The sequence below is a fragment of the Bos taurus genome, chromosome X (genome assembly GCF_002263795.3).
Source record: "Bos taurus isolate L1 Dominette 01449 registration number 42190680 breed Hereford chromosome X, ARS-UCD2.0, whole genome shotgun sequence".
In the NCBI taxonomy this organism is placed as follows: domain Eukaryota; kingdom Metazoa; phylum Chordata; class Mammalia; order Artiodactyla; family Bovidae; genus Bos; species Bos taurus.
The window spans coordinates 11,101,258-11,173,346 of NC_037357.1; the positions used below are offsets into that span (position 1 = coordinate 11,101,258).

A 72,089-nucleotide genomic window follows, 5' to 3' on the forward strand; every position below is an offset into this window, starting at 1 on the left:
CAAACCAATAATGTCCTGTTCATCCATAACCTAGCCTGAGGTTGGAAAACTAACAAAGAATGTAAATAATGCAGACTATTCATTTTTTTTCCCCTAGCATGAGTGCTATTGCATGCTCACTCATAGATAGCTCCTTGACCAGAGAAATGAAGACTTTCTTGAATACGCAAACCTAGAGTGACTGGAAAAAAAAAAAATATTTGAATGCTTTAATCCAAAATTTTGAACGTCTTAAAATTTTATTTTTTAAAATGTTTTATTTTTTATTGAGTTATAGTAAGTTAACAAACAATGTTGTGATAATTTCAGCTGAACAATGAAGGGACTCAGCCATATGTATACATGTATCCATTCTTCCCCAAACTCCCCTGCCATCCAGGCTACCATGTAACACTGAGCAGAGTTTCTTATACTATACAGTAGGTCCTTGTTAGTTATCCATTTTAAACAGAGCAGTGTGTACATATTCAACCCCAACTCCCTAACTATCCCTTCCCCCAACCTTCCCCCCTGCAACCATAAGTTTGTTTTCTAAGTCTGTGATTCTCTGTTACGTAAGTTCATTTGTATCTTTTCTTTTTAGATTCCACACATATAGGATATCATGTGATATTTCTCCTTCTCTGTCTGACTTCACTCAGTACGACAATCTCTAGGTCCATCCATGTTGCTACAAATCTCATTATTTCATTCTTTTTAGTGGTTGAGTAATATTCCATTGTATATATGCACCACATCTTCTTTATCCACTCTTTTGTTGACAGACATTTAGGTTGCTTCCATGACTTGACTATTATAAACAGTGCTGCAATGAACATTGAGATGCATGCATCAAATTTGGATCATGTCTTTCTCTGGAATATATTCTCAGGAGTGTGATTGCAAGGTCATATGCTAGCTCTATTTTTAATTTTTTTATGGAACCTTCATACTGTTCTCTATATGAATTTACGTTCTCACTAATGTGGCTATATGAATTTACATTCATGTGGCTATATGAATTTACATAATGTGGCTATATGAATTTACAATGTGGCTATATGAATTTACATTCTCACTAATGGTGTAGGAGGGTTCCCTTCTCTTCATGTCTTCTCCAGTATTTATTGTTTGTGGATTTTTTTTAATAGATTCTTTTTTTTAAATTTATTTATTTTAATTAGAGACTAATTACTTTACAATATTGTATTGGTTTTGCCATACATCAACATGAATCTGCCATGGGTGTACTGCCGCTGCTACTGCTGCTAAGTCACTTCAGTCATGTCCGACTCTGTGCAACCCCAGAGACGGAAGCCCACCAGGCTCCCCTGTCCTTGGGATTCTCCAGGCAAGAACACTGGAGTGAGTTGCCATTTCCGTGTTCCCAATTCTGAACCCCCCTCCCACCTCCCTCCCTATATCATCCCTCTGGGTCATCCCAGTGATTTTTTGATGATGGCCATTCTGGCTAGAATGAGGTGATATCTCACTGTAGTTTTGATTTGACTTTCTCTAGTAATTATTGATGTTGAACATCTTTTCATGTGCCTCTTGGCCATCTGTATGTCTCCTTTGGTGAAATATCTATTTAGGTCTTCTGTCCATTTGTTGTTTATTCCAACATTTTAAATCTGTGTTGTTCAGGATTATGTTTTATAAACTCTAAAATCTCCAAGTGAAGGCTTATATATTAGGATGTTTGAAAATTCATAGGCAGATAAATAATTTTTCAGAGATACTTTATATCAAGATGGTAATAGTTCAATATCTTGTTTCTTTCAAGAAAATCAAAACATTTTGTTGGCAGCTCTTTAAGATCTGTCATATATATAGTCAACATATAATCCCTTAACAAAGATCAGAGTTACTAATATATTGCATTATGATATTTTTTTTCACAGCTTATAAAACCCTTTTGTTGGTTTGAGACTTCAAGAGCTCCTTGGGTGAAATCTGAAACTTGTTCCCATACATGAGAGAGACAAGAGAAAGAGGCCGCCCACCTCAGATTGGCAGGTGGAAATTTTAATAAACAAGGGAAATTACATACCAACTTATCTTAGGTGACCACAAGATGAGTAGATCTCTGCATCAGCCCTCCAGAATCTTAAGAGTTTAAATAGAGGACTTAATAGGTTTTGTTGTTGTTCAGTCCCTCAGTCATGTCTGTGTCCAACTGTTTGCAACTCCATGGACTGTAGCCCACCAGGCATCCCTGTCCTTCACTCTCTCCCAGAGTTTGTTCAAACTCATGTCCATTGCGTCAGTGATGCCATCCAACCATCTCATCCTTTGTTGCCCCCTTCTCCTCCTGCCCTCAGTCTTTCCCCAAATTAGGGTCTTTTCCAGTGAGTCAGCTCTTTGCATCAGGTGGCCAAAGTATTGGAACTTAAGCTTCAGCATCAGTCTTTCCAATGAATATTCAGAGTTGATTTTCTTTAGGACTGACTGGTTTTAGTCACATACATAGTCCAAATGGTCTGAATAACAAATAACACCTGACTCTCTCAAGGCTGTGTTCTTGAAGTAACTCCAACAGAAGGAACTGTGGGCAGAATATACATTCCAAGGACAGGGTAGAGGGTGAGGAACATCTGATTGCCCAGGTCCAGCTCTCAGATCAAACGACAGTTTTGTCCACTGTTAATCTCCAACAACTTCCTTATTTGCAACTATCTTATGAAGTAGGTAAAGATGGCTTCATCATTTCCATCCACTGTATAACTATACAGTGGAAAATTAGAATTTAGTCAGTAGGTACAAAGAAGAAAATTTGAATTCAAGCCTTCAGTCTCCAAATCTAGTGCTTATTTTCCTACACAGTGTTAAGAAATAATAATTCAAAGAGCCAAAGAAGAAAGTTGAAAGGGGTTAAAACCATGAAATAGGTGCCCATTTCCTTTTTCAGGCCATTCATTTATTAGTCTTTTTTATTTCACAAGTTTCAAAGGGCTAATGATGCATGTCATAATGCTCTGCTGAGTGACTTGGCTGTACAGATTATACAAAAAGTCTATTTTAATTTAAATATTTATGATTCACATCTCTGCCAAGACACATTCTCCTGTTGGTCAATAAACCAAGACATATTCTCCTGTTGGTCAATAAACCCTTAACAATTACCTTAAGAAGGTTTTACTGTGGCCATACAATGGTTATCAGAGAAAAAAGCATGTCCCAAGAATCAGTGCTCAGACAGGAATGGGGACACTCAGAAATTTGATAATACATAAACATTGAAGCTTTCATTTCTGTTTCAAAGTTTAAGTGTTATCTAAATCGTACTATTTTTGGGGTAACTAAGTAAAGTGCTTTTAAAAAAAGAACATTTAATGCATCCAAGCAGAATTTCAAGATGCTTATTTAACACTAGGATTGGAAGGAAACTTAGACAGCACCTACGCCAACCCCTTTCTTTTAAAAAACAAAGAAGACAAGGTTCAGAGGTGCTATGACTTGCCCAAGTTCTCACAGTTTGTGGTATAGTTGGATATACAATCCTACTTTCTTGTGTCCCACTTAAGTCCCTTTCATCGCATCTCCTAAATCTCTCCTCACTCTACTGCAAAATGTAGGTTTGAATAAAATATATATTAATTAATGTTTAACATTACTGTAACTGTAGTCACATAAAAATGAGTATCCAAATTAAAAACTCTTTCATCTTATGTTTAATAATGTGAATTTGCAATACTTTTCAGTAGTAAAAATAACACTTTATTACAAATTACATTATTATATTTTTAATTCAGTATCACTCTTAGGTTAATGTATTTGATGTAAAAGCCTTAGGGCTTTCAGAACATGTCAATATGGAGCTATTTCCCAATAATTACATGAATAAAAATCTTGTATACATATGACTTATAAGTTTAATACTTAAGACTATTTTGTTAAGGTGAGATGTTCTGCACTAAGTGAAGAGCCCATCTTCTGACTAGGTAGAACATTTTTTAGGTTTTCTTAGAGAAGTCACACTGTATGATGTGAATCAAAGATAATGAACTTACCTGTCATCACATAAAAGCATTATACGTGGGAGAACACAATACAGTGAAAAGAACAAAAAAAATTGACACTTGTACTTTGCATTTGTTGATAGGCTAGAAAACAGAGACATCAGGACTTCAGACGTTATCGTGAGATGTGATATCTAGACAATATCACCAATATTCCCCAAGTGCATGGTCCTATTCCTCTTTTATAATTTTTTTTTTCCTCATGGTAATCCCAAGAGTTTTGTAACTAATCTCACTTTCTCTCATTTCTCCTCTTTTATTTCTAAATTCAATTATCAGATTAGTTGTATAAAGCTCAGTTTTCAGGGTACTACTTTTAATTTTTCCTCTATACCTAAATTCAAATGCCTCTATAATTTTGTCCCTACTTGGCCATCTTTAGTTTTCTCCTGCTTGAACATCATAAAGCCCAGTGTATTTCCAACACTGTCCAGGGGAGGGTGTCCTTTTCCACAAATAAGGAGTACTGGGCTTCCTGGCTATCCCTGAAGTGGTGATAGGGACCTCAGGTTGTTTTAGATAGATAACAGGAACCATTAAGGGCATTCGGAGAATATGTCTAGTTCTTAATATTTTTAAGGCAAACACAGGTCATTGGGTGACAACATTATGAATATCTCAAAGTAAACACCCATGATCCTCATCTTAAACCCCAGTGACCTCCCCTCTGTCTTCATCTTTACCATCTGAGCCACCAGGGAAGCCCCTTTCATATACTACCCTCTCTCTAAAGTATTTCTTCTCTTCCTCAGCAACTCTAAGTATATTACTTAAGTAATATACAGAGGGCTTAAGCCCTCTGCACTTCAGCTTTCTCATCTATAAAACAGGGGTGACAATAATGACATCTAATCCATAGAGTTGATATGAAAATTGAACATAAATCACATGGAACAATGCCTGATATGTAGGAAGTTTTCAATAAACATTAACTATTATTCATTTTGCCATCATCACTCACATTTATTATAATAATTATTACTATTATTTCCTATCATGGTAAACAACAGAGAGATAGATTCTATTTTTTCTTATCCATTGGGAACCCCACCTTTAAGTATAGGTTTCTATTTTTATTCTAAAATGTCATGTGTTGAATTCTTAATTTCTAATTAAGAAAATAATAAAAACTATGCTATACTAATTGTATGTCTGTTTTTCTCTTGCAATCAATAGCCTTAAATGGGGGGATAGGAGTAGAGAAGGTCTACATTCCTCCTTAAGTGGGTAAGATGAAGTTTTTTTAAAAGAAGGAAGGAAAGGGGGAGTAAAAAGAGGAGGAGAACACTTTATAACATTAACAGCAAACATTAGGATGCAAACAGGCATCCCATTCAAAGAGTTTCAACTATCTGGTGTTTATGAGGGCAGAAACTTTTTCAACTTTTTTAAAAACTAATGATTTATTTATTTTAATTGGAGGCTAATTACTTTACAATATTGTAGTGGTTTTTGCCATACATTGAGATGAATCAGCCATGGGTTCCCCATCCTGAACCCTCCTCCCACTTCCCTCCCCATCCCATCCCTCAGGGTAGTCCCAGTGCTCCAGCCCTGAGCACCCTGTCTCATGCATCAAACCTGGCCTGACAATCTATTTCACATATGGTAATATACATGTTTCAATGCTATTCTCTCAAATCATCCCACCCTCGCCTTCTCCCAGAGTCCAAAAGTTTGTTGTTTCCATCTGTGTCTCTTTTGCTGTCTCACATATAGGGTCATCGTTACCATCTTTCTAAATTCCATATACATGTGTTAATATACTGTATTGGTGTTTTTCTTTCTGGCTTACTTCACTCTGTATAATAGGCTCCAGTTTCATCCACCTCATTAGAACTGATTCAAATGCATTCTTTTTAATGGCCGAGTAATATTCCATTGTGTATATGTACCACAGCTTTCTTATCCATTCATCTGCTGATGGACATCTAGGTTGCTTCCATGTTCTGGTTATTGTAAACAGTGCTGTGATGAACATTGGCATACATGTGTCTCTTTCAATTCTGGTTTCCTCAGTGTGTATGCCCAGCAGTGGGATTGCTGGGTCATAAGGCAGTTCTATTTACAGTTTTTTAAGGAATCTCCACACTGTTCTCCATAGTGGCTGTACTAGTTTGCATTCCTACCAACAGTGTAAGAGGGTTCCCTTTTCTCCACACCCTCTCCAGAATTTATTGTTTGTAGACTTTTTGGCAGCAGCAATCCTGACCAGTGTGAGATGGTACCTCATTGTGGCTTTGATTTGCATTTCTCTGATAATGAGTGATGTTGAGCATCTTTTCATGTGTTTGTTAGCCATCTGTATGTCTTCTTTGGAGAAATGTCTGTTTAGTTCTTTGGCCCATGTTTTGATTGGGTCATTTATTTTTCTGGAGTTGAACTGCAGGAGCTGCTTGTGTATTTTTGAGATTAATTCTTTGTCAGTTGCCTCATTTGCTATTATTTTCTCCCATTCTGAAGGCTGTCTTTTCACCTTGCTTATAGTTTCCTTCGTTGTGCACAACTTTTAAGTTTAATTAGGTCCCATTTGTTTATTTTTGCTTTTATTTCCATTACTCTGGGAGGTGGTTCATAGAGGATCCTGCTGTGATTTATGTCAAAGGGTTTTTTGCCTATATTTTCCTCTAAGAGTTGTATAGTTTCTGGTCTTACATTGAGATCTTTAATACATTTTGAGTTTATTTTTGTGTATGGTGTTACAAAGTGTTCTAGTTTCATTCTTTTACAAGTGGTTGACCAGTTTTCCCAGGACCACTTGTTAAAGAGATTGTCTTTTCTCCATTGTGTATTCTTGCCTCCTTTGTCAAATATAAGGTGTCCATAGGTGCATGGATTTATCCCTGGGCTTTCTATTTTGTTCCACTGATCTATATATCTGTCTTTGTGCCAGTACCATACTGTCTTGATGACTGTAGCTTTGTAGTATAGTCTGAAGTCAGGCAGGTTGATTCCTCCAGTTCCATTCTTCTTTCTCAAGATTGCTTTGGCTATTCGAGGTTTTTTGCATTGCCATACAAATTGTAAAATTATTTGTTCTAATTCTGTGAAAAATACCGTTGGTAGCTTGATAGGGATTGCATTGAATCTATAGATTGCTTTGGGTAGTATACTCATTTTCACTATATTGATTTTTCCAATCCATGAACACAGTATATTTCTCAATCTATTTGTGTCATCTTTGATTTCTTTCATCAGTGTTTTATAGTTTTTTATATATAGGGAGTTAGTGATGGACAGGGAGGCCTGGAGTGCTGCGATTCATGAGGTCACAAAGAGTCGGACAGCACTGAGTGACTGAACTGAACTGAACTGATATACAGGTCTTTTGCTTCTTTAGGTAGATTTATTCCTAAGCATTTTATTCTTTTCGTTGCAATGTCAGTTTTTAAATTTTTTATAGAGAATTAAATCATGTTAATTGTTGAAATGGTGCTTGCTCTTTTGCATAGCTACCAAATTCTGAAATAATGTGATGAATTTAAGAAATAAATGCTGAATGTTTACTCTCTGACAGATGCTACATAAAACAGGATCTCAAAAACATCTCATGCAATAAATATATATGTTTGGATGGGGTCTTAATAAGAAGTCGATTCTTAAGAACAAAAAAAAGATGAGAGCTGTTCATATCATTAAATACCCTGCTTTGGTTAAATTGTATTCTCATATAAGAAATTCATTGTTCAAATCCTTGACATTTATTACTATACTCATATGTACTTCTTATACAATTATTTTGTCTCTCCAGATAGATTACAAGGTTTTTGAGGGCAAAGACTATGTCTGTTGTAAATGTTATGGAACTTTTCAATCACTCTGTTTCCTATGGATCTGAAGTGTCCAGAAACTCATAGAAAATGAGTTTATTATTTGGTTGCATACCTACCCAAAAGCATCTGAGCATAAAGGTAGGACAGAGTGCTTTTTTCTTAGATTTTTATGTTCAATTTCTTCAACTAACTAAGATGAACCTTCTAGGAGCTACTTTTTAAAGTCATTGGGATTTTCAACAAGTGCCTCTCAAACGGTAGTTTTTAGCCCTCAGTGAATCCATGTTTTGCATTTCAGTCTCCTCCTTGTTTCGTAACTCATGAAGATGGAAAGCACTGTAAACAGCTTACTCTCTCTTCATTTGTTTCTCATTACATGTGTTACACAGAGATCGGTGCTTTGTTTTGTATTTAATGAGGTGTCTGCAAAATCATCATGGTTTTATATCCTCTATTACAAATTATAAACATGTGATTAGAATATTTCAATTTCTACAAAAGGAAGTCTTATGATGCCATGATTCCTGTTACACACCTCACTTAGCTGGCAGTAACAGAAGTGGGGTCGCAAGTTGGGAGCAATAATTTTACCCCTCTGAGTCATAAAATTTCAGAGCTGGATAAAAACTAGAACTCAGAAAAACTGTACTGTAAAGCCACTGGTAATAATTGCAATGTGCCTTACTTAGAAAATATATTCTGCCCTTTTAAGGGAGGAAAGTGTTTTTCACCTAGTTTATATTTAATGACTTCCTGTTATAGCTATTGAATTTTAAATGACAAATTTTGTCCTTCAGTTTTCACACTGGATAAAAGGATTTGGCACTTAGCATACATATCTATAACTCAACCAAATTTTAGTGATAAATATTTGATATTTCAGATAACATACTTAATGAGCTCACGGATGATTCAACTAAACTGTGCCATTTTTTCATTTGTGTATGGATTTTATTACCAAGTGCATACTCTGAACACCTCTCCCCTTCTTCCTTTTCTCTCCTGTCCTATCTCCTTCTTCTCTGGCAGCCTTTTAGTGAAGGTGCACATCTGCTGCCATAAACATACAAATTAGCACATCAATGTTTCTGATGGAAAAAAAGTGCAATAAGAGAATGTTTTGAAAGCAAGCCAGTTTGTCAGTAAATTATAAGCTTCATTACCATAAAACTCTAACAAATAGAACCCACATCTCATTAACTGAAAGCACAATATGACTGCAGCAATATTCATCTCCCCAAAGAGTGCTTATCCATAGGAAAAAAAAGATAAAAGTTTTGCTTAGAGTTGCCACTAATGACAGCATTAACTTTATTTATTAAAGAATGTCTAAGCATTTTGCAAAATGTACATTTTACACCCTCCCCTATCCTTTTTTTCTGATTTAGCACAGTGGCGGGTGATACAGTACTGGAGTTATATGATGGCTAACTTGATTCCACTTTAACATTATTCTAACTATGCTCTACTAAGGATGGAGACCAGTTTTTTTTTTTCCCCTACAGACACTGCTTCTAACTGTGTATGGCTGGTAACATGTTTCCACAGTACATTTAAGGCCAAAATTCTGTTCATTTCTGTAAAGGTAGAAGGAAAGAAATTAATTTCACTACTATATCCAAAATAGAAACTTACTTTCAAACCTAGAGTGTTCAATAAGTTTTGGAATTGCTTGGGTACCACTAAACCAACTTCTCTGTATATTATCTTGTCATGATTTGGAAACATTTCTTTAAAGATGTGCTATTGTGTATGTGATTCTGTATATTTAATAATGTTTTTTAAATTCTCAGAAAGCAAAGTTAGATTTGGTAAAGTTTTCACAAGAGACTAGCAGTGTTAGAGAGGAGAGCTAATCTTAAATAGCTCCAATTGCTAAAGAGTGCCACTTTTGGAAGGGAAATCTAATCCCAAATTAAGTAAGTAATTAGACTGACAGAAGGGAACAGAGAGTAATTAGGAATAAAGACATCGCTAGTATATGTTGAGTAAGAATGGTTTAGTCAACTATTTAACTATGGACCAAGTTTGTGAAAATAATAGATAAGAGCTTAAGTGCCATGATGTCTTATACTTGCTGGAAAAAACAGGGACAATAAACAGATGAAAGGAGACTGGTGATAATTGTTCAGGCAGGGTGATGTGTGCATGGGAGTTTTCTGTAATATTCTCTTTACCTGTGTGAATGCTTGAAAATTCTCATATTTTAAATTTTAAATAGAGAAGAAGGATTTGAAACTCACATTGCATAAGGAGATCCAACCTTCCTTTTATCTGTTTTCTATTATGCAAGGAAAACAGGAAAGGCTGAGAGAGAAGCAGCCTTAACAAGGGAAAAGCTTACTGTGTTTCATAGCAGAGCAAGAGTTGGACCCTGAATGTGCCAGCTATTAGTTTTATGGTCTTGTGCAAATCTCTGAGCTTCTTTCTTCATTTATGAATTGGGGGTGATTATTCATACATCACAAAGTTGTTATGAAGATTAAACGGAATAAGATTTGTGAAAGTAGGATATGCACATAAGTCCTACATTAATGCTCTCCTCTTTTACCTGGAAGTAAGATTGGTGGGTCAAGCAAAAAATTTTAATTAAAATACCCTATTTATTTAGAATTTCAGCAAAATAATAATTTTTTATATAATGTCCCCTGCAATATTTATCTGCAAGTCAAATAAGTCTTGATGTCCCATATTTGAACTGGCAACCATACATGAAAGGGATACTTCAGCAAGTGAATAGTCTTGCAAAGCTTTGCCATAACAAGCATACTGTACTTCCAGATAAGAGTGCTAGCTATAGCATGAGGGTTAGCACCTAATCGAAGATTTGGCATTGAAAGAACATGAAGAGACTAATGAGAGAGAATTTCAGTGGAGTGATGACAAACCCAGAAATATGAGCAATTCCAAATCTCCAAGGGCTAAATATTGTTTGAGGTTATCCATGAGTAAAGGGAAGGTGAGAAAAGAAGAAGCATTCAGAAACCTGGGCTCCCAAAGAGGTTACAAAAATAAGAGGTTTCTGACTTCAGGGTAAAAGAGATAAATGTATTTAAGTGAAAATTATTCTCTCTCTGTCTCTTTTTGTCTCTGTGTCTCTGGCTGTCTCTCACACATAACATAGTTTTAACTTCTCTGTTCCTTCTATTGTTCAATTACTCATTGGTTTTTTAAAATATATTACTAGATTTCCTGTATCCATTCTCCTGAGAATATATCTATTCATGTTCTTAGCCTTCTTTTGGACTTCTAACAGTGATTTTAAAAAAATGAAAGCTCAGCCTTAGAACTATAAAATTGTGTGACTGAAAGCCTCAGTAAGCAATGTCCAAAAAAGATTAGAACACATAGTTTTGTTTATCAAGTAATGGAGTATGATCTCAAGTGAAACTAATACAAATATTTCTCCACTCTCTGTGTAGTATTACTGTTTCTCATGGGGGCCTAGTTAAACAAATCAATCCTTATCTACAGCAAATCAAATCTGTGCATATATTAATTTTAAGTTGGAATTTTAAAAAAGGAAATAAACAAACCCACAGCTGTCTTAAAGCAAGAAATTCACTTGAAACTCTACACACATTCATGAGCTGATATAGAAATAAAATACACACTGTTTGAAGCTGATATACAAATTTTAAATGCCCATTCGCTCAGTGAATCTCTATTATCAAGTACTATTGTGTGGAATTTTAGCCTGCCAGTACCCAAACATAAATTTGCTATTGTTCTCCATTTGTTTCATGTGATATTTAGATGCTTGCTGCCTTTATGTTTCATATACATGCTTTGTTCCCCCAAATGCTTGCATTTTCCTTCTTTCATAACATTCTAGAAACACCTAGGGGAATGTTTTACAAAAAATGCACAGTGACCAAAAACTTACTTAGAACTATCAAATAATGTTATATGCCTTCTCTTAAGTTGTCAGATAACATCTATCACAGGAAAGTCAATTTTTAAAACCAGACTCAGACTACAGTGAGGCCAATATGGTGCGCAGGGTGCATGTTCAATGAAACACTCATTCTTAGTTAAAGTTTGACTCTTTTGTGACCCTGAGAGCATGAATATCCTTAAATATTGCACCCAAGCTGCCTCACCCTAGTCTGAAGCTGTCTGTTAAAGTGCCAGCATGTCTATAACAGTATTTGTCTGTTGAAAATGACATGTTTAAAACAAAGAAATAAGATTTCTCCTGAAAATGTAAGAAGAGTGCATCAAAGAACTTTGCCTGACTAAGTCTTGGTGTTCCTCGGACAGATCTCACAGTCATTCCCAAACATCTGCTGATCTTTGCCATCTGCTTTTGGCTTCTTCACATTGGACTGTTTCCTGATTGCCACCTGCTTGAGCAGCTCATGCTTCAGGCCTTGTCATCCTTTACCAATTCTTGCTGTTCCTCTGGGACCAAGAGTAAGATAGAAGCAATCCTTTGTATTCTTGAGGCATTGCATTTAAACATATTTTTGGCATTTTTCCTTTTCTCAGATTTTCTCTTCATAGTCAACGTGTTTCACATCTCCAACTTAAATATTGAACAATGTTTATTCATAAATGCTAAAGTGAAGATAATAAAGCAATTATAATTAACATGATGATATTAAACCTGCGATACTACCTGACAAAATCACTGACCCACACCTGCTCATGAAGATGCTGGATTTGCTTCTGTAGTAGAAGGTTAAACACATTTCTTTCTTAGCATTCTTTTTATGCAGTGGAGATGCACTCAGTAAAATGGCATAAAACTAATTGTTGTAAACTAAGAATGAAGCTGTGATCTGGCTATTGTTACCCTGATGGGGAAAATGTGAGCTGTCATGATGGCATTATGTAAGGTTTTTAGTTTTCTCTGCTTTGTACTTTTGACCTTTCCTTTCTTTATGGCAGTATAAGATGATCCAGTCTGATCCTGAACATTTCTTGACCCAGTCTCCATGCAGCTCTGTCTTCAAGGGAACCTGGTTCCCTCATTGAAGAATGATCTTAGAAAACAAGATCTGGATACTACATGTGCTCTTTGCTACTAGGGTGTTATTGCTTCTTCTCATGAGGCAGGAAATGGATGGGCCCTAGGCTGAGCAGCTGAATCTGTCTCCTATAGACAGATACTCCAAGACAAAGATAATGATGGGAGCAAGGAGGAGCTGAGTGCTGCTGGGATAAAAGATAAAGAGATCAAGTATTTATCATTCTCAAAGTCAAGGAGACCTCTCAGAGGACACATGAGGAGAAAGTGGGGTCAAAAGGGAGGGGGTGTCACCCCATAAGGAGGGTTGTGAAGCTTCACATAGGCCTGTGCACTGGAATCTGTCTTGGCTAAAAGATGCACGCTCATATTGGAGAGGGACCTAAGACAGGTCAGGTATGTAAAAATATAATTGGGTGAAAGTAAACAGAGACCCAGAAGAACTGCCCTACTTAAATGATTTAACCACCTCTTACTGTGCTCCTCCTCATTAGGGAGGATGTTCATACCTTTTCTCTTTGGGCATGCATCTTGGTCTTGCTTCTATCTTAACTAAACTGTTTCTCTGTGTGCTCTCCCACTTGTTGTGTTATGTCTCTAATAATAAATCTGTTTTTACAGTTTTTTTCCTCCTTGAGAAATTCATTTTTCAGTGGGGACAAGAGCCAGGGAAACTTTGCTTCTAACCTCTAGCCCCTGGTGGACTGGTGGCCAAGATTCCTGATTTTCACTTGGGCTACTCAGGTTCAATTTCTAGACAGGAAAATAAAGTTTATTCAAGCCACTGCACACTACTGTCTCCTCGAGATCATTCAGTTACAAAGCAAAAAGATATATATGTGGATAATAAACAATATGTATACAAATACCTAAATATGCCTTTAAAACTCCACTCATTTCTACAGTTACTTAAGTCTACAACTTATTTTCTCACCTCCTCCAGTGAGATCATTTCATATATTTGTAATATAGTTAGCTGGTTTTGTCACTTTCTGCCTTCCACCCTGGGATTTCCTTGACCTCATAAAGGATGTTTTTTAAATATGCATACATTATGTTAACTCCTATGGTTAGAGTTTTGACAAAAAAGTAGTGTCAAGAGTTCACACTTACAATATCATATCCAATAGTTCCTCTATTCTCAATAATTTTCTATGCTTCGCCTATTCAATTTTCTCCTCCCTGCAGGCCTCTGGTAACCACTGATTTTTCTGACTACTGTATGTCATATAATGGGAATCAAAAAGTATGTAGCATTCTTAGACTGGTTCCTTTAACTTAAAAATGTGCATTTAGAGTTCATTCATTTTTTTTTACACTCTATTCTCAATTTTAGGTTTATAAGATCATTTTCTCACCATTAAGTAACTTATAGAGTTTTGTTTATTTTTTTATTTTAATTAAACTAAGGAAATTCCTTTCTATCCTAGTACACCACTGCTCATAGTGCACAAAAACACTAATAGTTTCATTGTTAATTAAATGAAAAACTAACCTTTTAAATTTTTTATATTATGCCAAAGTCCTGGATGGTGTATATACCTATAGGTATATAACAGCACTTTAAGAGTATTTTAGGAAAATGATTAGTGTTACTAAATGAACTGGGCTTCCCTGGTAGCTCAGCTGGTAAAGAATCTGCCTGCAACGCAGGAGACCCTGGCTCAATTCCAGGGTGGGGAAGTTCCCCTGGAGAAGGGCCAGGCTACCCACTACATTATTCTTGGGCTTCCCTGGTGGCTCAGCTGGTAAAGAATCCACCTGCAATGTGGGAGACTTGAGTTCGATCCCTGGGTTGGGAAGATCCCCTGGAGAACGGAAAGGCTACCCACTTCAGTATTCTGGCCTGGAGAATTCCATGGACTGTATAGTCCATGGGGTCGCAAAAAGTCGTTCAGACTTTCACTTTCACTTTTCTCTATCCTATGTTGAAACTTTATCCAGAATGGATATTGGATTTGTTCAAATGCTTTTTCTGTGTCAGTTATATGATTACATGATTCTTAAATGCATTGATGTGTTGAATTACATTGATTGATGTTGAAATGTTGAAACAAACTTAAAAAAAAAAAAACTAGTAAATCCTAATAAGCATGGTGCAAAATTATTTGTGGACATGCTGGATTTGATTTCCTAATAATTTGCTGAAGATTTTTGCATCTATGCTCATGATAAGTAGCAGTCTATGCATTTTATTTATGTGGTTTATTACAGGTAATGTCTGCCTCATACATCAAGTGAGTTAGGAAATGTTCCCTTTCCTTGTATCATCTGGAAGAGATTGTGGGAAATTGTTATTATTTCTTTCATAGTATTTGGTAGAATTGCTCAATGAAACTGTATAAGATGAAGGCTTTCTTTTTTGGTAATTTATTCATTTTTGATTCAAGTTTCTAATGGATATATGCCTGTTTAAATTATCAATTTTTCCCTTGTGAGCACTGGTAGTTTGTGTCTTTCAAAGAGTAGTTTCAAAGGTTAATTTCATCAAATTATAAAACTAGTGAGCATAAACCTGTACATAGTACTTTTATTTTAATTTTAAGGTATTAGTAATGACTTTATTTTTGATATTATTGTTTTGTGACTACTTTTCTTCTGGGTTAGCTTGGCTAGAGGTTTATCAATTATATTGATCTTTTCAAAGTAGCAGCATTTATTTTCATTGATTTCCTCTATCATGTTCCTGCTTTCAATGTTATTGAAATTCTACAATTTTTATTGTTTCTTTCCTTCTGATTGCTCTAATCGTCAATTCTTCTTATTTCTCTTGCCTCCTAAGGTACAAGATAAGTTTATTGATCTTAGATAAGTCCTCTTTACTAATATATGCATTCAATGCTATAACTTCATGTGTAAGCACTGCTTTAGCTGCATCCTGCAACTTTTGATGTTATGTTTTCATTTAGTTCAAATTATTATTATTTTTATATTGAAGTATAGTTGTTTACAATGTTGTGTTCAAGTACACTAGCTAAAATTATTTTCAATTTCTCCTGAGACATTATTTGATACATATTTCATTTGTTAAATTGATTGAAATATTGAAGTAATGTGTTTAATTTCAAAATATCTGGCAGTATTCTTTTTATGTTTCTGTTATCAATTTATCATTTAATTCTGATATACTCTGAGGACTTTGTGTGATTCATATTCTCTAAAATTTGTTAAAATGAGTATTATGACACAGTACATGATCTTTCTAAATGTTCCTTGTGAGCTTAAAAAGAATATTATGCTAGTGTTAGTTGGAGTATACTCTGTGTGTGTGTGTGTGTGTGTGTGTGTGTGTGTGTGTGTGCGCGCGCGCGCGCATGCTCAGATGCTCAGTCGTGTCTGACTCTTTGCAACTCCATGGACTGGATCCCACTAGGCTTCTCTGTCCATGGGATTTTCCAGGCAAGAATCCTAGAGTGGGTTGCCATTTCCTACTCCACGGGATCTTCCTGACCCAAGGATTGAACTCACATCTATTGTGTCTCCAGTATTGGCAGGTGGATTCTTTTCAGGTCAACTTACTGATGTTATGCTTGCTTGATTTATCAGTTACTGAAAGAGTGCTGCTTAAGTTCCCCGCTATAACAATGAATTTGTCTATTTTTTATTGCAGTTCTATGAATTAATCTTCATATATTTTGATGCTCTGTTAGATGTGTACACATTATGGCTTGCTATTTGGGGGCAAGTTGACCCCTTATCATCATGTAATTCCATCTTTATCCTTAATAATTTTATTTTTTGTTAAGTGTACTTTGTTTGAAATTAATATAAGGAGCCTAATTTCTTTCATTTATTGTTACCACTATACATGACATGAGCCTTCCTCTCTTTTCATCCAAAAGCAATTTCAATTCTATACTAAAATAAACTCACATATATACATACACAGGCTTTGTACAACAATTTTCATAACACATTTATTAATAATAGCCCCCAGATGGAAGCAACCCCAAGGTCCATCAACAGAAGAATTGATTAACAACACATGTTACTTCCATATTATGAGAAACTATTCAGCAATAAAAAGGAATGTACTAATAAAATGAGCATTAGTTTGGATAAGTCTTAAAAACAAAGAAATTAGGCATAAAGGAGTGCATACCTAATGATTACATTTAAATAATATTTTAGTGATGGCAAAGTGGTCTTCAATGATAGAAATTAGAAAGCAGCTGCCTCTGAGTGGAGGGAGAATAAGCTGGAAAGGGACATGAAAGAAACTTCTGGAATGATGAAAATGTTCCTCTACATTTTGTTTTAGATGGTGATTACATAGATGTATACAACTGTCAAAACATCAAATGGAATGCTAAAGATGTATTTTAAGATCTCAGTAAAAAGTTCAGCTTCTGTAAATATATTTGTGCATTTTCTAAATGTGAAAGGTAAATAGTGAATTAAGCATGCTGTAAGACAAAAAAGAAAGAGAAAGAACAAAAGAGAATTTAAAAATAAAAAGAGAAAGAGTTAAACTGTTTATCATGTAGGATATTAGTTGAAGAATCAAGTAAGCAGTTTGTCAAACAGTAGATAGACATATTTTTGGTGGGATGACTAGAAAATAATATTTTAATTTCTTGTTCATCTGTGAGAGAAATATGAATCTTTTGCCTGAGTTTGTTCAGAGAGTTCACAAGAGTTAACTTACTGTCATTCATCAGGTCTTACCCATCAGAATGCACTATTTAGCAGTTTTATTGGCAAAAGATTATTCACTAAGTACTATATTTAGCTTAAGTGTGTTCATCAAAAGTTTTATATGGGGAGATTATGGGTAGCACTTTGATAATAATTAACTGTTTGTCTTTTCTCTCTTGATAATAGAGAGACACATATCTTTTTAGTTCAGTCCATTCAGGCTGCTATAACAAAATACTGTAGATTATGTGGCTCATAAACAGCAAACATTTACTTCTCACAGTTTTGGAGGCTGGAAGTCCAAAAGCAAGGTGCTGAGTGTGATGGAGTTCTGATGAGGCTGCTCCATTAAGTTGAAGACTGCCAAGTTTTCACTATGTCCTCACATGGTGTAAGGGATGAGCTAGATCTCTGAGACCTCTTTTATAAGGGCACTAATCCCTCTCATGATGACCTAATCACTTTCCAAAGATCCCACCTTCTAATACCATTACCATGGGTGTTAGGTCTTCAGCATATGAATTAGGGAGGGACATAAACATTTATATTGTAACACTTTCTCATTTTGGAGACAGAACTAAAGTCCAAATCTATCAATAAGCTATATTAAAGATGTTAATGGACTAGGTAACAGGCTTACAACAAACATGGTCTGAATAGCAGTATACCTAATTTCATCTGATAATGAACCCTATGAATTCTGAATTCAGCTTCTAGAATCATAAAAACAGAAAGATGACTATATTAAATTCCTTCATTTTATAGATAGGGAAATCAAGTTTAGAGGGATAAAATGGCTCATTCCAATTTACATGAAAGAGTTAGTAGCATAACTAAGACTAGAACATACTCCCTCTTCTCTAAGTCCATTTTTTCTAATCAATTTTTGATATAACTCAAATTGGCATACTGCCTTTTTCACATAGTGCATTTTATAAAGCTTCCCTGGTGGTTCAATCAGTAGTCTGCCTGTAATGTAGGAGACCTGGTTTCAAACCCGGGTTGGGAAGACCCCTTGCAGAAGGAAATGGTAACCCACTCCAGTATTCTTGCCTGGATACACCCAGTGATGACTTAATGTTGAGAAATCAATTATGATTGATTAGAGAGAAGGAAGGGTAGCTCACCTTTGTTGAGGGGAAAACAAGAGCAGAAAAACAGAAAAAGCTTCATTAGAATAAAACAGTAAGAAATTAAGCATAATGAAATCCTTCCAACTAGATCAGTTTAGATTCTAACCCAGTCTCATCACTATGTCTGAATGATCATTACTTCTCAGTCTAGAAAATGATCTATATCCCCAATAAGAAACATTCAAAAGAGAAAGATAATGTTAATTTATAAGAAAACAAATTCTTCAACTCCATTTTGTAATCTTTGTACCTTGTCAGAATCCTTATTTTGATAGATAATTTTCTCTGATATTTTTAAACTTTATATTCTCTATTCCATACTATTCATTTCTTTAGGATTGGGACATAAAGATATGGTAGCTGTGTTACTAAATGCTCTAAAATGTTCTAAGGTGTTCTCCTCAAGATATCCACCCACAGTTGTTGATAGCTAACACTCCCAAATTCTCAATAACAAAAACAAATGCTATTCTCATAGCTATATTAATTACATTAATCTGGGAACCCTCTTCCTAAATGCTATAACAAGTATATTGAATAATTATTATTTACCAGGCACAGTGCTAGGTATTTTACAGGCATTATTTTATTTAATTCTCACAACAATCTCATAAAGTTAGCAATATTATTATCCTTATTTTATAGGTGAAGAAGCTGACATTCAAGGAAGATAAATAACCTAGCTAAGGGCACATAGGTAATTCCTGAGCCATTACTCTTAACCATTATGTTCAGACATGGTAAGTGAAAATTTCAACAGCTTCCTACCTAGATAAATTAGAACATTTCTGCTTTTATCTTTTGCTTGCTAGAATATTAATTACAACTGGTAATTCCCATGATTCTAATCATTTAGTTAAAGGTGTTCTTCTTTTCTACTTGCCTCTTTTAAAAAGGGAAGAATTGATAAGTAGCATTAAAAAGGGGATTGGAAATACCAAATGTTATCTAAAATCACATCTAGAATTCACAATTAGTAAAACAACATCACAGTATTAGCTGGAGTTCCATCATAAATAAAATGTCAATAGATCAGAAATTGGAAAAATTAGGTGGTTATAAATTGCTTCTTCATAGTACTTGTCATCAGTTTGACCTTCTGGCAGTTGTCAGTTCTCCCTTTGTGATTCAGTAGCTTTTACAGAGTTGTTTTAAATTTCAGAATAAAACAAAACATATAAACAATAGAATAAACATTTATGGAGCTTGGCCTTTGACCAGACATTATTTTTTGTCTCCTGCAAAAGTCTCAGAAGATAGACATTTGACATTTTCTCTTTGAGTAGAGGCTGCTTTCCTCTGTGCTTCTTATCATTTTCTCTCACTACCTTCTATATCCTATCTGATCTTACACATAACAGAAAGCAAAAGATAGGTGCATATTTAGAACAGAAGGGTTAGAACAAAGCGAGAGCTTTACAACTGAATATCGCCTTTCATTCACCTTTCATCTTCTTCCTTCTCTTCATTTCCTTCTCTTGCACTTGCACATGATGTAGTATGAGCTATTTAAAGTCAGTGGCACCTTTTTCAAAATAATCTTCAATAGATGTGTGTGCAGGAGTGAGCAGTTCCAGAGACTTTGGTTAAAAGCATGTTTTCAGTAAAAATGACAATAGATTTGTGTTCTCTGACTTGCAAGCATGGAAGGTCTTTATCAGCAGACTTTGTAATTCTGGAGAATGCAGTTATAGCCCAATAATAGTATACCATACATTATTTCACATTCTCCAAAGAAGAATTCTTAAGATGTCTTTTGTTTAGTCAAATAATAATCTTGGCATAATCTCCTTTAGTATGTTTAACTTTTTAGACACTAAGTGTTTAGTTTTTATTTCGCATCACTGCTTCTGGGTTCTGAAATTAACTAAGTATGTATGTAAAACATATACCTAACAACAAACCAACCAATGGTGAGGTACTTAACCAAAGATAGGTGCCCTTTAACTATTTGACAGATATATGGAATATATCTATTATATGTTAATTCATGTATTAAGCTCACAGGGATGAAATGTAATGGCACACTTGCTTAAAAAATTCTCTTTGCTCCTTTTAAGTTTCGAAGACTATAGCATTGGTTTTGTCATCAGGTAATTGCTATGCAATGAATTTATATATAAATTACATTCAGTTCAGTTCAGTTGCTCAGTCATGTCCAACTCTTTGCGACCCCATAAATCGCAGCACGCCAGGCCTCCTTGTCCATCACCAACTCCGAAGTTACCCAAACTCGTGTCCATTGAGTCGGTGATGCCATCCAACCATCTCATCCTCTGTTGTCCCCTTCTCCTCCCACCCTCAATCTTTCCCAGCATCAGGGTCTTTTCAAATGCGTCAGCTCTTATAAATTACATTACATTCCCCAAAATCTTTAATTTTGCACTGTAATTTTTTTTATAACAGAAAGTTGAGTAGCATCATCTATGAATTCATCTAAGCCACCAGGAAGAAAAGGCTTTGCTAATGTATATTACATCTTAGCTTGGATTTGGAAGGTAGTTCAGAGTAGAAAATGTAGCTTCTGTTAGCAAATAATAGGGTGTTTGACATAATGAATACTGAGAACCCTATACCGGTGATTCCAAATCTCTCTCCTGTGAGTGATCCAAAGCATAAGACTAAACAAATATAATTAGGTTTTGCTGAGTAAAGTTATTATTTGTTTAAATGTTGTAATCTTCTTACTAAATATAATCTGAAACTTAATTTGATGACAAGTAGTAAATATTGAAAAGCAGTGTGAACTTTCATAAAATGTATCTGGTATGCAACCCCCTTTGATATTTTTTATATTTTCATAATTAAAACTTACTTCCCCTACTGTTTCCCCAAGTCTCCTAAAATCACAGTGAAAATTTCTTGGAAATACAAGGTGGACACAGCAGAAAATTAAACTTGTTATTTTAATCTTATAGAAATCAAACAATTGTGTGATAGAATGCATAGTAGATGCATACAAAGAAATTGTCTTCTTTTAACTGGGTAGCCAAGATCTTTGGGAAAATCTTTCTAGAACATTCACAACAAAGCTGAAAGGATCTAAATATAGTCATGGAGGATATTTTTGTCTCCAGTATAAAAGTCTGATGAATTTAGTAAAAACAGGAACAACTGCTTTTATGTACTGCTGATATAATACAAAATGTCATCAGAGGAGAATTTAAAGAAAATTGCAAGTCACTGCCAGCACTGAATAGAGAAAAGACTTTGGTTTCTTTCCAGAGCAGTTGGAAAACCTCCCAGTGGTCCTACAAAGCTGTAAGCACAAGCAATCCAGCAACTGGACATTCCATATGTAATGTTAGCTGAAGCTCCCTAGAGGCACTTGAGTCTCAGTACATAGCCTTCAGTCCAAAATAATCTGACCAGTTAAAAATACATAAAACAGAGTCCCCCCCACACACAAAAGGGAAGAAGAAAACAACCAAAGAAAAAATACCCAGAGGCATATAAAAATGAGGTGGCTTCACAGAGTGAAAACAAAAGGAAAATATGATTTTGAAGCCATGCAATGGTAACAATTCTCTATATGGTCTTAGCCAAAGGCCAAAGGTGAGTAAAAGGTCTGTGACAATTATCTGGGTTAATTTCACTGGAAAAACAACTCCTTAATTTCTAAGACCCTGAGGCAAAAGTTTCAGCTTATTTTAAGCTCAAACAGTCTGGATATTAGTTTAGATCTCTGATATATTTTTGTTTTAGAATAATGTTGCTGCTTAGTAAAATCACGTTCTTTAAAAAAAAAAAAATACAGAAAGATAAGGAATGAAAACAAAAATCCCCTAAAATTCTATCTGTAGTAGGTTTCAGGAATGAATTTGATTTGGGAGCCTTTTTTTCCCGTTCAAATCTCATTCATCCCTCAAAGTAGAGCTGTGGTTCTACCTCTTCTGAGCCCACTGTGATTAGACTCTTTACCTCTCACACATCTTTGCTTTTGATTAAGTTCTAAAAAAAAATAATGGAAACATTCCACAGTTAGATATTCACCTGTTACAATTTACTTTTATTTTCCCTAAATGACAATAAGCTGCTCAAGTCAGAACATATTTGTATCTCATTTACAGTAGCTTATATAGTATTGTTAATACAGGAGACATTCAATGAGTCAAGAATTTTTAACTTGTTTTGTACTGATTTCTATCTGAAGGATTTATCAGAAGAGACCAAAAAAAGAATCTGAATCTTTTAATTAGGTTTGCAATTTCCTTGAGGCTTGGTAGCAACTTCATCATTTATATTAACTGATGCACATTTTAAAACTTTGGTTAAATAGGACATAAATCCTAAAACCTTTTGGTATAGTACCACTTAATACTCTTAAAAACTATTCAGGACTCCAAAGAGATTTTGTTTGGGTGGGTTAAATCTACCAATAATTACCATATTAGAAATTAAAACTGAAGAAGTTTTAAAACACAGGATATAGAAGCACATATTTCATTAATCTCAAAGGAATGACATCACGTATCATGCAGCCTTTGGAAAACTCCACTGTACACTCGTGAGAGAATGAGAGTGAAAAAAGCAGATAATGTCTTCATATAATGATGAAAGGGCTTCCTATGTAGCACTGGTGGTAAAGAACTTGCTTGCAGTGCAGGAGACATAAGAGATGCAGGTTCGATCCCTAGGTCAGGAAGATCGCCTGGATGAAGGCATGGCAACCCACTCCAGTATTCTTGTCTGGTGAATCCCATGGACAGATGAGTCCGTAGGAGTGCAAAGAGTCAGACATGACTGAAATGACTTAATACAGCACACGCACATATAATGATGAAAATATTTTGACCTCGTGGACTTTGGGGAAGGATCTTGGGGACCTCAATTTTCCCCAGACCACACTTTCAGAACTACTGCTCTAGATGAACTAAACTCAACACATTTGTTTGAAACTAATCGAAGTATTTGGAGGTTTATGAATCAAAAAGGAACTGAAGGCATAGGGTATGGTCAAAAGGATATTTTGCTCAAGTGCTCCTGTAGGCAGTTGGTTAGACCTAGAAGATACGAGTATCCACTTAAAGGCTGGATTTGTCCTTAAAAAGCTAGACTTCAAGGTTAAAAGGCCATCTAGTCAGTATTTCTCTATTGTAATCCAAAGACCTCCACATCAGAATCATTAAGGATTTAAACTGCAGATAACTGGACCTCACTACAGATCAACTGAATCAGAATCCTAGAGGTGGAGACTGGAAACTTGCTATTTTAATAAGATCCCCAGATGAATCTGTTACTCAGTAAAATTTAGAAACCACAGACAAATAAGTCAACAGGTCACCCAGACTATGCAACAACCCATACTTCCACTGGCTCTGGTTCAGCCATTTGCAGAATCACCCAGTACCTCCGGAAGGACTCATTACTTTGATTCAGATACTACTATCAGGCTGTAGAAACTTTAATACCTGAGTGAGATCCCTCCATTATTTTTTAGTAATCTTAGAAGAGACACTTTCCCATTACCTGGCCCTCCAGAATTGGATCTTTTTTTCTAATGAACTCTCCCCCTAAGAAGAGTATCCACATATCAGTACATTTCTTTGAAAGCTGGAAGTGGAGGATCTGAAATACTTCAAAAATAAAGGCAAATAGATAGCTCTTGAGCACTTGTGATTAACCAGGATCTTTGAACACACACTTATATTGGCAACAGGCAGACAGCATAATTCAGGCAAGATTTTAAAGTGGTATCTAGAGATGGACTTCATTATTATTTTGATTTTGAGTTTCATCAGCAAATTTTCCTGCACACTGAATTATAATCAGTCTATGAAAATGTTACATTTTCTCCAGCAGGCTCTTTATTTGGCCACTTGAGGGGTGTGTGTGTGTGTGTGTGTGTGTGTGCGTGTGTGTGTGGCTGTGGTAGGGGTGAGGGTGGGGTGCAACTACTAGAGTGGGGGAAAAAAGTGAATTTTTTGTCTAAAGTAGTAAATCGCTCAGAGAATCAATCAATCAAATCTGCACTATCAGGAAACCAAACAATCTTCTTTTTGTTAAGACTTTTCATTCTAATCATCACAGGGGCTTTCAATGGCTCCTGGTGTGCAATACAAGATTCTGAAGTTCAATTAAACATATAGTCAAACACAAAAATGAAGACTCTTTATTCTAACACAGCTACTGCATTAAATACAACAATGCGTGAGATTCATGTATCACCAATTGAAAAGTTGAAAGCATTATACACCGTGGAGATTTTTTTTTTTTAATTGTGGTTAATCCTCTCCACCTTAATGATTCAGGAAATGAAAAATGGCCTTACGGGTAGATGAAATACGTGACTATTTACACAGTGATATTTAAAATGTGTCTCCAGAGTCTTCTTTCCCTGAAATATCACCCATGGTTATATCAGCCTACATATATAAAGTGATTTGGGGCTTCCCAGGTGGTGCTAGTGGTAAGGAACCCCGTGCTAAAGACATGAGAGATGTAGGTTTGATCCCTGGGACGGGAAGATCCTCTGGAGGAGGGCATGCAACCCACTCTAGTATTGTTGCCTCTATCCCATGGATAGAGGAGCCCGGCAGGCTACAATCCATAGGATCACACAAAGTCAGTCAGACACGACTGAAGTGACTTAGCACTCACAGATGTAAAGTGATTTATACATTGCAAAACAATTTCATATAATTATCAAATTAATTTTCTCAACAGCCCTGAAATAGCTAAGAGGTCTCATCATCCTCATTTTACATATGTGAAAACTGAGTCAAATATGCACAAAGAAAGAGATTATATTTTAGTCACTTAGTTTGTAACAGTTACTTTTCACATCTGACTTAATATAATTCTCTTTATAATCCCACTTTACAAATGAGGAGAATGAAGTTCAGGGAAGTTAAGCAACCTGCCCAAGGTCACAAAGCCAATAAGTAGCAAAGCTGAGATTTCAACCCAAGTCTGTGTTCCTCTGATTTCAGAGCCAAAGCCTTTCACAGGTTGGCACATAGGATTCATTTTTAATAAAGCTTGATAAAATGTTTTCAGCATGGATTTACATAGTCTTAATTATAAGCAGAAAGAAATTAATCTAAAATAGCTTTTGCTTTTTAAACCGAGTACTCAAGAAATTAAGTATGCCTTCAATTTGTTTGCATATATATTTATGTGTGTGTATTTATAAACTTATGGTCTAATGGGTTACTGCAAAGCAACGTTTTTCATTAACTTTCCTCATTTTACTTATTAGTCCATGTTTATATCTTAAATTTATAATATATACCAAGGTGAACATAAAATGCATTAATTTTACTTTTTAAGCAATATATTTTCCTAATTCATAAAGGTATTCTCCAGAGTTATCATTAATAATAGCTCACTTGTACAACTCTACCCTCCCAACACCCCACTTCACTCAACACACACACACCCACCCACCCCATACATGCACACAATTGACTCTGTTTTCACACTTGCTCCAATACTAGAAACCAGATGACTTAACCATGATTATAAGCTCAGTCCCACCACACCTTACTGCCATAGAAATAGTATGAGTAACCCTATATCTGCAATTTGAGAACTCAAAATCAATATAATTTTAACACTGGTAATACTATTAAAATGAATTCATTAATAATAGTCACTCAGTGCTGTCCTATAGCTAAGTTCTTTTCTCTGTCACCAACCTCAATCGCTCCATGAAAGGCTTTTCAGTCATCATCCTTCTGCTGAACTACCAGCAGATATGTAATCTTCAATTGTTTGCTGCATTTCTGCATGGACTGCATTTCTGAGATGTATTGCAATTTGGATGATTTCTTCATTGTGGAACTATATTAGGATGGATGTCAGTACGTATATCTGTTAAATAAACTAAACTCTGATCCAGTACACATGTTTTGATCTGAGCCACTTATGTGATGCACATACAGCTATAGTCCTGAGGCCATGTGGTTGAATGAAAGAAATAGGGGTTCTGGTGTCAGTTTGCCTGTGTCTCAATATTGTCTGCTGTTTACTAGCTTTGTTGTTGTTGTTGTTCAGTTGCTCAGTTATGTCTGACTCCTTGGGATGGACTACAGCACACCTGGCTCCTCTGTCCTTCACCATCTCCCGGACCTTAGAAACAACTACTTTAACTTCTCCAGCTGTCTTTATCATCATCTATAAAATGGATACGATAATAGTAACTGTCTTAAAAACTTGTGACTATTAAATGAGACAAAATATATCAAATATCTGGCACAGAGTAAGTAGTAGAAAAATCTGTTTCTTTTTCCTTCCTCATATTTTCTCATCTGGCATGCCCTACTGTTATTTAATTTCTAATTCTGACTCTCAGGATATCAAGAAAAATTAGAGTGATCTATGTTGAAGGAATTTCTGATAGCTTCTGATTTCTACAAGACAATAACTTGTTTTGGAGTCATTGCCATAAATGACGTGTTTTAAAACAATTTTTTTTAGAAGTCTGGAGCAAAGAACTTGGGAAAAGCAATAATAGCCTATTGATCTTCATACAAATAGGTCCAACAGTGAGGCATGCATTGTCAGTTGCTTTTGCCAGTATGGGTAGTGACATAATCTCATTATCACCTGTTCACCCTTGTCACTTACCACACAGAGTTTGCAGGACAGCTGGGGGCAGAGAGGACAGGAGTACTGCTTATAGTTACGCAACTGAATAATTCTGTCTGGCCCATTCTAGGGTAGTGCCATGCCTTCATTAATCTCATGCTTATTAATACACTGAATTAAATAGCAACAGATCCCTAAAAGTATCTGGTCTATCTTCTTGAAGTACTTTTAGACATCCTAAACTGAGAGCTTTCCACAGGCATAGCTACATTATATTTTGAAAGGGAGTTCATGGATGGCATCTTTTGACAACTGTCTCCCCAGAGATCAGCATGACAATCTCTTCATCACCTCCTTATTAGTCTGATGGAAAAAGAGAAAATCATCCTTATGTTTCCATCTCCTGGATTCTTTTTCTAGTGAGAGAGAAATGATGAATTTTAAATGATACTCTGTCTGCACTTACACATCTGTGAAATTTCTTTGAAAACAACCAGCAACATCATTTTGGCAGGACAACCACATTTTTAATGACCTCATAATTGCTGGACAGAAGTAAATATATCCTTGTATGGTTCTCACTTATCATTTCAATAAAGTCCTCAAAATCTTTTGAGAGATATGTGAGTAATATCTAGAGTTGTCTCATGAAATCAGAGGTGATGGGTAATGAAAGGCATTTAGAACTTAGCCACTTTCACAACTAAGTTACTTTCTGGCAAATCTTCAACTTTCATTACCCATTTTTCCCTCCCCAAAACAGTTATTTAAAAAAAACAAATACGTATGTATGTACTGGAGTAGGTTGCCATTTCCTTCTCCAGAGGATCTTCCCAGAGGATCTTCCCGACCCCGGGATCGAACCCAGGTCTCCTGCATTGCAGGCAGACGCTTTACCCTCTGAGCCACCAGGGAAGCCTATATATATATATATATATATATATATATATATATATATATACATATATATATACACACATACACACACACATACATACACTTTATTATTTCATTCTCAGAGCTCAGTGGATAACTAAAGTAGCCTAACAGCTTTGTGTCAAAGAGTCAGTTTTGAGATGATTCCTATTTTGCCTTTATAAAACCTGAGTGCCTTCAAATATTCCCTGCTGGTACAAGTTTACTAATTATCTGGATGATCTTACTATCTTTAGAGGGTCCAATTGGCTCTTTATATTTATATTTCTGCCAAATATGAGCCCAGTTTGGATTAAAAGTAAACTACAAAATTCCAAATTTTCCCTTTCATTCCTACTTCCATGCCTGTTCTTGGTGTGGAATACCATCTCCTCCTCTGCCCTTGTATAATGTACACACCCTTCAAAACACAACTCAAACCCCAATACCACATGAACTATTTCACAACTACTTTTACCTAAAATTAGTTTCTTCTTCTGAATTTCCATTGTGGAAAATGACAGCTAATAGTCTGCGTCTATTCTTTTTTTATTGCATTCTTCTTATATAGATGTTTTTCTCTCTCTGCAGAAAGTTTGAATATTCCTTGAAGTCACTACCAATTTTGTATTTAACTTTTGTTGTATAATCCACACTAAACCAAATAGTGAATGCATGCAGAAGGTATTCAATAAACATTCATTGTATAAAAGCAAATAAGTTGCAAGGCAAAAATCTGAGCTAGAATCCATAAATATATAATACCTATTATGGTTTGTGACAATTCTAAGGTGCCATTGGTTTTATCACTATGCCCAGCTATTTGGCGTCTATATTACATTTCATTCTCATGTAATCCAATTAAGGTGATATTTTACTAAATAGGCATTTTTAGGTAAAAACAGCCAATGATTGCAATATTTTGATAATCATAAAAGGATTTCCTGTGGATTCCTTGCTATTATTCAGAAAAAAATGCAAGCTCTCAAACATAAACTATATAAATATGACTTACCAACTATTAGCAGGCATTAGCTCAAGTTTCATTACTCCCACTGATCTGGGAAGTGTTGAAAGGGCTTTAACGCTCTATCACAATTATATTGCTAATAATAAGTTTTCTTTTATATAAGGACAAGGAAACAATAAGCTAAAGAAAAACAGAAACAGAATCTGGGGAATCAAGCTTTCTTAACAGTGAACCATGCTAGGCAAGTGAACAGATTCCTCTGGGAGAAGTTTTGGAAACATGCTGCTTTCATCTTTCAATGAGATAAAGAAAACTCAATAGTGTATAGACAGGGACAAGGTGCCCTGGCAGGAAGGTGTGGACTTAGAGACTCAAAATTTCTATTATGAGTTTGTTGCTTCCCAGAAGTGACTGTTAGTAGCAGTGCATACATACACATGCATGCACACATACATTCCACAGATAATTGAAACATATGCAAGCACACACACACACATACATATGTGTTATTGTTGGAATGCAGCAGCATATACAGCAGATTCTGATATTTGGAATAAAGAAAGTTATTTTAAGATCTTTGAAGCCTAGTTAGAACAGCACAAATCTTAGGTGAATTTAAGTAAGTGGGCCAAGTTTGGGGCTTTATCTTAAAGCAAGATTAGTACTTTTAGATGAGGGGAAGGTCATCATAATTTCAGAGCAATTAATCTGTAGATCATTGGCAGAAAATAAAAGCTGAGAAAATATTCTTGCTTAAGGTAGGAAGGGGGATGAAATTTAGGCCAGAAGAACAGAAAGTACATTATGCAAAAAAAGTTATAAGGCAAAAATCTGAGCTAATATTTGTAAATTGATGCTATCTGTTATGACTTTTATCTCCCCTTTCACTTGCAGACAAGTTTCCAGAGCTCTAGTCTGGGAAATATGTCTACACATACACACAAACACACACATACACCATACTGAGCCAATAAACTGAAAGTTAGGATAAAGGGAATAACTGAAAGTTGAGGAACTAAAAACTAAAAGCCTATACGATTCTTAGAGGAATTTCTTATAGCGTTCCTCTTGTTTCATCTTCACAAGAAAACTCAGATTGCAAAGCAATTTATCCCCCCCACCCTCCATTCTTCTCCAAGTTAATAGTGGAAATTTAAATTACAAGATTAGACATGGTACTCTACTCAGTGCTTGTCATTTCAACCTGGAAGAAGAGATGTGATGACTACCTTTTCTAAATAAAACTTCAGAAAGAATTCTTAACAAAAGGCCATGCCACCATGAGTCTTCTAAAATCATCTTGCAATGTGTTTCCATCTGGGCTGCAACAGGGTTAAAGCAGGGAATGCCCTTAAGTTCATCTACTACTGTGCGAAAAGGAATCATACATTTAGCTTTAGAGGAGTGTCACAGAATTCTCCCCTCCTCCTCTTCCCATCTCCCTTTCTCCCTCCCTTCCCTAGCAATTGGTAACCTCAGAAAGAGGACTCCAAATCTAGAAAGAACCAGTTGGTTCCCAGCTTCATTCGACCTGCCAAGCTGCTCTAAGGAAGAAGCACCAGTCATTTCTCCAGACTGAGCTGGTCTGCGTGGGCATTCAGCTGGTTTTCTCCATCACTTCAAGAAGGCTTTCCTGATCAAATTCCTCCATGGCTTGCATTGAAAATGTGTAAGTACAAAACTGAGTGCAATTGTTTAATTTGAAGTCAAAAGGCAGTTTGAATTGTTTTCGTGTGTTAAGAGTGACAGGGCCAAGTGGGTTGCTGGGGATGTAGAAAGGGATCCCAGACAAAAGCGTGAAAGATATAAATTCAGGTACTAAGAACACTGGAGTTTTAAATGTAATTTTGAAACAAAAAAATTGCAAATCCTTAGTCTAAAGTTTGGTGTTTAAATATAAAGAAATTCTTACTCTGGGGTGTGGTGTGGGTTGAATGAAAGAAAATTTTAACACAAGATGGTATAAATGTTGAATGATGCTTCATGAAAGAGAAACAAACGGAAGTGTCTGTTAACATAACTAAGCTTTCTTAGACTTATGTGGAAGAAAAAAAAAAAAGTTTTCCCTCATAAGACTTTCCAGAGCACTCCTGTCAGAATCTAAATGATGGGTTTTAGTGGATCATATATCCTGCTTTGACGGAAAGGACTGGTGTTTCCTCAGCTTCCTAGTGTTTATCCAGCCTTGAGGAGGTGGGAATACAGGGAACGGGGTGGAGCCACAGGTCAGCCATAAAGGGAAACCCCAAAGCCTGAATCTCAAGAGGCTGCCTGATGAAGGGCAAGTGAATTGAACAAGTGTTTGCTGACTACACCCGGGAGGAGATCAGGCTCTCCCTTTCCCACGGTATATTTCATTCCAGCGAGTTCGATCCATCACGTATTTCAGATATTTTCTGGTCACCACATTGTCATTTTTATTAACTGATTGATTTCTGTTTTGGCAAGCCTTGGAGGGCACGCCCCTTCACCCACAGCAGTAGCTGCAGCTGAAAACGGGAACCGGGAGCCGAGGCCCAGCCTGCCCTTCCAGTGCCCGAAGGATGATGCAGGGTCCTGGGGCCACCCTGGAGTCCCGCTGAGACCGCCCTTCAAGGTGCTGAGCGATCTGGCAAGAGAGCGACTGGAGCGCCCCTCAGAGAGAACAGGATCTTGCATTCCTGTCGATGGCTGGAGAGCTCTCAAACCCCCGTATGGGCCACCACCTGCTGTTGCCGAAGAGCCCCTAGCAACAGGAGAAGTAAATAGCTCTGAGGGACCGGCAGGCTGGAGGCAGAGCGGGCAAGATTCTATTAACAACGTGTCCCAGGAATTCTCTGGCAGCCCTCCCGCACTGATGGTGGGGGGAACAAAGGTCAGCAATGGGGGCACTGAGAGAGGTGGCAGCAATGCAGGGTTATATGTGGCTTTGCCACGGGGTCAAGGATTCTTTCCATCCAGGGGCCCTCAAGTAAGAGGCCCTACACACATCTCGACCCTTAGATCGGGGATAATGATGGAGTTGCCTCCAGGAAGCACGAGAGTGACGGGAAAGGAGAGGTTGGCTCGTGTTTCTTTCCCACTGGGAGGCCCGCGGCACCCTGTGAAGAACTGGCCAAGGCCTATGCCCTTGGCCTCCAGCACTACAGGTTTAGGTTCCCGCACTACTGCTCATTGCTTTATTCCTCCTCGACCTCCGAGTTTCAATCCGTTTCTGGCTATGCCTATGGCTTTTGCTCCTCCCCCAATATTTGGTCCTCCACTGCCTTCCTGTTTTGCCGATTTCCCTTCTTGGGGAATGCCTGCTCCTGCATCCTCAAACAGAGAGAACAACTGATAGCAGAAAAAAAGAAAAAAAAGGAAGGAGGGGAAAAAATGTTGGAAAAAAATTGATGAAAGTTACTCATTTAAGCTTTTATATTTGAAACCCTCTACCCTCTTTACAGGCACTAATGTGCCTTACATACTTGGAAATTCAATAAAGATTCTAAACTTTGAAATACTGTGAATTATTTTTCAAAATGCCACTCTGGGGGCCAAAGCCTTGGATTTCGTTTTCACCTTTTAAGGAAATGAAAGCAGTTATGTGCCAGTGTTTTCTAAATAGCTTAGTTGAATCCCCACCACTAACTTGCAGCTGTGACTATGGGAGAAGGTAGTTGGGTTCTTGTTAGACTTGGCCAAGTCTGGAACAGATAATTCCTACCCACCTAAAGCTATGGGGGTTGCTCAGTGTAGAATGGGTAAATGAAGATAAGGTCCAAAAGGTAGACCCAAGTCCAGATAATAGAGAAAAATGCACAAATGCTAAAAGATAAGACTGAGGTGAAAATAATGGGGCCAACATTTCATTGGAAGAGTTCTACATCATTGCTTCAAGCATGAACCAGTGTTTGTCTCTCAACATTTCACCAGTGCAAGTACATAGTATAGATAGGGCTGGCTTGATAGAAGTCCAGGCACAAGATGAAAGCAAGCTGAGCCCTTCACCCATTCTTCTGAACTATATATTCAGAACTTTTAAAGGCAAATGAAAATGTTTCACTTCTATGGAATTATTTTCTCTGATGCTACAATGTTTATACTCTTCATAATGCATTACAACATCCCATTATCATGATGGCTCCGAGATTATCAAAAGCCCAGATGGAGCTTCTTCAAGTTCAAGTGGCAAAGATATGGGCACAGCATGCAGGGAGGAAGGATGGCCATCCTGACCTCTATACAATGTCATTCAGGCATTGGTCCTAAACATACTGCCACTGTCTCTGAAGAAACACTAAATTAGAAATATCTGTAGAGTATGATTCTTCCAATAAGTATTTGTTATGCACAAAGCTGATGATGGAGGTGATGTAAGCAGTCAGTTAAAGGCTGTCAAAATCCACAGACACCTAAAGTGTTCAAAGTGTCGCTCAGTCATGTCCAACTCTGTGATCACATGGACTGCAGCCCTCGGGGCTCCTCTGTCCATGGGATTTCCCAGGCAAGAATACTGGAGTAGGTTGCCATTTCCTTCTCCAGCAGATCTTCCTGACCCAGGGATCGAACCCAGGCCTCCTAAATTGCAGGTGGATTATTTACACCTGAGCCACCAGGAAGCCTAAAAAGACACCTAACCTATAATCAAAACCATTAATGTGTTCTTCACACCAATAGGGGGTTCTTCACCACTCTGAGGAAAATGGCTCATGAATCCATGAAGTTTCTTTTCTCCATTTGTTTCACAATGGATTGTTCTAAATGTCCAGGTGGTAGTGCAAGGCTTAAAGGAGCATTTGGATAGCTCTTGCTAAGATTCCCCTCACTTTGTACATCCAGAAGCTGGCACAGTTCCATCAATTCACTGTGGTGGGTTGAGCAAAAGTATTCAGCAAATCATTTGACAGCTGCTCACTCTGAGGTAGCTGAGTCCCAGCATACCAAACACTTATTGGATTTTCGGCCTTAATGAACAGAAGAGTTGGGCATGCTTAGAGTCCTCAAAAATATCTTTTGAGTCAAATGTTAAAAGATATTTTGACAGGAAATCAAGTTGTTGTGTCAACGGCGGTGCAGCATCTCTGGAGAGTTGCCAAAAGGTGTGGTAAGTGACAGCCGAATAGGACACATTTTCCTTCTCAAAAGAAGTAGCTCCTATAAAGGCTCAGAAAGACTTTGCCCACAATTACCACAATCCATGACAAATTCACTCTAACAAGAAAGTGCCACCAACACAGTCTGCTCTTTTTAAGCTCTCTGTTTTCTTTCCTAATACCCTCTGTGTATTATTTTCTACATTTCAAAAAACTGAACACCTATCGTATGAAACAAAAAATAACTATTATCAAATTGAGGCACTGAAGTTTTCTTTATACTGCTGTGCCATAGGAGAAACACATTTTCTTTAGTTGATGCAGAGCTCTATGCCTATATAACAAGTTTCAGTAAACACAAATATCAAATATCAACAGGGATCCTGTTGTTAAATGTAAGTGAAATGTAAATATGTTTGCTTATTCAGAGCCTCTGTATGGAATTACTTTATTATCATAGGTTCCAGCATCCTCAATGACTGCAAAACACCAATTTTTAAACACATGATTTGCCTTGAAATGGGTATTTTAAATTATTCTGGTGCAAGATAAGCTAAAATTAATCCTATACCAAAATATTCTATTCATTCTGGAAAGTGCATATAATTCAATATATTCAATACTTTTGAATATATATATGTTTTCTTTTTCTTTTCTGTGGTTTATATAGCTTCTAAGTGCCAGGAAGAAAAATAAACATCAAAAAAGTAGCCTTTTTCTCCTGATAGTAATGAGAATGGGTTAAGTATTTCCTATTGCAAGTTATCATCATTGTCAAGAGAAGATTCATGATGTACTGTTTATTATTTATTGTCCTCATTATATTCTTTGTCACAAGACTGTAGCATTAGAATTTTAATATCCTATATATTCTCTGCTGCTGCTGCTGCTAAGTCACTTCAGTCCTGTCTGACTCTGTGCGATCCCAGAGATGGCAGCCCACCAGGCTCCCCCATCCCTGGGATTCTCCAGGCAGGAACACTGGAGTGGGTTGCCATTTCTTTCTCCAATGCATGAAATGAGAAGTGAAAGTGAGGCCGCTCAGTTGCGTCCGACTCTTAGCGACTCCATGAACTGCAGCCTACCAGGCACCTCCGTCCGTGGGATTTTCCAGGCAAGAGTACTGGAGTGGGTTGCCATTGCCTTCTCCTAGAATATAATAAAAAACTGTACAACTTTTACCTTTTCTGTGTCCCAAAGTGTGATTCACTAGCCATTTCTATTTTTTACTGTTTACAACTTCTGTAGCCTGATTGAAAGGTACACATGCAACCAATCAAACAGTAGAATATGGAAAAGGTTAAGGTTCAAATTATAAAATTTTTAAAGCTTATAGTCTTTCATAAACCAAAGTAACATTAAAATTACACCTTGTTTTTCTGAGAATTATTATAACAAACACTAAACAGGACCAAAGAATTCATTTTCATTAGAGACTTAAAGTTGAGATCATAGTACTATCTTCATCTACTCTGGAACAAGTAGTTTATTTCATGACTGCTAATAAATGTTATATATATATATATATATATCCTTCCATAATTATTAAACTGTACTGTGACTGAGTGAAGTCACTCAGTGGTGTCCAACTCTTTGAGACCCCATGGACTGTAGCCTGTCAGGGTCCTCCATCCATGGGATTTTCCAGACAAGAATACTGGAGTGGGTTGCCATTTCCTTCTCCAAAACTGTGCTGTAACAATGGCATTACATTAGCAAGTGCTATTGAGAGGTGTAGATTTTTAAAGGCACTAATACAGAACTATGTAAAATGACTCTATTTCAAGATCAATGGGCCAAAACAAGAGTTAAAAGAAATTTTACACAGATCAAGAACACTATGTCATGTCATAGGTTAATTCTATAGCTAGCACAAAATGTTGCATGTCTTCTTTATAATGAGCTGGATTGAGTGATATTCCCACAGAAAGAGCAAGTAATGAGACTAAATTAAGTGAAAGAACCCATCTGTTTCTCTGTGATGATATTCATTTTTTCTTGTAATAATGGAAATGTATAGCATTTATCCAATCAAGTCTAGATTTGAGAAGTGAGAAAAATTGTGCTTCATCATGCAGTCATATTCTTAAGTGTTTGAGAAGGTGCTACTCTTACCAAAGACTAATTAAATACATATGCTTTCTCACCCACCTTTGCCATTCAGAAAGACTTTCTCAGTATCCCAATTTCTCAAAGAAACTATCTGTGGAACTCAGTTTCCTGAAGTGACGATACTATTGCTTTTATGAGAATGAAGTAATGTCCCACAATATTTTAGGGAGGTAAGCTGACCACAGTTCTTTCCTGGTAGATCAGTGGTAAAGAACTTGCCTGCAATGCAGGAGATGCAGGTTTGATGCCTGGTTTGGGAAGATCCCCTGGAGAAGGAAATGGCAACCTACTCCAGTATTCTTGCCTAGGAAATCCCATGGACAGAGGAGCCTGGTGGGCTATAGTCCATAGGGTTGCAAAGAGTCAGACATGACTGAGTGACCAAACGACAGCAACAAAACTGACCACATTTTTCTCAACTCTGAATAAAGCACAAAACTCCATCGTTCCTATCATAAAGGGCTTCGTCTGTCTAAGCATGTTTAATTGTATGATTTATTGGGAAATATATACTTATAACAGACTTCATCTAACACTCTAACTGTAAAAGCTTTGACTCAGAAGCAAAGCAACATGGGTACATGGGGGTTGACAGATAGCACTTATGCATGTGAGAAGAGAAAAACAGATGGAGAAAGAGGATTGAAAATAGAGAGGGGCAGGGCCACTGTCAGTTGAGAAGAGATGAAGTACTTTTGAAGAGGCAGCAGCTGCATATTGAAAATACTGTGGGAAAAGTAATACATTTGGATATGGGAAAATACAATCCAGGGGAGACAGAAAGAGGCAGTTTGAAAGGAAGGAAGTTATATGGATTAAGTGTTTCATGACAGAAAGGGCCCTGTGTAGGAGCCACATATTTGAGAGGGTGGGGATGAGATGATTAGAGAAACACTAACCAGCCTTCCTAAAATGAATCTATCTCTGCTACTCCATTCCTTTCTATAAATATCATCTCTCTTTAGATAGCAGCCAATCTCATGTTGCCTATGTGAAACTGGAAGCCCTTTCTGGTTTAGGTTTCATCAATCCCCCAAACTGGTCTTGACAAGCAAACTCACCATCATCCAGGTTACTTTATTAGCGAAGTGGGTATGAAATGAATTAGGCTCACAAAAGAGCATTCTGTCTTCAAGTTCTCAGATATATCAGACCCCAAGCTTGTTTTTCTTTCTAAATTTAAACTTTTTCCCTCTAGCAAGGTACACTGATCTTTTTCTAATTTTGCCTTTTCATTCTGCCCATTAAATGATAGTTTTATGAGGTGAAGTTGTTGGTTTGTTAATCATACTTCATCCAGAAACCAAATAATCTATTATTTTTCTCAGTGGGCATATTTATACCTCCTTCAGGTGTAAAATCCTCACACATTGTGTTAATGCTCATTGGTGCTTAGTAGCTATTAGCAATTTACTCTACAATCAATGTGTTGAAGATACTATTTAATGCCCCAACTAAAAAGTTGATTACCCATAAATAGAACAATATTTAAAATCTTGTGTCAGTAATAAGTCACACCTGAAGGAAAATAATCAAATATAATGTTTCACAAATAAAAATATGTTGAGAGAGTCTAATGAAAACTCTCAGTAAAATCACAGATGACCCCAAATTTAACAGAATGACATGACATAGTTCATAAACAATCCTTCAGACTTCATATAAACTTTACTGGTTCAGTGCTAGGCATTTTTACAAACCAGTTGCAATGTATGTGCCTCTCAAATTGTTCAACTTCATGATTCATTAATACTGCAAACATCACTAGTCAAATAAATCCATGTACATATCACTTCAAAACAGTGTAAAAGCTCATTTCTCCTCAAGTATTTGATATGAAGTAAAGTTAGTGAAGTTATATAAGGAAAATGCCGATTCCAATGCCTAAATGATACCTTCTCTATTTACCTTGATAGTGTTATCCTTTTAACATAGCCAGCAGTGAAGCTTACAAAGGTTAATCAACCCTTAATTGGGAAACTGGTAAGAGACCTTAGGTCTTGGGTCTGAGGCTCATTAAGCCAAACTGAAAAAAAAAAAAAAATCAGAGTGTAAAACACAGAATCTATGGCCTTGAAGACTAAAGTCATTCAATGTGCATTATTGGAAGACACATTGTATGAATAGCTCTCCACTGGATGCTACATAAAATTAAAACCAAATAGACACCTGTGAAAGTGACTCATTACTAAGAAAACGTTTGCTTATCTTCAGTGATAGAAGACATACACTTTATAGTAGAAGGATTTCTCTTGTGGTCATGTGTCTGTATTTAGAATTTCCACCTCTTCTGTTGGTCTGATAGGTTATCAGTTTACAAAAACTGAGATTCAAGAGATTTAGTGATTTAACCAAGAACAACATGTGACTTAGTGGCAGTGTCAGAATCTTCTTATTATACCATATTTCAAAATGTGTTTCAAATGTATTAAAGATATAAATGTAAATAAGAAAATAAAAATGCCCATAAATACTAGAAGAGAATATAAGTGAAATAATATTTATAGAATTGTGATCTCATGATAATGTCAGAAATCAAAACAGATGACAGTATTAAATGATCTATGTGTCAAAATTATTATAAACAGAATTTAAAAGCAAATGAAAAGCTTGGGGGAAAATATGCAGGATATCTACAGAAAGGTTAAAGTGTTATTAAAAAAATTTTGTTAGTCAAAATAAAAAGTATATATCTTCATATAAAATGAATAAATGACATTAACAGGCAATTTACAAGAGAAAAAATTAAAATAGCTAGTAAACATATAAAATCATAAGTTTGTAAGTATAAATTTTAAAAATACATTTTTTCTCTGTCATAATTGGCAAAGTTTCTTTCACATGATTATATCCTTTTTCGGGGAAGGTTGGGCATACGTGTGCCCTCATACACTATTCATAGGAATATAAGTGGGAGAACATTTAGTGAGAGCATGTTACAATATTAAATAAATTCTTTAAAACTGTAATGTTCTTTTATCCAAGAATTCATAACTTTATGATTAGGCTCATCTCATCATTAGGTAAGAAACATTTAGAAATAAACTAAACTTTTCAAAACAGACAATTGTCCAATTAAATTGTGGTCCATTCAGATGACAGAACATAATGCCCACATCAGAACAATAGCAGAGAACTATAATTTAAAAAATGAAAATGTTTATATGCATTTAAAATGAAAATTTCAAACATATGTAACAGTATGATCAAGTTTCTTCTCTTTGCTTATCTATATTTTTGAATTTTTATAATTATAAACATTTTTAGTTTTGTAAAGAATTCATTTTGATATTTGGCAAAACTAATACAATTATGTAAAGTTTAAAAATAAAATAAAATAAAAAAAAAAAAAGAAATCTTTTTTTATTTTTTAAAGATTTTTTTAATATGGACCATTTTTTTATTGAACTTGTTACAATATTGCTTCTGTTTTAAGGTTTTGGTTTCTTTTGGCTGCAAGCCATGTGAGATCTTAACTTTCCCATCAGGGAGCAAAGGTGAAGTCCTAATCACTGGGCTACCAGGGAAGTCCCATATAGCAAAATTCAGGAGTTGTGATAAAAAGGAAATCATATATGATTTCTACAGTCTCTTTCAGCTCTGCACTTTAATGAAACAATTGTATAATAGAAAGCAGAATAATATATTTTGCATTATAATTTTAAACGAATGAGTACTCAGAGAAAGTGAGAAAAAAATCATATGTGATGGGAATAGTTATAGAGGTTTCTGTGAAAGAGTTTAGGCTTCCCTGGTGGCTCAGGTGGTAAAGAATCTGCCTGCAATGCAGGAGACACAGGTACAATCCCTGGGTTGAGAAGACTACCTGGAGGAGGGCATGGCAACCCACCCTAGTATTCTTGCCTGGGGAATTCCATGGGCAGAGTACCCTGGTGGACTGCAGCTCATGGGGTCGCAGGGAGTCACACACAAATGAAGCAACTAACACTCTCACTTTCATTTTCATGTCAAAGAATAAGACTAACTCAGGATCACTCTACTTTTGCAAATTATGGTTTCTTGATCTTTTGTGAAATGAGGCCCTACTGCCCTACTTCAGTGGTTTTAGCCAAGATTTTTATTTAGCTGATACTTGTCTTCCCAAGACATTGTGTGTCAATGAGTTGAGGGTGGGAGGTCAGTGCAAAGAGGTGAGGAGCTAGGAATCAGGACCCTGAACAGAAAATGGGACCTGACCTATATGGCAGGTTTGCTCAGACAAAGAGTCAAATGCAGACAGGTCTGCTAAACCAGCGTCATGCACGTAGGTATAGTTAGTTAGTTCAGTCACTCAGTCATGTCTGACTTTTCATGATCCATGGACTGTAGCATGCCAGCCTTCCCTGTCCACCCCATCGGTGATGGCATCCAACCATCTCATCCTCTGTCATTCCCTTCTCCTCTCACCTTCAATCTTTCCCAGAATCAGGGTCTTTCCCAATGAGTCAGTTCTTTGTATCAGGTGGCCAAAGTATTGGAGTTTCAGCTTCAGCATCAGTCCTTCCAATGAAGTCAGGACTGATTTCCTTTATGATTGACTGGTTGGATCTCCTTGCAGTCCAAGGGACTCTCAAGCATCTTCTCCAATACCATAGTTCAAAAGCATCAATTCTTCTGTGCTCAGCTTTCTTTATAGTCCAACTCTCACATCCATACATGACTACTAGAAAAACCATAGCTTTGACTGGACAGACCTTTGTTGGCAAAGTAATGTCTCTGCTTTTTAAAATGCCGTCTAGGTTGGTCATAGCTTTTCTTCCAAGGAGCAAGTGTCATTTAATTTTGTGGCCACAGTCACCATCTGCAGTGATTTTGGAACCCAAAACAATAAAGTCTGTCACTTTTCTATTGTCTCCCCATCTATTGGCAATGAAGTGATAGGACCAGATGCCATGATCTTATTTTTCTGAATGTTGAGTTTTAAGCCAACTTTTTCTCTCTCTTTCACTTTCATCAAGAGGCTCTTTAGTTCAGTTTAACAACCCTTTAATATTTCCATCTTTTCTAACTGGAAAGTTCTTGATTTTCCATTGAACTACAATGATCCTTGTTTTAATTTCAACAGCCTGGACCCACACGTGTTAACTGTAGCCAGAAAAATTTCAGAAGCATGTAGGTGAGTCATGTTTCTGATCCAGGCAGGAACAAAGGTGCTCAGATTATCACAATTTTTGGCTCAACGTCTTTTCATTCTACCCTGTTTCCTGTTGAATGTGAGCAATTTAAAAATAGGAAGTTAAGACAAGTATGAATGACTTAAGCATTTTAAAGCTGCACATAACCTAACCCTGACAGCAACATACTCAGTATAAATTGTTTTCTATGACTTGTCTGATAATTACACTTTAAAGTGACTATTAAGAGCAAGCCCACCAAGGATATGATCCTACAGTTTGTATACTGCACAAGGGTGTCTAGCCAAAATGGTAAAAGCAGGGATTGAAATTCAGTTTGTACTATCCTACTTGCTAAACAGTACACTTGAGGAAAGGTAACTTTTTCTAATTTGTCCACCTGGAGTGGATACTTTTTCTGATTTGTTCATAGAAGCAGCAGCTACTAGCTGTGGTTCAGGTTATTAACCAATGGGTCCGAATATATTCATATTCAATATGACTGGAAAATCATTAAAAAGCATGAGCATAGTTTAGAGAAACCACAATGTCGATGATGATAGAATTTTAAAAATAATTGTCATTTCAATATGTCCAGTACATGATCAAAGACCAGCAGGCTCTCAAATACAAATTATCTGCTAAAAAGCTACCATTAGGCATAGAAAATGGATTCATATGAAAAACTAAATTAAAAATATAATTGACAAAAGGCAGTTGCTTTAATGGTATTTCTACAAAGTAAAAGTCGTATGAAGCATTTCTTTTGCACCTGTGTTAAAAAAAAAAAACTTTTCAGTGAGAATAATGTAGAAATATAACTAAAACCCTAAAACTCAAACACTAGGCTAACATTTCAAACATACTTTGGAAAATTACTGCTATGACTGACAGTATTGAAATATTAAAAAAAAAAACACTGAAATTCACAGCAATCTTCCAATATAATAAGCCCACAAATATGGACTAAATATAGTTCAGTATGAAATCTACCATTTATAGCATATGTTGAATATCATGTATAAATATATTAATGAGTCACTTTGCATGAGCAAAATAACTTTGCTCCCTGAATAACTTTAACATGCTGTATTTTTCTGTATTTATTATTATTATTTTTTAAAGGGTGAGTTATCACTGAGGTCCTTAAATGGAAATTCATCATGCCACTCAGCTGTATTCACGTTTCTAGTGAAGAAGCTTATTTAAAAATTTCTTAGACAATGTCTCTTGGGTTTAGCTATAGGCAGAAAATGTGTAATTAGCTCTTTTATGTGGCATTAACAAACAATCTTGTTAGTTCATTATTTTTTAATATTTGCATCAGTATTCTGAAAGCAGATTAAGAGCAACTATAATGTCCATATGCAAGATTCGTTAACTACAAAGCTTAGAAAATGTTCACTTTAATCAAAACCATGCCACAATACTGTATCTTCAATTTCTTTTCTTCCTATATTCCTTTTCAGTCTATCTAGACCTTCAACTCCAGGGATTTAGGAAGATTTTATTTTAAATGAATGATATAGGCATTTTAGTTCAGTCTATCATGCTCACTAATAGAACAAAAATTAATAATTTTTTGTCACTGATCCATGTGATAAATATTATCCATGATTTGTCATATTTTCAATGGAAAGATGTTATGGGTAAAATCTTTTAAAGTTAAATTTGGTTTACTTAGAAGTCCTGACTTTGAGAAAGCTGTGGTGAAATTTGATGATTATAACTATAACTGCATAAATAATACTTTGATGTTGTATTTATAAAATTTCTTAATCTTTCCTAGACAAAGCTACACCAATGTTACTTGAGCTGCATTTTTTGCACACATGAGCTACATATTACAGGCATTCTCAATCTGTTTTAGGTACATTAAATGAGTTGTACTGCACTTTGGATATATTCCAAGACCACCAGGATTAAAGGGTTGTGAAAAGAAGAAGAACACCAAGTGAGGTAGGAAAGGTAAGCAGGTCCAGACTATGCAGACACCTGTGGCCATGCAGAGCTTGGATTTTATCCTAAGTGCAATTGCAAAGGCATAGATTGGAGGAACAGCCCTAACATACTTGACCACTTAGAAACTGTGTGCAGAGTGAAGTCACATGTTGGTATCAACTTCCTTCCAGGTCTCCATAGACAACCTTCAGTAAATTCACAGCATAGTACTGCACCAGGGGCTGCTCTCTATACCTAGATATTACACCATCACTAAGTGGAAAGTATTCAGTTATTTTCATTTTAAATATAACATCAAATACATATATTCCTTAAAATTTGACACACCATTATTGTTTTTCGTGGGCTTCCCAGGTGCCGTTAGTGATAAAGAACCTTCCTGCCATAGCAGGAGACCTGGGTTCCATCCCTGGGATGGGAAGATCCCCTGGAAGAGAGCATGGCAACCCACTCCAGTATTCTTGCCTGGAGAATCCCATGGACAGAGGAGCCTGGCTCCGGTGCATAGGGTCTCAAAGAGTTGGACACGACTGAAGAGACTTAGCACACTTTGTTCTTTGTATTCCTACAAACACTGATAAACTTTTACTTGGTAACTTATTTTCCCTCTGAACTAAACATGAAATCTTATTCCTTTAAATTGTGACTATATAATTAAATCTTCTGGATCCAGGATCAAACATATGTAGCATCTAGACAGACGTTCACCCATACTTCACTAGATTGTTTGGCTACCAACATAGTCTTGACTTCTGTTGAATTTGTTGTAAACAGAAACACCTGTGCCTTATTTAACTTCAAGATGCTAGGAAGCTAAAATTTCCCTTGCTCTATTTTATGTGATTCTTCAAAATTAGACACAAGAGTTACCGAACTTTTCTCTCCTTAAATTCTCCTTTGCTTATTTAAGTCCATTTTTACAATCTCTGTCATTTGAAAAATGTTCACTGCAAAGTAGTAACATATTTTTTATCCTTATATCAAGTTATGGCATGTAGTTTTAAAATATTTCATGAAAATCACTGGTAATAGGAAATGTGGAATAGTTTCAATGCAAAGTCCTGAGGCATTCCACTAGAGACCTTCCTCAATTAATCAGTATTATGAATATCTGGCCATTTAACCAGTTACAAATGCATTCGACCACACAATAAGCTATTTTCCTATTTTTCCAGAGCATGCAATGAAATATTTTGTTCAAAGGCATACTATGAATGTGGCATTTCCCCTTTAAATAGATCACATTTAAATTTCCACTCAGGATAATGATAAACATCATATAGAAGGGAAATAAGAACCTTCATTTTTATATAATTATCTCCTTAAATTATGTACTTTCCTGAATATTTTTAGGGAAGAGGAAATCACATCCATTGAAAGTGAAATATTAATAGATAGGTGTTATCTGTATAGAAAATGGGTATACATATATTAGACACTTAGAAATAATCTAGTTCAAATATCCAATTTTGTCTTCAAGGAATGTAATGGTCACACAGATCAAGAACTCAGGCTTCTTAAGTAAAATTCCAGGGCTTTGTCACCTCAGCATGCTCTCTGGAAGAGAAACTGTAAGAGATTCTATGAGTATCACTGGAGAAAAGATCACCTAACCACTACCAACCTAGATGCTAAAGAATGTGTGATGATCACCTTTAAAAAGTTTGCAATTCAGTAGTATTATCATAACAAAAGCAGTGATAATGCTGTGACTAGAAGTAGGGCTAACACTTACATTGTTAATTTGGGGGTTTAAAAATAACTTTTTATGTTGGGGGAAGTTGCAAGTTTTAAAAAGTAACACACTTGAATCTGTATAGCAGTAAGTCATAGTATGTGAACAAACTGAATTCAGGAGGTTAACACCTCTTGTTCCACACACACTACTCTATGATTATAGAGTAAAACATTCTAAAGAAAATCTTATACAGAGTTAAGAGAGGGTAAGAGAGCACCAGGACAAAGATGAAGGGTACTTTCTTTGACTTTCCTTCACTTCATGGTCTTTTACTAGCCTTTATTTTCTTCTGTAGTTTTTATTAAATATATAATTAAAAATGCAATGTCTTCTCCCCTTTCAGTGCTTCTCCTATGGTAATACTGCCTTAAATATTCATACTTCACACTCTGTCAATGAATGAAGGAGACTGATCAGATGACTGACCATCCTGCTCAAGAGACAAGCTGAAAAGTTGAAATTATGTTTTTCCACTTTAACTTAAAAACATCTTTGATAACAAATGAAACAAATATATCCCAGAGTAATTTTCTCTATGGAAACAGAAAAATTCACAAGCTAAATATGCCTTCAATAAATGACTGTCCCATGCCCAAACTCAGTTTATGGGTATTTTTATTTTCCCTCTGCCTTTGTTTCTCAGTTTTTGCAATTCAAACTTTTTGAGTTTTCCTTTGAGCAGCATATTGTTTATTTATGTTTACCCAGAATAATGACATTCTTGAATGCACAGAAGTTTTACTGTAATTTTCTAGAAGTGTCCAAATGGTGTGCAGGACTGTACCAGAGCTCGTGACTAGTGCTACCCGTAAGTGATTGTGAGTTTCTTATTTTTATCAGCTACTCAGCATAAAATTTCTTTTGTGTGTGTGTGTGTGTGTTTTGATCACTGCTTTTTAGAAATTTATTTATTTTTAATTGGAGGATAATTGCTTTAAAATATTGTGTTGGTTTCTGTCATATGTCAGCATGAATCAGCCATAGGTATACATATGACTCCTCCCTCTTGAGCCTCCCTCCCACCTCCCACCCCTTCCCACTCCTTTAGGTCATCACAGAACATCAGACTGAGTGTCCTGTGTCATATAACAACTTCCCATCAGCTATCTATTTTACACATGGTAATCTATAGGTTTCAAAGGTACTCTCTCAATTCATCCCACTCTCTCCTTCCCTTAACTGGGTCCCCAGGTCTGTTCTCTATGTCTACATCTCTATTTCAGCCCATAAGTTCTGTGATCTTGTATGTCTTGACTCATTTTATCATTGTGAGTCTTAATATTATTGGAATTCAGTTTTTGTAATGCCAAAAATGAGCTACCAAGCAAAGAGATAGTAGCTTAAGACAAAGAAAAATTATGAGATTGGTGGGCAATGCAAATGAGATTATTTGTTTTTCTCTATTCAATGGTATTTAGAATCGAGAATTCATTACAATTAGAATTATTAGTGCTATTTAGAAAACTACCTGGTTTTATCATATTAGTGGGAAGGACTCCTTACCATTAATAAAATAAACCTTATTAAATTTCTGAGTTAATGATTTTGATTGACAAAAAAGACAATTTCATATGGTGGAAACATGCAGGTTTTTGGAAAAGTTTTATATCTTAATTTCTAAGTTGAGATACAATTCATATATCATAAAATTTGCCATTTTAACCTATATGAGTCAATAATACTTTTCAATTCAACTTAAACATTAATTTTTTTTGCATAATTTTGAAGGTTACTTTCCATTTAGAGTTATTACAAGCTAGAAGCTATATTCTCCATGTTATACAATACCTCTTTGAAGCAATCTTACACCAAATAGTTTGTATCTCCCACACCCCAACCCCATATTGCCCCTCCTGGCCTTTCTCTATATCTGTGGATCTACCTTTTTTTGTTATATTGACTGGTTTGTTGTATTTTTTAGGATTCCACATATAAGTGATATCATACAGCATTTGTCTTTCTCTGTCTGTCTTTCATTCTCTGCCTTGAAGCACATAATACCCTCCAAGTCCATCCATGTTGCTGCAAATGGCAAAATTTCATTCTTTATGGCTGAGCAGTATTTCATTACACCCTCATCTAGTCAACTGTTGATGGATACTTAGGTTGCTTCTATACTTTGGCAATTATAAATAATGCTGCTATGAACATTGGAGTGCATGTATCTTTTCAAATTAGTGGGTTTTTTTTTTTTTCTGATATATACCCAGGATTGGAATTTCTGGGTCGTGTGCTAATTCTATTTTTAGTTTTTTTAAGAAACCTGTGTACTGTTTTCCACAGTGGTTGCATCAATTTATATTCCCATCAATAGTGTACAAGGGCTCTCTTTTCTCTACATCCTTGCCAACACTTGCTATTTGTGTTCTTTTTGATGACAGCCATTCTAACAGGTGTGAGGGGATATCTCACTGTGGTTTTGATTTACATTTCCCTGGTGATTAGCAATGTTGAGGATCTTTTCATGTGCCTGTTGGCCACTTGCACTTCCTCTTTGGAAACATGTCTATTCAGTTCTTCTGCCCATTTTTATTTTATTTTTTTAAATGTTGACTTGTATGAGCTATTTATATATATTGGATATTAATCTCTTTTCAGTTACATCATTTTCAAATATTTTCTCCCATTCAGAAGTGTGTCTTCATCTTGCAATGGTTTCCTTTGCTGTACAAAAGCTTTTAAGTTTAAATAGGCCCCATTTGTTTATTTTTGCTTTTATTTCCTTTGCTTTAGGAGACAAATCCCTCCAAAAATATTGCTGACATTTATTTCAAGGAGCATTGTCTGTTTTTCCCAAGGAGACTTGAAGTATCCAGTCTTATATTTAGTATTTAATTCATTTTGAGTTTATTTTTGTATATAATGTTATGGGATGTTCCAATTCATTCTTTTACATGTAGCTGTCCAGTTTTCCCAACACCACTTATTGAAGAGACTGTCTTTTCTCCATTTTAAATCACAACTGTGTAATCATTACCACTATCTAATTACCACATAGCATTCACATTGTTCCCAGAAGAATTAACAATTAACAATTAACAATTAAGTATATGGAATATACCATCAGACAGTTCTCAGTTCAAATTTCAGTTCTAACATTTACTACTTGTGGCAATTTTCAAAATATATCTATTTTCTCAAGGTCTGAAACTACTGTTTTGTAGAAATATAACTACCTAGAAGGGCTGTAAAGATTGTATGAAAAGTTTCATGTTTCTTGGCACATACACCTATACCTATAATGGTAACTAATAGCAATTGTTAATGTTGATATTATTGGAAGAAAAGCAACCAAAACTGCTCTTCATCAAGACTGAAAGCACAACCATCTACTCTTTTGAGTCATGACTTCTTTTCTCTAGCTCTGTAAATTACAGTTTGGTAAATGTTTAACAATTGGGTCTGGATGTGGTGGGGAGGGGAGATAAAACCTTGATATGAGGCATTTGGTGATTCTTGTGGTGTAAATACTCCTACCATAGCCTGTTTCCAACTACTGTTTAACAACTGGCTCAGATATTCCTTGTAATTTAAAAAACTGGCTCTGTGAAGCCAAGAGACTGTGAACGGCTTCAGCACACCACTGCTCATAGTGCACAGAACACTAATAGTCTCATTGTTAATTAATTGAAAAATTAACCTTTTAAATTTTTTTGTGTTATGCCAAGTCTATGCCCCAACCAGTAACGCTGAAGAAGCTGAAGTTGAATGGTTCTATGAAGACCTACAAGACTCTTTAGGACTAACACCCAGAAAAGATGTCCTTTTCATTATAGGGGACTGGCATGCAAACATAGGAAGTCAAGTAACACCTGGAGTAACAGGCAAACTTGGCCTTGGAGTACAGAATGAAGCAGGGCAAAGGCTAATAGAGTTTTGCCAAGAGACTCTACACATGGATATCACCAAATGGTCAACACTGAAATCAGATTGATTACATTCTTTACAGCCAAAGATGGAGAAGCTCTATACAGTCAGCAAAAGTAAGACCAAGAGCTGACTGTGGCTCAGATGATGAACTCCTTATTGCCAAATTCAGACTTAAAATGAATAAAGTGGGGGGGAAAACTAAGCCATTCAGGTATGACCTAAATCAAACCACTTATGATTATACAATGGAAGTGAGAAATAGATTTAAGGGACTAGATCTGATAGACAGAGTGTCTGATGAACTATGGCCGGAGGTTCATGACATTGTACAGGAGACAGGGATCCAGATCATCCCCAAGAAAAAGGGATGCAAAAAAGCAAAATGGCTGTCTGGGGAGGCCTTACAAATAGCTGTGAAAAGAAGAGAAGTAAAAAGCAAAGGAGAAAAGGAAAATATACCCATTTGAATGCAGAGTTCCAAAGAATAGCAAGGAGAGATTTAAAAAAGCCTTCCTCAGCAATCAATGCAAAGAAGTAGAGGAAAACAAAGAATGGGAAAGACTAGAGATCTCTTCAAGAAAATTAGAGATACCAAGGGAATATTTCATGCAAAGATGGGCTCAGTAATGGACAGAAATGGTATGGACCTAACAGAAGTAGAAGATATTAAGAAGAGGTGGCAAGAATACACAGAAGAACTGTACAAAAAAGATCTTCACGACCCAGATAATCACAATGGTGTGATCACTCAACTAGAGCCAGACATCCTGCAATGTGAAGTCAAGTGGACCTTAGGAAGCATCACTACAAGCAAAGCTAGTGGAGGTGATGGAATTCCAGTTGAGCTGTTTCAAATCCTAGAAGATGAGGCTGTGAAAGTGCTACATTCAATATGCCAGAAAATTAGGGAAACTCAGCAATGGCCACAGGACTGGAAAGGGTCAGTTTTCATTCCAATCCCAAAGAAAGGCAATGCCAAAGAATGCTCAAACTACTGCAAAATTGCATTCATCTCACACACTGCTGCTGTCTCTGGGGTCGCACAGAGTCAGACTCGACTGAAGCAACATAGCAGCAGCAGCAGCACATACTAGTAAAGTAATGCTCAAAATTCTCCAAGCCAGGCTTCAACAATGCATGAACTGTGAACTTCCAGATGTTCAAGCTGGTTTTAGAAAAGGCAGAGGAACCAAAGATCAAATTTCCAACATTCACTGGATCATCAAAAAAGCAGAGTTTCAGAAAAACATCTACTTCTGCTTTATTGACTATGCCAAAGACTTTAACTGTGTGGAACACTATAAACTGTGGAAAATTCTAAAAGAGATGGGAATACCAGACCACCTGGCCTGCCTCTTGAGAAACCTGTATGCAGGTCAGGAAGCAACAGTTAGAACTGGACATGGAACAACAGACTGGTTCAAAATAGGAAAAGGCGTATGTCAGGGCTGTATAGTGTCACCCTGCTTATTTAACTTATATGCAGAGTACATCATGAGAAACTCTGGGCTGGGAGAAGCACAAGCTGGAATCAAGATTTCCAGGAGAAATATCAATAACCTCAGATATGCAGATGACACCACCTTTATGGCAGAAAATGAAGAGGAACTAAAAAGCCTCTTGATGAAAGTGAAAAAGGAGAGTGAAAAAGTTGGCTTAAAGCTCAACATTCAGAAAACGAAGATCATGGCATCCGGTTCCATCACTTCATGAAAATAGATGGGGAAACAGTGGAAACAGTGTCAGACTTTATTTTTTGGGGGCTCCAAAATCACTGCAGATGGTGACTGCAGCCATGAAATTAAAAGACGCTTACTCCTTGGAAGGAAAGTTATGACCAACCTAGACAGCATATTAAAAAGCAGAGACATTACTGTGTCAACAAAGATATGTCTAGTCAAGGCTATGGTTTTTCCAGTGGTCATGTATGGATGTGAGAGTTGGACTATAAAGAAAGCTGATTGCCGAAGAATTGATGCCTTTGAACTGTGGTGTTGGAGAAGACTCTTGAGAGTCCCTTGGACTGCAAGGAGATCCAACCAGTCCATCCTAAAGGAGATCAGTTCTGGGTGTTCATTGGAAGGACTGATGTTGAAGCTGAAACTCCAATACTTTGGCCACCTGATGTGAAGATCTGACTCATTTGAAAAGACCCTGATGCTGGGAAAGATTGAGGGCAGGAGGAGAACGGGACGACAGAGGATGAGATGGTTAGATGGCATCACTGATTCAGTGGACGTGAGTTTGGATAAATTCCGGGAGTTGGTGATGGACAGGGAGGCCTGGTGTGCTGCAGTTCATAGGGTCACAAAGAGTCGGATACAACTGAACAGCTGAAATGACCTGAAAGTCCTGGATGGTATATATACCTATATATACATATATACATACATACATACATATATATATATATATGTGTGTGTGTATACACATATATAAAGTGTATATAAAGTGCTGTTATATACATATATATATATATGTATATAACAGCACTTTAGGAATATTTTAGGAAAATGATTGGTTACTAAATGAGCTGGGCTTCCCTTGCAGCTCAGCTGGTAAATAACTGCGTGCAATGCAGGATACCCTGGCTTGATTCCTGGGTAGGGAAGTTCCCCTGGAGAAGCTATAGGCTGTCCACTCCAGTGTTCTTGGGCTTCCCTGGTGGCTCAGAAGATAAAGAATCTGCCTGCAATGCAGGAGACCTGGATTTGATCCCTGGGTTGGGAAAATTCCCTGGAGGAAGGCATGGCAACCCACTCCAGTATTCTTGCCTGGAGAATCCCCATGTACAGAGGAGCCTGGTGTGCTGCAATCCATGGGTTGCAAAGAATTGGACAAATGAAGTAGAAACATGTTATTATTTTTCTCATTAAAAACAATTAAATATAGCATTCCACTTTACAAAAATTTACTTTTCACTGCATTTTCAGAAGAGATCTGATTCAGATTATGAGAGATGCCTGCAGCCTAATTAACCTTAGTCATATAGTATCAGCTCTAGATGGATCCTAGAATCATCAAATATAATGTTTTCAAACTGTGCTGGGTCCCATACAATGCATGTTGTAAAGTATATTTCTTACTGTGAGTCTCAATTAAAGCAATTAGAAGCATCACTGATCTAATACAAATAAGAAGATTAATGTTTGGAAAGGGGAGAGGAGTAGTCCAAGGTCTCACAGCCAAGTTAATGGCAGAGCTGAATTTAAAACTCGGACTGATTATTTGTTCATGGCTCTTTCCCACACACCATGACTTGTCATGTTGCAAATCACCCTGTGAAATATGTAAACAGAAAGCTATAAAAGCAGCCTCTGCAATTAAAATGACACTGTATTAAAATATTAGTTCTTTATTTTCTTCATTTTAAAAAATCTGCTCTGTATTTTAAAATCTACTCTTGAATTTTACTTTAGTGTATTTGAAATGTACAGTTACCATGTAGAGCTACAATGATGGAACTCTTTATTGAGCTATTTTGAGATTGGGCTGTGTTTGGGATAGAGAGCCTTCTAAATCAATATTGAGCTTTTCCTTTGGTTACTCTTGAATGGACTTCTTTCTGTTTTCTGCTCTTCTTTTCTCTAGAAGCTTGAAGACTGAATTGCTTTCACAACTGCAGTCCTAGCTCTTTAGTACAAGTAGTTCCATGAAAGGTATACCCACAGAAACGTGCGTGAGTCCTAGGCTAAAATCTAGTTTATTTTAAAGGGTCAGATGCACCATTTCTTTCTCTATTTTATTGATACACTGTACAAAATTTGATCACATTAAAATGTAAGGAAGATAATTTCACTGTAATTACTCTTTCTTTGCTGTGAGAGAAATCTCAACAGTAGTGATGCCCTCTATTTTACTTTTGATTTTTCTCTTTCTAGGAGTTTTGTTCTGTCTCACCTTCCCTTTGTTGTTAAGCTACACATGCACATATACACATAGGCAAATTTTTATATATGAAGTTTGAGCTGAAGAATTTGTTGTGAGTTTTTAATATGCAGCTTAATTTCCTCCCTAAGTTCATAAAGGTTTGGGCTGCCAAAGGTCTCTTTCACTCTAGTTTTGTATATATCTGAAATACTACAGGAGAACTTAATTATTCTGACACCTTTTTCCAAAGTGGTTACAGTGACTTGCAAAGACAGAATTTGAGAAAGGGGTTAAAAATAGGAACAAATGAGGGAAATGCCTGCCCTGGAGTGCTAAATACTTGCTATGGTTGAGCACAAATGTTTATGAGCTTTCTGAGACAGTTTTCCACTTTGTGTTGTTCATAGACTATGATCAGAACGGATAATGAACTAGTGTGTACCAGGATAGTCATAGAAGGTTTTTATAGCTGATCCCCTTCCTGATTTGTTGAGAGCCCATATCAGACCTGTTATTAAATATTTTGACTCTCATTTTTGATACAGACCAACTGTTCAGGACATTCAAATTCTATTCTTTGTCCTAAGGGCAGTTAACAATGTCTTTCACATAAAGACGATGTTCAGTATTATTAAAAAAGAAAGAACAATATAAACAGCGACAACGACAAAGGTTATCAATTAAGCAGTACTTAACCATCTACTCAGCATTGGTCATAGCACTTTGTATGTGCCAATTCACTTAATTTTTACAAAACCTTTGTGAGATTCTATTTTACAGATGAGAAAACAGAATCAGGGTGATGTCAATAAGTTAACTAATGACACATAATTAATAAGTATTAAAACTGGACTCTTATACAGTCAGTCTAGCTCCAGTCATTTGATTTGATACCTCAATGTAATTATTTAATAAAATGTCATATTTATTTCATAGAAATATTTCTTATAAACTACCTTGATTTAAGCCAATAGCATTACATTAAATTGGGCTTTCCGGGTGGTTCATTGGTAAAGAATTTGCCTGCCAATGTGGGAGACACAAGTTTGATCCCTGGGTCAGGGAGATCCCCTGGAGAAGGAAATGGCAACCCACTCCAGTATTCTTGCTTGGGAAATCCTATGGACAGAGAAGCCTGGCAGGCTACAGTTCATGTGGCTGCAAAGAGTCAGAAACAACTTAGCAACTAAACAACAACATTCCATCAAAGTACACTCCGTGAAAATGCATCTTTTATGAAAGGAATATGTTATTTATTGTATAATGCACACTTGTATCCTGCCAGTGTGCTTGATTCAGTAGTGACTGGAGACTGTCACACCTCAATGTCACCACTAATACTGTATTTTGTGAGAATAGCTCCTCTTAGAGCTGTGCAATGTGTTCAATCATTTTTGTAGGTATGTGTGGACTATATATACCACACTGTCCTGAACCTAGAATAGTAGGTTCAGAAATTGTCTGCTACTAACTTTTGTAATTTTAATTTGCTTGTATCTCATTGGACTGTGAATGTAGTTTATGTAGCTCGTGGTGTTCTGTTTTCTCCAAGAAGATTCCTCCAGTGGCCCAGACAAGAAAGGTCTCATGAATGCTGGGAGCAGTAGGTTTTAGTTCTGCTTTGACTCCATGGTAGGTAAGAGTACAGATTTTTGAGTCAGACTGATCTGAGTTCAAATCCTGGCTTCACAACTCAGTAGCTATGTGACCTTGGGTAAGTTACTGAACCTCAATTTCATCATCTGTAAATGGGGATAATAAAGATGACAATCATGTGAGATAGTGTATTTAAAGTCCTTAGCATAGTTCCAAGTATACAGTAGGTGCCTAATAAGAACTAGAGAAGTAGACTCTGAGTTCTTCTGGAACTTGATTTTCTCATTCAGCATTCTATGTTTGTCAGATAATTAGGTTCATATATGAAACTTTACTTCATTCATTTTCATAATTTTAAATAAGAACGGATTCTATAGTATAACTATGCATTAACTTATTCATTTGTATTTTTCATACTGAAAAATAAAATATGCAATATAAATTCTTGTGCATGGGTGTTTGGGCAGCAAATTACTTCTTAATGAGTCTTTAAGCATTAAGTATTAATTTAAATTGTTTAAAATTTGCAGTATGGCAAATCCAATAGATGTTGCCCAGACATATTGTAGATTTGATGAACTAATATTTATAGATAGATGGTTTCAAAAGCATAGACAGCTTTATTCAGAAAAAATGATATATTAGTAAATAATTTTCATCTATAAAAGGAGATAGAAAAGCAATTCATCATAATCATAAGGAGAAAATCTGTTTAATAATAAAAAAGCATTTCATGGAAATCGTGATTTTTTTAACAGTTGATATGATTATGCCAATAAAATGAATATTTGGGATACAAATGTCCTGAAACCCCCTATTATGAGTCTCCTTCTGTGTGCATACAAACTGTAGAATTTCCCCTGCCTTTCTGGTTGTGTTGTTTTGTCTTCCTACAAACACCTTTTGAGTAAAATATTGTGTTACCAACGTGTCAGTCTCTATGACAGCTGCAATGGGGATATAATTCCCTATAGCTATTTTTCTCTCTGCATCACAATTTACACTAATATTTACTGCAGTGCTCCAGGTCCTGTTCTGGCTGCAGAAAAAAATGCTGCTGATCCTTCAGTCATAGCTGGTCCTTTCCCTCTTTTCTCTCTCAGCCCAAATCTTCCACACCAGCCTCATCAGCCCCATCTGTTGGAAAATATTGGACTCATTGCATAAAATTCTCTCTTGAGAGAAATTGTGTGGTGCTGAATAGACATCACTCTTCACTCATCAACTTGCTTTCCTCCATGAAGTTCTCCACAAACTTTTTCCTTGTGTCTTTCTGTTCACACAAAAGAATCAACTTTGTCACAGCTAGATATACCTTCCCACATTTAAGCAATTCTTGAAATGAACCAAAGGGAAAAACACCCTCATAGTCCTAAAGAACTCTCTGTGACTTTTACTTCATTCTTTTTTTCTATCTCCTTACACCAAAGCAGTAAAAGAAGGAAAGAAAGAAAGCTGTCTAGGAAAAATAATCCCATGTTAATTACAGAATATCATTATGAATTATACCATCACATCCTTCACCATAGATTTATTTTTAAAAAGCTGCCATATTTTTAAAAAGTGTATTGACTTTTCACTGCTGCAGACATTGATTTACAAAATTGATATTTACCTAAATAATCATGATTTTAAGAATTCTAAAATTCCCATTTTAAACCATAAAGTCCCCATATGAAAGGTTTTAATGTATTAATGTATTTCTGGGGTTTTTGTTGTTACTGTTGCTGTTAGAGCCTGTATATATTACACAATGTCACAAATAATTTTTCATTTTCTATAACTGTCTAATCTACAACAAATTTAAATATATCTTTCTAATTCTGTTTCCTGAGTATTATGTTTTATTCAGTGGGAATTTTCAGGACTTCAAGCCCAGGAGACAACATCTTAACAGAACCTGAGAGAACTGCTCTGAGGAGATGAGGGGAAGAGTCAGGTCGTATAGAAGTTTTGCAACAAAGGATAGGTAGTCTGAATTTTAAAAAATTATTGTTAGTTAAATAAAATCAGGTATCTCAAGGTAAGGAATTTAGCACTTTTTTATGTATGGGAAGATGCAAGTGTCTGGGTTCACTGAAATCATTCCTTTCATATGCATCTCAGCTCTCTTGGGTCAGTACCCTGTGTTTTTTTCACGCCCTGAACTCCCTTGGGGTTCATCATAGGTAGTGTCTCCAGCCTAATGGCTTCAGATCTCCTGAGTGCCCTTAAGGCTCATGTTGGAGGGCTGCCATCACTGATGACTGTGACAACCTGTTTACTGATATGGCAGGAAATACTCCATTTTTCAGTCCCTCCCCATGGTTAGAAACTTGACCCATATTTGGGCTACATTTCATGACCAGTTTTTGTCCGAAGACACTGAGAGGCTTATCCCAGATCAGGTGAAACTTCTCCAGGATATGTCACTCCAGGTGTTAATATCTGGATTAGACCCATTGATAGGTAATAAAAAGTTCTCTGGATCCTCTATCTTTTAACCTACTATGATTCAGGAGTTATTTCCATTGTTGTTTCTTCCATACCTAGAATCACACTATTACAATTATTGATTGCATACAGAACTATATATCTGATCAATTGTTTCAAGTCACCTAGTCATCATTACACTTGTTGGAGGCCTGGTTACACATCGTAAGAGACAACAATCTTATAAAGTAGACAAGATATAAGTAAGGTAGTTAGTAACACTGACAAAGTCATAGTGTAGCACAGAGACAAAAGCATAAACAATTTGGAAACAAAGAACAAGTTAAAACAATGATTAGTTTAACAGGTTGTAATCCAGTTGCAATAAACCAGCAAGCCCAAGGGAGAGCCAGCTGAAGTCAAATTTGGCAGGGCCAGGTAGAGAGAAAAAGAGAAACATTTCATCTTTGTTTACAAAGGCATGCTTTATCAACTTGTAGGCCATATCATAAGAAGAAAGGTTTTACAGGAAAACAAAAATTCAACTTAGTATATTTCCCAGAGTCATAAAGTTATAAATCATATTTATCTGATCATTCAGTCCCACATACTTGATTCCTGTTGATCCACATGAAGTAATCAGGTTTTCCATTAGTTTGTCATTTGTTATCCAGTTCAGTGGCATAATCTAAAGGCTATTATAAACTTACATTTCTTTTGAAAGATTCTTTTCATCAGTCTTCTTGAAAAGCTTCATATTATAAAAGAATTGTAAAATTATGATAGTCTATAAAGGACAAAACTTAAAATAGCATGGTTAAAGACTTGAGTACAATATAATTAGCAGGAAATTTCTGCAATATATAACATGTTAGGATAATAACTAGAATAATTAGAATAACTGATGGATATATCCGATGCTAAGGATTCCCTATAAATTTGGAATATTTATATACTTGATATTTATTTATCTATCTATACATTAATCTAAAGTTTACCTTCAATTGCTTCGCAATGTTTCTGAATTTAAAATACCAAATAAACTTAGTTTTAACATTCCCCTCTATGATGTTTCAGAGATGTTTCTTTTTTATGTTTTTTAGTTTTATTTTTTTTAATTTTTTTCAGGCTTTTATTTTTTTATTTATTTATACTTTTAATTTAAATTTATTCATTTTAATTGGAGGCTAATTACTTTACAATATTGTATTGGTTCTTTGAGCATTCCAGAGTCAGCTGAAGGCTAACTGAGCTTTAGCTAGATTTTGATATTGGGAAGTTAGTTAGAATATAATAATATTAAATTATTTAATAATCTACTTCAGTTCAGTTCAGTTCAGTTGCTCAGTCATGTCCGACTATTTGTGACCCCATGCATCGCAGCACGCCAGGCCTCCCTGCCCATCACCAACTCCCAGAGTTCACTCAGACTCACGTCCATCGAGTCAGTGATGCCATCCAGCCATCTCATCCTCTGTCGTCCCCTTCTCCTCTTGCCCCCAATCCCTCCCAGCATCAAAGTCTTTTCCAATGAGTCAACTCTTCACATGAGGTGGCCAAAGTACTGGAGTTTCAGCTTCAGCATCATTTCTTCCAAAGAAATCCCAGGGCTGATCTCCTTCAGAATGGACTGGTTGGATCTCCTTGCAGTGCAAGGGACTCTCAAAAGTCTTCTCCAACACCACAGTTCAAAAGCGTCAATTCTTCGGCGCTCAGCCTTCTTCACAGTCCAACTCTCACATCCATACATGACCACAGGAAAAACCATAGCCTCGACTAGATGGACCTTTGTTGGCAAAGTAATGTCTCTGCTTTTGAATATGCTACCTAGGTTGGACATAACTTTCCTTCCAAGGAGTAAGCGTCTTTTAATTTCATGGCTGCAGTCACCATCTGCAGTGATTTTGGAGCCCCCCAAAAATAAAGTCTGACACTGTTTCCACTGTTTCCCCATCTATTTGCCATAAAGTGGTGGGACCGGATGCCATGATGTTTTCTGAATGTTGAGCTTTAAGCCAACTTTTTCACTCTCCTCTTTCACTTTCATTAAGAGGCTTTTTAGTTCCTCTTCGCTTTCTGCCATAAGGGTGGTGTCATCTGCATATCTGAGGTTATTGATATTTCTCCCGGCAATCTTGATTCCAGCTTGTGCTTCTTCCAGTCCAGCATTTCTCATGATGTACTCTGCATAGAAGTTAAATAAGCAGGGTGACAATATACAGCCTTGACGTACTCCTTTTCCTATTTGAAACCAGTCTGTAGTGGACATGGAACAACAGTTCTAACAGTTCAACAGTTCTAACAGTTCTAACTTTAATCTAAACATAGTTAATCCTGACTATGCATAGAACTTTTTGCTCCTCAGGGTTCCTTTCTACAATCCCATCACCTTCTATATCCAGGCTGACTCTCATGATCCACCCAAATAAAATTAACCATAATTCATGGCAAATAGATGGTGAAACAATGGAAACAGTGACAGACTTCATCTTCTTGGGCTCCAAAATCACTGCAGATGGTGACTGCAGCCATGAAATTAAGACACTTGCTCCTTGGAAGAAAAGTTATGACCAAACTAGACAGCATATAAAAAGCAGAGACATCACTTTGCTGACAAAAGTCCATTTAGTTAAAGCTATGATTTTTCCAGTAGTCGTGTATGGATGTGAGAGTTGGACCATAAAGAAGGCTGAGGCCAAAGAATTGATTTTCTTGACCTGTGTTGTTGGAGAAGACTCTTGAAGGTCCCTTGGACTGCAAGGAGATCCAACCAGTCCATTCTAAAGGAAATCAGTCCTGAATATTCATTGGAAGGACTGATGTTGAAGCTGGAACTCCAATACTTTGGCCATCTGATGTGAAGAGCCGACTCAATGGAAAAGACCTTGATGCTGGGAAAGATTGAAGGCAGGAGCAGAAGGGAATGACAGAGGATGAGATGGTTGGATGGCATCACTGACTCAATGGACATGAGTTTGAGCAAGCTACAGGAGATGATGATGGACAGAGAACCCTGGCCATGAGGCAGAGTTGGACACGACTGAGCAACTGAACAACAACAACCTCATGGCCTTTTTTTTTCTTTTTTCTCGATAAAATGTAATTCCATTTTTCACACTTTCTTTACTGAAAACATATATTCTATATTTTATTGTACATTGAAATGTTTATTATTCCATTAACTTTAATTGCATGTTTAAATTAGAATCTTCAACTCTTAAAGCTTTAAGTGTTGAGGATTCTAATTCAGTAAAAGCTAAGAAGAAAGCAGATATGAACTGTCTTTTACATTGGCATTCTATACATTGGTGGGAAAACCCCGATGGCTCAGCAGTAAAGAACATGCCTGTAACACAGTAGACATGGGACATGAAGGTTCAGTCCTTGGGTTGGAAGGATCCTCTAAAGGAGGAAATAGCAACCCACTTCAGTATTCTTGCTTGAAAAAAACCATGGACAAAAGGAGCCTGGCCAGCTACAGTCCATAGGGTTGCAAAGAGTCGGACTTGGTTGAGCATGCACAGACATTATATTGGTGAGCATAAACCACCAATAATAACCAGTGATTATTTCTGAAAACACTTGTTTGGTTAGAGAAAACATCTTGGGGTGACACTAAACATTTTCATTAATATTCTTAAATACTTTTAGCTTCTCTATTTAGTGATTCTTTATTAAATTTAAGTATATATATAAACTCATTGTAAAAATTATTTTTGATAACTTGCTTCAGGATATGTGCTCAGAGATGGACAAAAAGAATTGTCAATCACCCTAAGAGGGGGACAGATGTTGATTGACACTAACATATATATGTCAGGCTCTGTGCTTAAGATACTTTTTTTTCTTCTAAAGACTGATGCTCGATGTTGATAGAATCACCTATATAGATTTTGAAAAGTACTGATGCAGAGAGTTTAATTACATTACATATTGCCTAGGCTTCCTTGGTTTCTTTCAATTTATTGTTTATGGTTTTAAATGTTTTTAATTTTGAGGTGAGATATAACATGAGAAAAGTACATAAAACATAACTATAAAATATAGTGATTGATTATATAGCAAGCACCTATATAAAATCCACCCAAATCAATGAATAAAACATTGACAGTAGCAAAAAAAAAAAAAAAAGAAAGAAAATTTTTTAATTGACAGCACACCAGAAGTTACCAATGAATCCTTTCTCAAATTACTTTAAGTACCCCACACCCTGCAAAGTAAGATTTCTCTTTTATGATATGCAGTTATTAATACTTGCTTTACTCTACATTGTTATCATTATACATGAATCCTTAACAGTATAGTCTAATTTTGTGTTTTTGAACTTTAAAAAAAAATTAGGGAGAGGGTGGGGAGATTTGGGAGAATGGCATTGAAACATGTATAATATCATGTATGAAACGAGTCGCCAGTCCAGGTTCGATGCACGATACTGGATGCTTGGGGCTGGTGCACTGGGACGACCCAGAGGGAGGGTATGGGGAGGGAGGAGGGAGGAGGGTTCAGGATAGGGAACACAGGTATACCTGTGGCGGATTCATTTCAATATTTGGCAAAACTAATACAATATTGTAAAGTTTAAAAATAAAATAAAATTTAAAAAAATTATACAAGAATATACATATTTTGCATCCTTTTTCTTTTGTTCAACATTTATTTGTAAGAATTATCCAAATGTAGCAACATATCACTATACCTTACTCATGGTTGTTGATTATTCCATTGCATGAAATATTACGATATATGTATTCTTTCTATTATTGGATCCATTGACCAAAAACACATGTCCTGGCCAGTCCAAATAGTAACTGCTTTCATGAGTTATCTTACAACAGGAGGTTCTGGGAAGGAACCCAGAACTAACAGGCTACCACCCACTGGAAAAATTCAGGATGTTTTTAGCACTTCAAAAGTATTTTGCCAATCTAGTGATGTGGTTTGACTTGCATTCCCATGATTTACTAACAAGGTTGAGAAGTTTTTCATATCTTTATTGCCCATTTGGATTGTCTTTTGTGAAGTACTTAACTGGGTATTTCACTCCTTTTTCTATTGGATTACTTGCCTTAAAAAAATGATTTGTAGGAGTTTTTATACATTCTGGATATAGGCCCTTTGTCAGTTACATGTTTTATAAATACCTTTTCACTCTTCATTAGGTTTTTCATTCTCTTTAAGGTGAGTTTTGAATTAAATTATACATCACAGTTAATGTAGATAAATTTGGTGATTTTTTTGTTATGCTGAGTGCTTTTGTATAATGTATGAGAAAATTTTCCTTAGCAAGTGCTTAATATATTCTCCAATAATGCCTTCTGAATACTTTATCATTTTGCTTTTCACTTTTAGGTTGAAAATTAATTGCTATTTTTTGTTGGATATGCCTATCATTTATTTTCTTCTGATCTATGCATTTAAGACAGCACATTTTCTTCTCTGTATAGCTTTAATTATATCCCAGAATTTCATATTTAATGTTTTGAATATTACTTAGATCAAATTAGTCTTTAATTTCATTATGATGTTTTGACACACAAATTGTTTTTTATTTATATTTAATTAGAAGATAGTTGCTTTACAATATTGTGTTGGTTTTTGCCATACAACCACATGAATCAGCAATAGGATGTACATATGTCCCCTCTGCCTTGAACCTCCTTCCCACCTCCTGTCCCATCCCATCCCTTTAGGCTGTCACAGAGCAGTGGTTTGAGCTCCCTGCAACATAAAGCAAGTTCCCACAGGCTATTTATTTTACATGTGATAATGCACATGCTTCAGTGTTACTCTCTTGATTCATCCCTCCCTCTCCTTCCCCCATTGTGCCCACAAGTCTGTTCTCTGTGTCTGCATCTCTATTCCTGCCCTGCAAATAGGTTCATCAGTACCATCTTTCTAGATTCCATACATATGTGTTAATATATGAAATTTGGTTTTCTCTTTCTGACTTACCTCACTCTGTATGATAGGCTCTAGGTTCATCCACCTCATTAGAACTGACTCAGAACTGTTCCTTTTTATAACTGAGCAATATTCCATTGTATATATGCACCACAGCTTCTTCACCATTTCGTCTGTCAATGGACATCTAGTTTGCTTCCACGTCCTAGCTATTGTAAATAATGCTGCAATGAACATTGTATTACATTTGTCTTTACAGTTGTATTTTTTAAATTCCAAATATGTGGAGAAGTGTCTAGGTTTGTTTTTTGTTAATGATTTCTAGTATATCTACATTGTGATTAGAAAACCTAGTTTGATTGTGTCATTCATTTTAAATGTGTTGAAACTTGAAATACATTGAAACTTGCTTTATTGCCCAGCAGGTGGCCAAGTTTTATAAATATATATATTTTGTCTGTTCTTGAAAGTAATATGTATTCTGTACTTTTGGAGTGGTGTGACATATATACAAACTGAATGTTAACATATTGTTTAAATCTGACTAATTTTTGTCTATTTAATGTCATAGGTACTTATTCAATTAGTTGATGAGAAACAATAGCTAAAATGATACCATATAGTGATACATTTCTTTATTTCTCTTTGTGTTTGTCAACTTTTGTTTTTTATATTTTGAAGCTAGATGTTTCAGTTCATAGAAATATAGGATTATTTTGTCTTTTGATGATCTGAATCTTTAAAAATTATTTTGAAATGTCTGTATTAACTAATTAAGTTTACTTTAAAGTTGAATCTGTCTGACATTATAATAACAGCACTAACTTTCTTTTGATTTTTGTTTTAGTTTATCCTTTTCATCATTTTATTTTCACACTCCTTATGTTTTTTATGGTAGCATTTAATTTTAAGAATTCACCTGACAATCATGTTTTATGTGAATCAGTTGTCCTTTTATGTATAATGTAATTACTCATCTATTTGTGTTTATATCTACCAGCTTATTATATATTATATTATATACTTCCTATTTGTCTCAGCGATTTTATGTATGTTTTACTCTTTGTTTGTTACTTTCCTGCTACTTATACTGTTGTATCATCCCCTTCCCCTTGAGTGTGGACAGAAATTGCAACTTGCTTCTAACCAATATAAAGTGGCCAAAGTGAAGGTATTGTGCAGATTTAAATAAGTTCCCTAATTAGTTGAACTTGCATCATCAAAGAAGATTGGCTATGGTGGGTCTGACTTAATTAGGTGAAGGTGAAGCCTTTGACAAATGATCCAAACTTTCCCAGAGAGATTTTCCATTGCTGGGTCTGAATGCAAAATTTACATGAGTTCTATAGCTGGAAGGAAACAGTTTGCCAATAAACCAAGGTAGTTTGGAAGTAGGTTCTTCCCTAACTGAACCTCCAAATGAGAACACAAATCAGCTAGCATCTTGATACCAGCCTTGTGAGACTCTGAGAAGGGACACTAATCTAAGCCACACACACAATTCTGACCTACAGAAACTACACGATAATGAATAGGTTTTAAGTAACATTGTTATGGAGCAAACAAAATTAATATTAATACATGGGGTCTGATCCCTTTTTGAGGGCCTAGCTTTCTCTCAAGTACTTTTGGCCACTTATAATGCAGTTCAATTCACCTAAAACTGTTTTTTTCTAGATCTGCAAGTATATGGAAAAGCAGCACTGAGAACCTATGTTTATGCCTCTGGAATCTCCTATTCTGGCTATTTTCTCAGTAACTCCTCACTACTTGTTATCTCTTAAGATGTTTTTTAAAAAGATATATATCTCATCCTCAGTGAGTAGGTTGGTATAACTTATACAGATTATCATTACTGGAAAGCGGAGACTGGTTTCTGTCTATATTCTGAATCAGGGTCTTTGACTTTCCAATGAATTTGATTCGTTACTCAACACCCTTTCATAAATTAAGTTTTCCTGCTTATGTTGTCCAGACTCAGTTTTTGTTGCTTGTAAACATGAATCTTGATTCATTCCAGATGTGATAAGGTAAATATGAAATTAGTTATATTCAATGAATAACTAGGGAGATAAATGCACATATATTTGGAAAACATTGAAAGAACATAAAAAATGTACTGATAGTAACTGTAATTTGGATGGTGGAAGAGTAGGTAATTGCTTTATTCTTTCTGTTATTGCAAATATTTTAATAATGAGCATGTCTTTATTTTATGATATAAACACTATTAAACTGCACAGACATCTAAAGTGTCTTAGTGGTAGAGTTTTATAAACATCATTAGTTCTTAATGATGTTTAGATGCTGTATGTGTATTATTGAGCAGTATGGAGAAGGCAATAGCACCCCACTCCAGTACTCTTGCCTGGAAAATCCCATGGACAGAGGAGCCTGGTAGGCTGCAGTCCATGGGGTCGCCAAGAGTCGGACACGACTGAGCGACTTCACTTTCACTTTTCACTTTCATGCATTGGAGAGGGAGATGGCAACCCACTCCAGTGTTCTTGCCTGGAGAATCCCGGGGACGGGGGAGCCTGGTGGGCTGCCATCTATGGGGTCACACAGAGTCGGACACGACTGAAGTGACTTAGCATAGCATTATACTTATATGTATATACTTATAAGTATATATATATATATATATATATATATACATACATATAATTACATGTATATACTTATGTTATATGTTAGAATAGTTAGTTGAAACTCAGGCTTCAAATCCCAGTTATCTCTCTTTGTTAGAGATATTTTTCTTTAGTCTTCAACTGCTCATATCCCCTAATCTTATCTCTGATTGTTAAAGGCTATCTTTAGGGAACTCATTTTATCCAGCAATATCTTTTTTAAAATTGTTAACTACACTCTTAATTACATCCTACATAGAGAAGAGGCTAAAAGTGAATAGTTAGAACAAAAATTTCAATAATAAGCTTATTGTTTGGTCTGATAAATACTATTCCCCTATGTAATTTACTTTTACATAAAGTTGGTTCTCAAAATTATTACAGTTAATTTGGAGTGGTAGAAAGTTGGATGATATGAGTGAATATCCTTGGGCCATGATGCAAATGTAAATTTTCTTTGCCTAATACTATTAATGGGGCCACAGAAAGTACAAAAGAGTCAACTGAATTCTTATTTATTCCATATCATTCTAATAGAAGTGTTTTATGGATAAATCTCTATAACCAGTTTATTTGAAAATTTGTCCATTTCTGCTAAAAAAGAATTAGTTGGGAAGGATGTTTAATTAAAGTTCTGGTTATTTGGATTCTAATTAGTTGTTCCTGCATTAGGATATTTATTTTCCAGGTTTATGATCCCAAACACAAATTGCTATTTATTTAGTTAAAGAATGTGTATTTCAGCTGGAACAGGAATATTTCATAATGAATCTAAATGCAGCGGGTATCTTTATTCTGCCAGTTTTCATTGCAACAGCTGTGTTTCTACCCATTTATTTTCTACATATTCTACACTTTACTCAGCAAATTTAAATTTTCAGCCCTTCTATAACAACCAGAGATACTGTAAAATACATATTCTTTTCAGGCTTGCTATCAGTGTATAATTTTATAGCATATAGCTCAAAAAGGTAAGCAAAATATAAGAAAAGAGTTCCATGTAGAGACACACTGTGATGAAAAATGCTCCATGCTGAGGAAAATGTTGAAAGCGGATAAATTCTATACATCAGACAGAATAATGCATGAACAGAGAGTAGTTATAAATGCAAATATATTTTGAGAGAGTTATGTAAGGGGGCTATTGGTAGGCATCATTAGAGTGCCTTTTAAACAAATTGCTGTTGTTCAGTCGCTAAGTCATGTGCGACTCTTGGTGACCTCCTGGACTGTAGCCCACCAGGTTCCTCTGTCCATGGAATTTCCCAGGAAATAATACTGGAGTGGGCTGCCACTTCCATCTCCATTTAAATAAATTAGCAGACATAATAGTTACTTCAAGTGCTAGCCTTTATAGAAAGGATAAAACATACTCCATTAAATATACAACTGAAAATATGTGGTAAGTCTTTTTCCATTTTTTCTGCTAAGTAGAAAAGTTAGCACAACTAGTAATTTTACTTTACCTCAAAAGGACAATCTTTTACACAAGTGCTGTGAAAGAGGAAATTGTGAATGCATGGGCCATATTTGTCTTTCCTATTATTGTATCTCCAGCACTAAGCATGGTTCCTTGCACACAGTAGGAGATAAATATTAATATCTGTTCATTGAATGAAAAGATGACTACTTGGGTCTATCTGATCCTTCTCAATGGATTCTGTGTCAAATATTTTAGTATTTATGGGTATCATTTCTGACACTTACTTGTAGTAAAAAAAATTCCCAGGTGTGGCAGTGGTAAAGAATCCGTCTGCCAATGCAGGAGATGCGGGTTCTATCTCTGGGTCAGGAAGAACCCCTTGAGGAGGAAATGGCAGCCCACTCCAATATTCTTGCCTGGGAGAGCCTATGGACAGAGGAGCCTAGTGGGCTATCGTCCCATGGGGTTGCAAAGAGTCAGACACGACTGAGCAACTGGGCATGCATGTAGCAAAAAAGGTACTCAGCCAAATTGTAATACCGGTAGTGGAATCTAGGGACAATTAAATATGTTAAAAGGCATTTACGTTGAGCAATTGGATTCTGGTTAATTGTTTCATTTCTTTTCATAAATTGCTTTGATTAAACTAACTGGGAACTAGCTATAGACAGGGATTTGCCAACTCTAGGTTATTTTTCATAGACAAGTCCTATTTATAAATGCAAAATAAAACAAAAAAGACTCTTTTTCTCAATAAAGATTATGAATATGACATTAGCTGTTAGAAAACAAAAAGAGTTGCAATAGCCTTGGATAATCCTAATGTTTGGATACCTGGCAGAAAAAATGTATAGAGAGCTTATTTTTTCAGCAAGGTGGACTGGAAAAGACTACACAAATAATAGTTATAACTTGGCCTACTTACATATATTAGCACAAAATTTGTATTTGAATGAGCCTGAGACAATTGTTCCTATGAAAATAATTTGCGAAATCAAGAAAACTTACTGTCTCTGTTTCTAGAAGTTGAGGGGTTGTGGTAGGAAAGGAGAGAGAAAACTTGCCTGTTCTGTTGTTACTGAAACACAACCTCTGATCTCCTGCAACAATAATTTATTTGACTTGGGGCTGGAGAATATCAGTGAAATGAAAGTAAAGAATAGATTAAATTTAATTACAATGTATGCCACAACTGTTCTGTGTAACTAAGGAAATAAAACTCAACATCATATAAAAACCATTCCAATCCCTTCAGATTAAGTAATAAATTAAAATGTACTTAAGGAAAGCAATGCTCAAATTTCATGTTATCCTCACAGTGCCAAACCAGACATTGTCATGTTAGCCAAATTTGTGTATAATAGAAGTCTTAAAAGTGTCATTATAAAAGGATAGGTTACACTTTTTATATCACCTCTAATTAGTTTTCTGGTTGTTCAGAGCCAATTTAATCTCCTTGATCCTCCTTAGGCAACAGGTAAACAGAATGATTTCAAAATGGATTAAAATTACAATCCTTTCCTCTATTGACTTAGCACAATATTTCACAAAATTACATTTGGAATTACCCCCAAAGATGGATTTCTATGTGTAAATTAATAGTAGGATTAAAACCTAAAAATTCAACCAAACTTAAATTACAGTGAATTGAACAAAGAGGAGACAAAAGAAACGGTAGGAGCCCTACTTTACAAATTCATTCATTCATTCATTCATCAAGTATTTACAAATTAGATACTATGAGTCAGATGCTGGGAATATACTACTGATCTCACTGAGCCTGCATATTTTCCACAAGTAAATATAGAAATAAACCAAAAATACAACTTCAGGTAGTGGCAAGTACTGGGTTGGCCAAAAAGTTCATTTGAGTTTTTCCATAAGATGTTACAACATAATGAAGGAACTAAAACAGGGTAATATTAATGTGGCTGGCAATCACCTTCTCAGGCTGCGGCAAGGTCTAATTGACATTGAGTGGTGAGGGAAGGACTTTCTGAGGTGGTGACACTTTACTTATGATCTTAGTAATGAGGAGCTGATGTGGCAGAAAAGCATTCCTGACAGAGAAAATAGACAATGAATTAGTACTGAGGTGGGATAATTGTGGGCTTAGTTGTTTGAAGATAATAACAATTATGGTAGCAATTTTCAATTATGATTGGAGTTCTGGCCTGAGGAGAGAAGAGTGGTCTCAGAGGTGTTGGAGAGGTAAGCAAGACTTAAACATATAGTGGCTACACATCACTCTAAGCAGTTCCATTTTTATTCTCTGTGCATTTGAGGTTAGTCTGGGTCATCACATGGTCTGAGTACATTCATCCCGAGTTCTGTGTGAGTAGAGAAGAGAGGTCAGATCAAATGCAGGTAGGTTTTATGAGGGTACTGTAGAAATTCAGGTGAAAGATGACAATGTCTTAAATTATAGTAATTGCAGTAAATTGCAGTAAATCTTTACTTACTAGAGCCTACCTTATGTCATGACATAGAAAATGTGCTGTTTTTACTTAATTGAGATTAACCATGTTTGCCTTTCATAAGGAAATTTTATGATTTTACAATGGAAATGATACAGCATATGACATTTGAGCAGCATCACATTTTACCTCATTTTCATTAATTATTATTATTTTTTTCCAAAGGAGCATTTTTATTTATTTTTATTTTATTTTATTTTTATTTATTTTTACTTTACAATATTGTATTGGTTTTGCCATACATCAACATTAATTATTTTGAATAGGAGAAGTCAGCTATGATGGAAATAATTTTTTTGATTTAAATTTATTTATTTTAATTGGAGGCTAACTACTTCACAATGGAGTATTACTCAGCCATAAAAAAGAATACATTTGAATCAGTTCTAATGAGGTGGATGAAACTGGAGTAAGCCAGAAAGAAAAACACCAATACAGTATACTAATGCATATATACGGAATTTAGAAAGATGGTAATGATAACCCTGTATGTGAGACAGCAAAAGAGACACAGATGTAAAGATGGAAATAATTTTACTGTGAGGACTTAAGTAGGTGAATTTACTGGCTAAAAATCCCCAATATCCTCAACTTCTCCATGATCAACTCCATTTTTGGTTGTCACAGGATGGGAATCAAGGGGATGTTGCTACAAGTATCTAGTGGATAGAGGCCAGCAATGCTGCTTAAACATCCTACAATATACAAGGCAGCCCTCCCGACAAGGGAAAGATGTATCCAATTCAAAATGTCAATAGTGCTGAGACTGAGAAATGCTGACCTAACTTTACTTTTTTGCTTGGATTTAATCCTGACTCCTTTGAGAACACTGCCTCCTCTGCTTCTCAAGTGGTGCTTTTTTTTTTTTTTTCCCTTTACACCACTTGTACTATTGAGCCTGGAAAGTGAAATAAATGTTATATTTACTTTTCAGTGCTATTTTCAGACCATTCTTCTCCTTTTCACATCCTTAAAATATCCCAGTTTGAGGTTTTGGTTGTTGTTGTTGGTTTTTCTGGCTGTGTCACATGGTGGCATGTGAGATCCTAGTTCCCTTATCAGAGAATGGTATCCAGGCCCACAGCAGTGAAAGCACAAGAGTCCTAACCACTGGACTGTCAGGGAATTTCCTAAAATATCCCCGTTTTGAATTTCATGTTATATTCAGCTACAGGTAGCTGGACCACTCGCCACTGTACCACAACACCTCACCTTCTCATCATCTTAAATTAAGAATTTACTTCCTGAATCCCTGAACTGCTCTCTAACAATCACTCCTGTAATTGTTCTGGGCAGTTTCAATATATGTGTACAGGATCATTCCAATAGCAGAGTCTCCAAGTTCCTTAAAATCTTCTCCTTCAATATTTTTTTTCAATAATATACACATATATACATATATATATATATATTTTAATTTGGCTGCACTGGGTCTTCATTGCTATTCACAAGCTTTTTCTAGTTACAGTGAGTGGGGGCTACCCTTCATTGCAGTTTGCAAGCTTCACTGCCATGGCTTCTATTGTTGCACAGGCTTTAGGCTACTGGCCTTCAACAGTGGCAGATTGTGGGCTCTAGAGTACAGACTCAGTGGTTGTGGCACACGGCTTAGTTGCTCCGTGACGTGTGGGATCTTCCCAGACTAGGGATCAAACTCTTGTCCCCTGCACTGGCAGGCAGATCCTTATCCTCTGCACCACCAGGGAAGTCCTCCTTCATTGAAGTCTACTTCAGTGATCTTGATGTTGATCCTACCACAATCACTTAGTCTCATGCTCATATCCCAGACTCTATCATTACCAAGAATTGCTACTCCTTTCTAATTTCAATTTCATGCAACTTGCTCTCTCACCACTTTCCTAACTTTTCAACTTATTGTTTCCTTTACTCCATCTGCAGAAATCCTTTGTTCTTATTGGGCTTAAATTCATAACTTTTTAATGTCTTTTAGTCCCTGATATCCCAGTAATTATAATCCATTGGTTCTGACACCCAATTCCAATGTGTGTTTGTGGGGGAAAGGGTTCCCCACACCAACAAACTGGGTGTCTTACAATTTCACTCAATCCTAACAGTATCTACCTGGAGAGAGCTTCAGGTCCCACAGGTTAAGGGCTCAATCCCACAAGACTGCCCCCCAACCAGTACTTCAGATGCCTATCACAAGTTGAAGTGCTTTTGACATGTGCTTCTGATGGACCTATTATAGATAAGAAGTTATAACAATCCTCTCCCTAGGTTCAAATAATTTGCTGTAACAAGTCACAAAACTTAGAGAAATATTTTTACTCACTAGATCACTGGTTTATTATAAAAGGATACAACTCAGAAACAGATGGAAGAGATGCATAGGACAAGGTATGGGAAGAGGGCACAGAGCTTCTAGGTCCTCTCCAGGCATGCCACTCTCCCAGTACTTCAGTGTCTTCACCAACCCAGAAGTTCTCAGAACCCCATTTTTTTTGTTTGATTTTTGAAATATAGTTGACTTACAACATTAGTTTCAGGTGTACAACATAGTTATCCAATATTTTTATGTATTATGAAATTATCACCCCTCTGAATATAGTTACCATTCATCACAGTACAAAGTTATTACAGTATTACTCACTATATTATCTATTGCTGTCCATTACATCCTGTTATTTGTTTTATAGCTGAAAGTCTGCAACTCTTGATTCTTTTCAACTATTTCATCAATCTTTCTACTCCCCTACCCTCTGGCAGCCATTAGTTTCTTCTCTGTATTTATGTTGGTTTCTGTTTTATGTTGATTAATTTATTTTGTTTTTTAGATTCCAAATATAACTGAAATCATATGGTTTTTGTCTTTCTTTGCTGACTTATTTCACTTAACATAATACATTCTAAGTCTACCTTGTGGGGTTTTAATGGAATCTTTATTCCATAGGCATGACTGATTACATCACTGGCCATTAGCAACTGATTCAACCTCCAGTCTCTCTCCCCTGCCAGGAGGCCCTCTAATCACAGGG

At 36.0% G+C, this 72,089-nt stretch overlaps 1 protein-coding gene across 1 annotated transcript; it reads left to right on the top strand.

Moving 5' to 3' along the window:
- Positions 1-30,495: 30,495 nt before the first annotated feature.
- Positions 30,496-32,413, top strand: PRR32 (proline rich 32). Its single transcript, NM_001099188.1, has 2 exons — positions 30,496-30,603; positions 31,383-32,413. Exons 1-2 carry the CDS (start codon positions 30,584-30,586, stop codon positions 32,248-32,250), a joined length of 888 nt encoding a protein of 295 aa, NP_001092658.1. The 5' UTR covers positions 30,496-30,583; the 3' UTR covers positions 32,251-32,413.
- The last annotated feature ends 39,676 nt before the right edge of the window (positions 32,414-72,089 follow it).

Excerpts from the sequence above, each read along its gene's own strand:
- PRR32 (NM_001099188.1), top strand. The coding sequence starts at position 30,584 with ATGGCTTGCATTGAAAATGT. Across the intron at positions 30,604-31,382 it reads ATGGCTTGCATTGAAAATGT|CCTTGGAGGGCACGCCCCTT; the intron begins GTAAGTACAAAA and ends TGTTTTGGCAAG.